The 72,089-nt window shown below is 41.6% G+C and overlaps 2 protein-coding genes and 1 pseudogene across 3 annotated transcripts; 1 reads left to right on the plus strand and 2 right to left on the minus strand.

Annotated features, from left to right (window-relative positions):
• Window positions 1-2,634: 2,634 nt before the first annotated feature.
• On the minus strand, window positions 2,635-22,823 carry Shisal2a (shisa like 2A). 2 transcript variants are annotated; one of them, XM_076841322.1, is made up of 3 exons: window positions 22,642-22,823; window positions 14,937-15,076; window positions 2,635-2,885 (listed from the first exon to the last, which is right to left on the minus strand). In XM_076841322.1, exons 1-3 carry the CDS (start codon window positions 22,821-22,823, stop codon window positions 2,635-2,637), a joined length of 573 nt encoding a protein of 190 aa, XP_076697437.1. The 2 variants fall into 2 exon arrangements, with proteins under 2 accessions (XP_076697437.1, XP_076697436.1); XM_076841321.1 differs by having other exon boundaries at window positions 2,635-2,874; window positions 14,926-15,076.
• Window positions 22,824-44,406: 21,583 nt separating this feature from the next.
• On the minus strand, window positions 44,407-51,448 carry Gpx7 (glutathione peroxidase 7). Its single transcript, XM_076841313.2, has 3 exons — window positions 51,273-51,448; window positions 46,109-46,370; window positions 44,407-45,036 (listed from the first exon to the last, which is right to left on the minus strand). Exons 1-3 carry the CDS (start codon window positions 51,405-51,407, stop codon window positions 44,873-44,875), a joined length of 561 nt encoding a protein of 186 aa, XP_076697428.2. The 5' UTR covers window positions 51,408-51,448; the 3' UTR covers window positions 44,407-44,872.
• Window positions 51,449-63,812: 12,364 nt separating this feature from the next.
• On the plus strand, window positions 63,813-64,838 carry LOC143385777 (CCR4-NOT transcription complex subunit 9 pseudogene; annotated as a pseudogene).
• The last annotated feature ends 7,251 nt before the right edge of the window (window positions 64,839-72,089 follow it).

Genomic DNA, 72,089 nt, shown 5'->3' on the forward strand with positions numbered 1-72,089 from the left:
CCTGGGGGAGGGGCTGCTGCCTCCCAGGGTGGGTAGTTTGTTTCTAAAGCAGAACTTAGACAAGTAAACCCCAGTGAGAGCCTGCTCTGAGGATTGATTGAATTCAAAGGAGAGAAGCTGAATTCAGGTTGGGGGTGGGGAGCTTTATGAGGCCTGGGATGTGTAGGTAGCACACACATTCTGTTCTCCACCTGTGCCAATCCTGTACACACATAGGTTCCTGTGGAGAAAATTCTACCACGTCTTCAGGACCCTGCTCTGTGTGAGGTCTTTTTCTGACCTCTGCTCCTTGAAGCTTGTCTTTGTTCTTCAGGGCCAGTTGTGCTCAAAGGGTGGTCCCAGACCAGTAGCAGTAGCAGCATCACCTGGAACTTGTTAGAAATGCAGATTCTGGGGACTTATGCCAGCCCTAGCTACTCAGACATTGGGTTGGGGGGAGGAGGGGGGCAGGAACCTGTGTTTTAACAAGCCCTCAGCTCATTCTGAGGCAGCCAGAAGTTTGAGAACCATGGTCTTAGTCTGCATTAGGCTGTTTGAGATTTTAGAATTTGCAGGTCCATCTGTGAGCAGCCTAAAGGCAAGAACATTATTGGATTCTTTCTCGTAACTTCCCAGAAGGCCCAGTACTAGAAGTGTTCAGAGGAAAATCAATTTTTACTGATGAGGATACCAAAGAGAGAGATCTGTCCAGTGAAAGTGAACAATCAAGCATCAGTGACTAAACACCCCCAACTGTTACCCACCCCACCATAAACACACACACACACACACACACACACACACACACACAGACTCTTAGTGCTTCCTACAACAAACAACTTGCAATTCTTGGGCATACTAGGTTCTCTATTTTTGAACAGGTTGTACTCTGAGCATAATGTCTTCTGATCCTGTCTCACCTGGAAACTGACTCATCTTTGATGACTCAACTCGGCCATTGATTCTTCTTCGCTTAAAGGGTGTAAAGGGCCATCAGAAAGCCCACTCATTTTTGTATGTCTGTCTTGTCCTCCGTATGAGCCCCTGGAGAGCAGGATTCCCCTCTGTTTCTGTCACTAAAGAACAGACTGCACTGAGTGTACAATTAGTGGACAAATGTGCTGGGTTTTGAGTGTAGAAAATAAAAGAGCACACACATACCAAAAAAATAAATCAAGACCAGAACCAAGATCCCTTGAACTTCCATCTTAGGGCCCTTCTCTGGGTGGCCCACTCTGCCTTTCTACTCTGTCTTGTGCCTTTGGCTGGCTCAGGACCTATGCACAGATACCTAAGTGTGACTATCTCACTGTTGCCAAATCTAGTAGCAGATCATGTCACTGTCTGAAATGTCAAGAGCTGCTTTCAGTGGCTACTGAGTCCCCCTGATCCTTGCCTTGCATTCCCAAAGCAAAGCCTAAAGCCTTTGCCAAAGTTAGGAGACCAGCTGGGAGACGGGGGTGGCATGAGCTTCCTGCCCTAACATTTCCTTACTATGAGCCCAATAATAAAAAATATTAAAAACAAACTAATAATAATAATAATAGCTAACACAGTACTTTTCATTTGTCAACACCTAAGTACTTACATGGACTAAATAATTTTTCCCCCAAGTGCTAGGAAATAGGTATTACTATTTTTCCTGCTTATTGTACAGATGAGAGAGCTGGGACACAGAGGTCACCTAGCAGGTAGCAAGGACAGGATTTTAACCAGGCATCTGGCTTCAGAGTCCCTGCTCTTTTTTTTAGTTTATTTTAGTTGTAGTTGGACACAATGCCTTTATTTTATTTTATTTTTATGTGGTGCTGAGGATCGAACCTAGCACCTCACATGTGCTAGGCGAGAGCTCTACCCCTGAGCCACAACCCCAGCCCTCAGAGTCCCTGCTCTTAATGACTATGTTATATTTAAAAACATCCATTTGTAGGTGAGGGTTGTGGCTCAGTGGTAGAGCACTTTCCTAATATGTGTGAAGCACTGGGTTCTATCCTCAGCACCACATAAAAATAAATAAATAAAGTCTAACTGTATTATTATTATTTTTTTTTGGTACCAGGAATTGAACCCAGGGGAGATTAACCACTGAGCCACATCTCCAGCCCTTTTTGAGTGACTTCAGGGTGGGGAAGAATCACTGGAAAGGCAGCAATCTCCCCACTCTTGAATGCTGATCCCCTTCCCAGGTGTTTTTTTTTTTTTCCTTAATATTTATTTTTTTGATGTAGATGGACACAACACAATGCCTTTATTTTTATGTGGTGCTGAGGATTGAACCCGAGTCCCGCCTGCGCTAGGCGAGTGCTCTACCGCTGAGCCACAATCTCAGCCCCCCAAGGGCTTTTAAATACACTTATTTTGGACTAGGAAATTGGGTAAAAGTTTTCTGACTCCCCATCAAAAGAGGGACTCTCTGAGCCTCCATAGTCTCCAAACTTTTCCTTGACTTATGGAATTGTTACTGACTATTTTTTTCCAGGACTTGTAGTTGGTCAGGCAGAGCAGTATAGCTGGGTCCGCAGAAGGACCTGAGTACCTGGCTGAGAAGTCTTTATTTATCTCACCAGACTCCAAAGTCCCTTTGAACATTCATATTTCTACCTTTCACTGAAAAGAAACTCCAGAAGGGATGATGTAGAAACATTTATTGGGTGTTTATGGATCTGGCCCACATGGGTCAGGGGTGGGGACAGTTGCCTCCTCAGGGCTGCCTGGAATGTCACTGGCAGTCACTGTGGCCATGAAGCAGTGCTGGAGGAGGTGTTTTGAGTCTGAAGCCTGCCTCTCGTTGCTTTCCAATCGCGGGTTCAAAGAGGGGTAACTCTGCCCAGGAAGACTCCCTCCTGGCACCTCCATCCTGATTCCTGTGTTAGTACCTTGGCAGTCAGGAGGCACCTCCTCGGGACCTGAAAAACAGCAAGCTGAGGCTACTTACTCCCACAGCTCCTTCTCTCCAACCAGAATCACACTCAGCTGGCTTCTCCAAGTGCTTACCTTGGGTGATGCATTGTGTTCAGTCTTAGTCGCATCATTCACTTAACAAATACTTATTAACAAGATACCACATCATGCACTAGAAGCTGTCGATGCTTCTCATGTGCTTACAGTTGAGTGGGGGAGACAGACAATAAATAACTGTTATATGGAGATTTGACCTTCACCATAACCCCTTGAGTCAGGTACTATTAAAAATCCATTTTATAGATGAGAACAGAGATTTGCCACCCAGCTAACACACACAAAGTTTTGGAAACATATTGTTCTCTGTTATAAGAACAGATTCAATGATTCTCTTCATCTACTGCCTCATTCTCTTTCTTCTTACATTTGAGTTTGAAAGGAAGCTCATTTAGCCTTATTATTCCTCCACTCCTATTCATGATGTTTTCTGCATGGTTTCTGTCCCCCGAACACCTTAAAACTCTTTTGCTGCTACATCGCAGAGTCATGTCTCCATTCTTATCTCCATTGATTTAACTGGAGCATTTGACAAAATTGAGAATTTCCACTTTTTTTTTTCTATAAAAAGGTATATTAAGTGTTTACGGCAAAAATTCGAGTCATCTCTCACACCTTCTCCCCCAAGCCCTTCACAAAGCCAAGCAGTTCATCAGTCCTGCTCATTCCACCTAATCACCAGCTGCCCATTTCTCTCCATCCTCAAGGCCACCATCTTAGGTCAGGCTTTCATTTTCTTCCGTCCAGACCACTGGAATGGCCTCCAGTTGTGCTCCTTCTGGTCCATCGTCCATGCTGTAACACAGAGATCTTTCTTATCAAGTGATTCCATGGACTGTCCTTTCTCAAAAGCCTCCGATGTCTTCCCGCTACCTGTGATCCCTGAGGCAGCAGCAGTTGAGGCTCTTCGTGGACTGGCCCATCTCTCCTCTTCAGTTTCCTCACTCCTACTTTTCCCTCAAGAACTCTAAAGCTTTGCCACACCAACTTTCTCTTGGTTTTCTCTCTCTCTCTCTCTGTCTTTTTTATACCAGGAATTGAACCCAGGGGCACTTAACCACTGAACCACATCCTCAATCCTTTTTATTTTTTTATTTTGAGACAGGGTCTTGTTAAATTGCTTAGGCCCTCTCTAAATTGCTGAGGCTGGCTTTGAATTTTTTTTTTTTTAAACATTTATTTATTTATTTATAGTTCTCGGCGGACACAACATCTTTGTTTGTATGTGGTGCTGAGGATCGAACCCGGGCCGCACTCATGCCAGACGAGCGCGCCACCGCTTGAGCCACATCCTCAGCCCCCTGGCTTTGAATTTACAATCCTCGTGCCCCAGCCTCCTGAACTGCTGGGATTACAGGTGTGGGCCATGGTTCTCTAAATGGCCCAATTCTTCAAATTTCTGAGTCTTTGTGTTGTTTTGTCTGCCTATGCCTAGAATAATATTTTTATACCTTCTCTGCCTAGCAAATTCCTGTGCTTTAAGACATTTATGGAGGATATCCAGGAAGAATGTTGCCTCTGTAACAAAGGGAAGAATGAATTTGAAGAAAGAAGTATAGTTAGGGGTTGGCTATCCAATATCTATTTGATTTCTTCCCCATTATATTTGGGCGGGATTAGCCCCATCCCAGCTTCAGGAGTGGGACCTGGTTGACTTGAGCCAATAAGGCAATCCTGGGCTGGGGATGTGGCTCAAGCGGTAGCGCGCTCGCCTGGCATGCGTGCAGCCCAGGTTCGATCCTCAGCACCACATACAAAGATGTTGTGTCCACCGATAACTAAAAAATAAACATTAAAATTCTCACTCTCTCTCTTAAAAAAAAAAAAAAGAGACTGCAATACATCTTTAAAAAAATAAAATAAAATAAGGCAATCCTATTCCTTTGCCACCTGAATGGGCAATCAACAAATCTGGGTGTAGTGATTGATTTAAAGGTGGGCACATGATCTTAGGATGTTCAGAGTAGAGTTAATTTTTTTTTCTTGTTGTTTGAAGAAACCTAGCATCCTCTTTCTTCTAATAGCTTGATGGGAACAAAAAGCATATAGTCCCAGGGACTGCTGGCAGCCAGTTTACTACCATGAGAAAAGTCAGACTGAGGAGAATTCAGCACAAGATGGATGCAGAAGTGATTCTCAGAGAATCTGAGAGAGTAGAGCCACAGGCCCGGGAATATGGACTTCAAAACCATGCCTAAAGCCAATCTCATTTTTGGACTTCTTACCTATGGAATCAATGAGTTTCTTTTGTTGTTGTTGTTTTGTTTTGAACTTTTTCTTTTGGGGGGCGCTGGAACTGGGGATCAAACCCAAGGCCTTGCACATGTTAGGCAAGTGCTCTACTACTGAGTTACATCATCAGTCCCCTGAAATTTCTATCTTAAAATAATTTGAGACTCACAAGAAATTTTTTAAAAATAGTACAAAGATGCAGTATGCCCTTCATATAGTGTTCCTCAATGATAACATCTTATATAACCAGAAAGAATGTATTTTCTTAACTAGGAGACTGATATTGATATAGTATGATTAACTAGACTACAAATCTTTTTTTTTTTTTTTAAGAGAGAGAGAGAATTTTAATATTTATTTTTTAGTTTTCGGCGGACACAACATCTTTGTATGTGGTGCTGAGGATTGAACCCGGGCCACACGCATGCCAGGCGAGCGCTACCACTTGAGCCACATCCTCATCCCTAGACTACAAATCTTAATGATTTTTACCATTCATTTTCATATGCGTTATTTTTTATGTGCATTTGATCCTGTGTATAGATTTTTTTCTGTGCTGGGAATTGAATCCAGGGCCTCAGGAGTACTGGGCAAGTACTGTACTACTGAGCTACATTTCCAACTCCTATGTATAGACTTATATAACTACTGCCACCACAATCAAAATAAAGAAATTTTCCATCACCATAAAGAAACTTCCTAACACTACTGCTTTAGAGTCAGACTTTTCCAATAAATCCAACTTCGGGTAACCATTAATACATTATGACTGGGCTGGGGATGTGGCTCAAGTGGTAGCGCGCTCGCCTGGCATGCGTGCGGCCTGGGTTTGATCCTCAGCACCACATACAAACAAAGATGTTGTGTCCGCCGATAACTAAAAAATAAATATTAAAATTCTCTCTCTCTCTCTCCCTCTCTCACTCTCTCTTTAAAAAAAAATACATTATGACTATAATTTTGTCATTTTTCAAGGGTTATATAAATGGAATTATATTCTATTCAACCCTTTTAAAATTATTGTTATTGTTAAAAAATTACATATGTGTGTATACACACACACACACACACACACACACACACACACACATATATATATAAGTTGTCAATGGACTTTGTTTTATTTATTTATTTATATGTGGTGCTGGTAATTGAACTCAGGGCCTCACACATGCCAGGCAAGAGCTCTATCACTGAGCCCCAACTCCAGTCCCTCAACCTTCTATTGATTTATTTTTATTTTTATTTTTGCAGTGCTAGGATTAAATCCTGGGCCTTGTGTAGGCTAAGCAAGTGCTCTATCACTCAGCCACATCCCCAGCCTACTAAGCCTACTTTTAAAATTGAACTTTTTTTTTTTTTCACTTAGCCTAATAGCTTTGTGGTTTATCCAAGTCATTACATATATTGCGAGGACATTTCTTTTTTATGACCAGGTAATATTTCATTGTATGGTTTTATCATTTACCTATAAAAGACAGTTTTTGTATATTACAATGAAGCTGCTAAAAACATCTGCATGCAGGTTTTCAGGCAGATATAAAATTATTTCTCTAGGATAAACACATAGGAGGGTGATTGCTGGTTTGTACTGTACACTGGACTGGACAATGTTCTCCAACAATATCAAGTTCTAATCTATGGAACCTGATGATATCTGTGGATATTTCCTTTCTGTGATAAAGTTTTTGTTGATATGATTAAATTAAGGATTTCTAGATAAGGTGATAAACCAGGATTGTTCAAATCCCTTAATGCCTTTCCAAGTTGACTAATAAGAAAAAGGCAGAGAGGGAGACAGAACATACAGAGATATAAAAATGGGGGTAGAGATTGGACTGATGCAGCTACCAGTAAAGGAATGCTATCAGTCATCAGAAACTGGAAGAGGCAAGGAACAGATTCACCTCTGGAGCCTTTTGTTGTTGTTTATTTTTGGTACTGGGGATTGAACCCAGGGTTGCTTAACCACTTAGCCACATCCCCAGACCATTTTAAAAAATATTTTTATTTAGAGACAGGATCTCACTAAGTTGCTTAGGACCTTGCTAAGTTGCTAAGGCTGGCTTCAAATCTGCGATCCTCCTTCCTCAGCCTCCTGAGCTGCTGAGAATACAGGCATATAGCATAGCATCTGGCTTACAGCCTTTGATTTTTGACCTAGTAAATTGATTTTGGACTTCTAATCACCAGACATGTGAGAGAATAAATTTCTATAGTTTTAGGTTATCAAGTTTGTGATAATGTGTTATAGCAGCCATAAGAAACTAACACATAAGAAGATTTAAAAAAAATGTTTAACATTACGAGAAACACCAAAAAGTGTCCCCCCAAATGGCTGTACCATTTTACATCCCCCCACAGCAGTGTATGAGATCCAGTTCCACATAAGAACATTAGATGAAGGGCATACTGCATCTTTGTACTATTTTTTAAAAATTTCCTCATTTGGTACTCAGTGTTTCTTCTTTAGTATTCTAATGGGTGTGTAATGATATCTCTTTTGTTTTATTTTTCATTTCCTTAGTGGCTAGTGAAGTTGAATATATTTTCATGTGTTTATTTGTCATCAGTATATCCTCTTTTATGAAGTGTCTGTTCAAGTATTTGATTAGTTTTCCAATAGGATGTGTTGCTTTTCTTTTATTTTTCTTTTTTATGACAGGTTCTCACTGTGTTGGCCAGGGTGATCTGAAATTCCTGGGCTCAAGTGATCCTTACGCCTTAGCCTCCTGTAGGTAAGACTATAGGCATGTGTCACTATGCTGTCTGTATGTTTTCATAATGTTGAGTTGAGAGTGTTCTTTAGACATTCTGAATAAAAGTCCTTAGTCAGATATAGGACTATATTTCCCATTCTGAGACTTGCCTTTTTATTCTTTTTTGTTTGTTTATTTTTGGTGCTGGGAATTGAACTCAGGTTCTTACACATGCTAAGCAACATGCTCGACCACTGATCTACATCCTCAGCTCTTTTCATATATTTTGAGACAAGTCTCGATAAGTTGCCCAGGCTGACCTTGCACTTGAGATCCTCCTACCTCAGTCTCCTGGGTAGCTGGGATTACAGGTATGCACCACCATGTCCTACTATCTTTATTTTTGAGTCAACATTTGTCTCTCTATGTCTTCTCCCATGGATTCCAGCTCTTTTTTCCATTCCCTCACAAAAGATTTGCTTCTCCTGTCCCGAAAGAGCCTTGCAAAGATCTATGGTCCAAGTATGAGCCTCGAGTCTCTTCTGTTCAAGACCAAATATCCTCAACTCTTCACCTTATTCTTGCATGACCTGGTTCCCAGACCTGAGCTGCTCACCTGTCTCTGATCACCTTCTGATTGGTCAAAGTCCCTCTTAAATTGCAGAGCTGTGAGCAGCTGGCTTTCAGGACTCTGGAGAATCCCTTGAACTTCCAGGAGTTACAAGATGTTGGTTCAAGTCCTCATTTTGATATTAAATCACAGTAGTACTTTTGCCTACTTCTTTTCTTCTCTAGATCTCAGGTACCATTTCATAAATAGAGCAGAAAGTAGGTCTGGTCTCAATTTATTCTTTTCTTTTTTTTAACTCCAAGTTTTAAAGGGTTCTATCTACATAATAGACTACATTTATTAAGTACTATTTTTTTTCCCATTTTGTATTGGTTCTGGTAAACAGGAAAGAATGCATATTACCACCTCCTCCCCAACTGATCTGATTCTAGCTGAAAGCAAAACAAAGAAACTTGGTCCCAGTAAAATCTTTGGACTATTGGACATTGCTCAAGAATCCCCACTGCTGTATTTGCAGACCTTCAGATGATTAGAATCCAAAGTTGGGAACCTACTGAGTAGATGATAAAAAACTGCCTTTGAGATGTGATGACTGGTGTGTTTTATGCAATTGGAAGTAGAGGAGGATCATCACACCTTTTCTTCCAGACCCTGTACTTCTGTTGTGGCCTGAGATTCCCTCACCATTTTTTGGCAACCACATCACACTTCTAGCTTTTACAGAGCTTGTGGACCCACTACGTCTTTTTTTTTTCATGATTTTTTCCAGATCCTAAGGCCTCCCTTACATCTGTATCCTAGGGTCCCTAATTCCACAATCACAGCCTTCCAGAGAAACCAGTGGAATAGGCCACTGGATCTCACACAGTCCTACCCCTTCCTTTGGCTAATATGTAATAGCAGTTATTAAAATCCCACAATGGTGCCTGAAGCCTGGGTTGGGGTGTGAGGTCCTATCTTTGAAAAGCTGCTGTTTGTTTTTTTTTCCCCCCTAAGCTAAAAGATACTTTGAAGAGAAGGAAGCCTATAAGCAAAAATACCAAGCTCTATATTGAGGTTATGATAATATGATTCATGTTTCCTACCAAGTCCTGGATCTAAGATTCGCTTACCAATTTTGCTGGATTCCAAATCTTGCACTCTTTCCACAGAGCAAAAATACCCCTAGTGTAGGTTCTGTGCTGGGTCTTAAGGATACAAATGCATATAAGATGTGGTTCCTCTCTGTGAGAGGAGACCAACATATAAAAATCTAGGTGCCTAATAATTAAAATGAGAGCTACTCTGGCTGATCAGTGGGAGGCCAGAGCACACATTTAGTGTGGCTGAGGCCCTGGGCTTCAAAGTGGAGAGGGCTTCTAATTGTTAAAATTTGTTTGAAATGAAGTTGGTATCATATAAGCATTATCTCTACTTTGGCAATCACTTTCTTAGTAGGTATTGTACACATTTTACAAAGTAAATTGAATTCCAGAGAAAAGAACCTCATTTAAGACTCCACAATGAGCTTATCAAAGTCAAGATTAGAGCCAGGTCTTCTAGAGCACAGGGCTTCACCTTCCTATCTTTCTCTAAGGACCTCTGTGGCTAGCCCCCCCCCCCCCCATTGCCTGGGGTCCTCAATCCTAAACTTGAGACTAGCCTGTGGTGATTAGCCTGGAAGGAAGTTCTCAGGTTCTTTCCTTGCTCGGAGATAAGTCAAGACTAACTTATCATTGACACCTGTGAAACAAATATATGGAATGAAAGTCTGTAAATGACAAAGTTCTGATGGATGTAAAGGAGATGCCTGTAAACTGTCTCAGAAGCAAGAGGGACATGAGGCTCCTGAGTTGATGCTTTGGGTGCAGGGAAAGGAGAGACCCACAACAGTGAGAGAGGAACCAAGAACTGAGGAATATGTGACTAAATGAACTGATGAAGAATAATTATGGGATTTTAAAATGATACTTTGAAGTACTTCTAATTCCTTATTATTTTGCTTTATAGATTTAAGAAATCTTTTCTCTTAAGCTGTCTATAGCTTACTTCTATTTGGTAGAATAAACTTTTATGAATAAAGATGAAACTATTACGTTTTCTGTCTATCTGACTCTCTAGAATTTGGAATCAAATATGTGGTTCAGAGATGTCACCTCTCCACAGATAAGTGTAGTTAATTAAAAAGCAGTGAGGGGCTGGGGCTATAGTTCAGTGGCAAAGCACTTGCTTGCCTAGCATGTGTGAGGCACTGGGTATGATCCTCAGTACCACATAAAAAAATAAGTAAATAAAATAAAGGCATTCTGTCCATCTATAACTATAAACAAATTTAAAATAAATAAATAAAAAGCAGTGAGATCTGGGATTGAGCTCTGGCCTGGGAAGCAAGGCTTGGCCACCAACTGGCCTGGTGACCTTGGGCACATGACTGCCCCTCTCTGAACCTTAGCTTCCTTGTCTGTACAGTGAGAGCATCACATTTGATTTCCAGGAGCCATCTGAATTTTGGTCAATGGGAATGGCTTGTTAATGACTTCCTCATCAATACATTTCAGAGGAGGATGAAAACAGAACTCTTATCTTCAACTTCTTTTCTGATTTTTTTTTTTGGGGGCGGGTACCAAGGATTGAACTCAGGGGCACTCGACCACTGAGCCACATCCCCAGCCTTATTTTGTATTTTATTTAGAGAGAGGGTCTCACTGAATTGCTTAGTGCCTTGCTTTTGCTGCAGCTGGCTTTGAACTTGTGATCCTCCTGCCTCAGCTACTGGGATTATAGGCATGTGCCACCATGCCTAGCCAGATTTTTTTTTTTCCTCATTAAATGTACCTAGGTTGGAATATCACCTCTATACTCAATTCATTCACCTCATCTGCAAAACAGAGTCAATAAACACCCATCAGAGTAGTTGAGTAGGTTAAATGGGACAGTGTGTTCAAAATTCTCAGCAGGGCCTTGTTCACCCTTCCAATCTAGCTAGTTCCTCATCATGTACTAGAGTGAGAATGTTATAGTCTCCATAGCATCCCAAGTTTGGGGGATGGGATAGGGGTGGGAATGATGGGACAGAATACCTGGGCAGGGAAGGAGCCTGTGTCAGAAACTGCTTTTCCGTGTCCACTGAGCCATTGCCTAGGCACTCCCCTCCTGACCCTTGCCTCCTCTCTCAGAAATAAGGACCCCAAGGAACAGTGCAATGATCTATGCTCTACTAGTCTAAGAGATCTGAGTTGACATTCCAGCTATATAAGCTCATTAGCTGTATGAACTTAGTCATTTCCCTGTTGTGCTTTGGTTTTCTCTGCTGAAAGGGGGCAATGATCTCTCTATATGTCCTACTGAAGAGCAAGACAGCAAACATAAGTGAAAATCTGTAAAGGTAGAGCCCTGGTGAACATAAAGTCATAGGCCTATAAACTCAGATGCTGGAGGGACCCAAGCCTCCTTCCTGGGTTGATACTTTGATTGCAGAGGAAAGGAGAGGAACACACGGTAAGGAAGGAAGAACTAATAGCTGAGTTTGAGCAAAAGACAGAGAAATCTATCATTCAGTAAAAGATCAGGAAATACAGTTTACAACTTAAAAATAAGAAACAAAAGAGCAAGAGTTATTATGCTGTTCCAAACCCTAGAAACTAAATAATCTGGCTGGTGGCACAAAGTGAAAATCGGGAGCTTGGTTTCCATTCTCAGGGCCAAGGTGGAATTATTGTATCCCCCTTAGCCAGAAAGGCTGGCGGGGCAGGTGAGCAGTATGATGGGGTAGGGCAAGGTGAGTAGGGTGGAGCATCCACTGTCCTAGCCTGTGAGAGAAACCAGAACTTTGGAGGCAGAAAGATACACGGTTGAATTCCAGCTCCACAATTCACTAACCTTGGGCAAGTCATCTAATCTCCCTGAAAACTGTTTTTCACATCTGTGAAGGGTGATAACAATACCTATCTCACCAGAGTAGTTAGGAGGATTAGATGAAATAGTGCATGTAATGTTTCAAAAGGTGTCTGTCACTGTCAAGGGACTTTCTTTTTGCAGCAATCAGGAAATGGAAAGGAAGGAGGGTAGAGGTAGAGTTGGCTTTGTCACTTATTAACTAGTTCACTTTGAGTCTCAGTTTCATATGTGTAAAATGAAAGTACTAATCAGATCTATACCCTACTCAGTTATTATGAAGAGCAAACAAGATAATGTATCTAGAGCTGGTTCATTCCTTTTAATGACTATCATATTTTATTATCCCACTATATCACAGTCTACTTATCCATTCTCTTCAGGTGAGCATTTAGTTTATTTCCATTATGACAGACTGTCATGATACCCTATTTTATAAGGCCTCTCCTGAAGCAACTATTTCTCTAAGACAGATAATCAGAAGTAAAATTGCTGAGTTATAGGGTATATATATTCCATATTACCAAACTGCTCTACAAAGTAGTTGTATGAATTTAGGTAGCACTTCAACACTGAGCTTAGAGGACTTTACCTTCCCTCTGACCCTGTGGTACTGGGGATTGTACTGAGGGTGCCCTACCCATGAGCTAAACCCCCAGTTCTTTTCATTTTTTTGAGACAGGGTCTCACTAAGTAGCTGAGGTTGGCCTTGAACTTGTGTTCCTCCCACTTCAACTTCCTGATTAGGTGGGATTACAGGCAAATGCCACCACACCTGGCTTGAAGGCCATTTTAAAAAGTGAAATCATCAACAAAAATTTTTTAAATGGCTCTAAACAGACTGCAAAGAGGACAATTGTTTACAGTGTGAGAGTTGAAACACAAAGTGTTGCCCTTGTTCGACGTTAACTGGGAACATGTGCACGTCAAATTTTTTGCCACTCTACACATGCCCACATTTGCAAATGACCTCAGAAGGAACTTAAGTATTGACTTAGAGTTTACAAATATATTTTAGCAAGTAGACAAGTTCACAATGAGGATCCACTGTAGTGTGAGTGCATAAGGATGTTCATGTTTATATATACATTGGTATATAAGTATGTGTATGTGTGTATGCAGTCCATTACTTTAAACAAATTTATGTGCTGTGTTTATGTTATTCATATTTGATGTAGGCAAATTTGACAATTTGTCCTTGTACACAGGAATTTTTCCTAGTCAGCTGACACTACCTCTCAATAATTCCTGACTCCAAAGGGAGCAGATAAATCCTTCTGCTCTTGACAGTCACCCCTCCTACTTTTTGGTGCTCAGCCACAGCAGGATAATTCAGGCAAGTAGGCATCAGGATCTGGGAAGAGTTCTTGTTTTATTGCTTATTGCCTATTTATTGTTAAATTACACAAAATCTTTTAAAAATAACCTTTTACAAATAAGGGCATTCAGCTCTCTCTTGTTTTCTTCAGAGTCTCAGCTACTACCACCCTGCCCTTTCTACTTATCTATCTGGTTTTTTTTTTTTGGTGGTGCTGGGGATTGAACCCAGCATTTGAGGCAAGCGCCCTACCAACAGCTGAGCTATATCCCCAGCCCCCTCCCTGTTTTTTTTTTTTTTGTTGTTATTGTTGTTTTTGGTCACTCTTTCTTCTGTTGCTTAAATTCCTCTCCCATCCTACTTGGCATATTTCCCATGATGTCCCTGTCACTGCAAAGGTTATCGCCCAGTCCTGCCATACATCTTTACCCATGATTTAGCTATCCTGGGATAACTTCTCCTCTACTTTGCCTAACCAATTTCTTCACTAACTTAACATTAATTTAAATTGTTAACTTTGGTACCAAACAATTTTATGCTTAGTTTTATACTTGCACAGACCCTGTGTGGTGGGCAGAAGATTTGAGGTGGAAAGTCATGGGATGGGTTTCAGCATGCCATTTGTCAACTATGACACCTTGAGCAAGTCACCAAACCTCTCTCAGCCTTGATTTTCTCATTTGTAAAATGGAGATAATAATACCTATTTTGAGTGTTGTCTACTAAATTATACTGAAAGATATTTTGCTAATAGGAACTTTTTCTTTCATAGTTCCTTTCAGGGAGTTCTAAAAATATGTGCAAAAAAGCACACTTTTTTTTGGTCCCTAAGAGGTTCTTGATGGCCTATGCTATTTTTTTTTTTTTTTTTTTGCTCCCTAAGAGGTTCTTGATGGCCTATGCTAATGAAAAATAATTTTTAAAAAAAACCTGTTTTGAGTTTCTGACTACACTGTGAGTTTGGGGAGCAGCATTTTTTACATTAATTCTGTTTTGTTTGGAATAATATTAAGATCCATTTGTATTCCCTTAGGGCTAAAATTAAAACATTGTTTTAGAAAATCCACCACATGAATTAACCTCTTTGACAAATGGAGTGGTGATTACATTAAATGACTCTGATAAACACTGAACACATGGAGAATTCAGGATGGAAATGTTCAGATCATGAACCTCCTGAGAAATGTGCTGCTGCTTCTGAATATTCCAGGAACACTCAGGAGGCAAATGTTCCAAATATCAATTCTAATTATCTACTCTGTGGAAAGATGCCAGCTTGCTGGATACAAGGATACCTCTTCCTTACCTTTCATCTGTAAGCTTAAACCTGGGTCCAATTTTGTGTGAGGCTTTGAGCTGATGAACAGGTAACAAAGCACACAGGCAGTGATGATGAAGGCCAGGAGGACCACAGCTGCTATGGAGAGGCCCACGAGAGCGCCAACACTGGGGAGAGAAGACCACACGGGGGGCTGAGTGTCAGGGGGCTTGGGAGACACCATGTTATAGCAGCATGGAATCAGTTTTGACTTTGGTTCTGTCCATACCTATCTTGATCAGAGTTTCTGTGCATAAGCATAGGTGAGCATCAACTATATGCCGAGTACTCACCACATGCATAACATGACATGGCTCACTGTCTCCGTGTAACTGGGACTTAGTATGTGCTCCTTTTCCCTCCTCTCCTTTCCTCCTTGCTTTCCTCAACCTGCTCCTGTCCCAAGGAATTGGAAATGGTCTTAAAGGCCCCTGCCCCCCAAAAGCAAGACACATGGTAGGTCTTACTTAAAAACAAGCTGTCCTTCCAGCCTCAAGGTAATTTCTGACCCATGCTCCATGGTCCTTCTGTTCACATCAGTGTCAACTCCACATCTAAAATACCTCCCACTCTTGCTACCCTCACCCTCCTACCTTGATGCCTCTGCCCAAATCAGAACTTGGTCATGAAGGGAAAAAAATGTGTTTTCCTCACTTATTACTCAATTCACTTCTGATGCCAGTTATGTGGGTCTCCCCCACCACACACACAAAGCAATTCTCTAGTGGACACCAGCTGGCTATCCTATTATTTAACCCAATAAACTGAAGATAGTATTGGATCCCACAAGACTGTCCCCTACTTCAGATGCCAATTACAAGGTTGTCACCTATACTTCTGACGCACCAACTATAAATTAGTGTGCCTATGATCCCCTTCCTTGGATTTGACTGATTTGCTAGGAAGGCTCATAGAACTCAGGGAAAACTGAGTTTACCAGCTTATTAATGAATGGCCCAATGGAAGAAACATGTAGAACAAAATATGGATGGTTGCTGAGAAGCTTCCATGTCTTCTCTGAGAGCACAGTCCTTTAGAGACTTTGAACCTTGTCCTTTTTTTTTTCTTTTTTGCTGTTTGTTGTTTTTACGGAGGTTTCATTACATAGGTGTGATTGATTACGCCATTGGCCATAGGTGACAAACCTTCAGCCCATCTCCCTCCCTAGCGGGTGGGTTGGGGGTGGAGTAGGATTGTAAGTTCCAGCACTTTGATCACATGGGTGGTTTCCCTGGCAACTAGCCCCCACCTGGAGCTCTCTAGGAGCCCACTAAGAGTCGCCTCATTAGAACAAAAGGTGTTTCTATCACCCTTTTGGGGGCTCTGTGTCAGGAACTGAAGGACAGACTATTAGAACAAAAGTTTCTCCTAGCACCCTTGTCTACAAAGGTTTTAGGGGCTCTATCTCAGGAACTTGGCACAAAGACCATGGATTTTTTTCTTTTTTTATATCATAATATATCTGGTCTCTAGAAAACTGGCTTATTTAGGGTTCACTATCTTTCTTTCCTATTTCACAAGCCCATATCTCATCTCCCCACATTGGAATCTTACCTATTCTGGAAACTCCTTCTCAAATGTTCTATTCTCTTTTTTTAAAAAAATTTTTTTTTAGTTATACATGGGCACAATATCTTTATTTTGTTTATTTATTTTTATGTGGTGCTGAGGATCAAACCCAGGGTCTCACATGTGCAAGGTGAGCACTCTACCACTGAGCCACAATCCCAGTTCAAATGTTCTATTCTCAATGCTTTCCTTGGTCATCCTTCTCTCCCCATCCTGCCCACATGCCAGATTAACCCATTCAGGATACTTTCCTCAGGGCTGTTAACACTTCCCTCCTGGTTAGGAGGCTGGTATGGTAAGGAAAGAACAGAGGACTTTGGAACCAGACCAACCCAGGTTAGGGCCCAGCTGGAAACCCGTTTACTTTGAGCTCTTGCTGGGTTATCATGCACTCTTTATTTGTTTTTCTTTCTTTCTTAAGGGGCCTTGCTGCAGTTATTCAACTTTTTGTTTATTTATTTATTTTCTTTCTGAAGGGTTCTTGCTATGTTGCCCAAGCTGGTCTCAAACTCCTGGGTTCAAGTGTTCCTCCTACCTTAGCTTCTCAAGTGCTGGGACTACAGTCATATGCCATGATGTGCTTTATTTATTTATTTATTCATACCAGGGATTGAACACAGGGGCACTTAACCACCAAGCCACATCCCCAGTCCTTTTTATTTTGAGACAGGGTCTTGCTAAGTTGCTTAGGGCTTCGCAAAGTTGCTGAGGCAAGCGTTGAACTTGCCGTCCTCCTGTCTCAGTTTCCCAAGCAGCTGGGATTACAGGTGTGTACCACCACACACACCTGTAAGTCAGACTGTGCCTGACTTATTTAACCTTCTGAACCTCTGCTTCCTTGTCTGAAGAATGAGAGTGACCAAAACATAGCACAGGCGGTAGTAAGAATGAATGACATTGACATATTCTTAACACATAGTAGGTATTCCACATATTCTTCACATGTCCCCTGAAGGCATAGTCAGACCACATTTTATCACCTTTGTCCTCCCTTTGTATTGTGTTTGGTGCATGGTAGGCAGTTGGTAAATATTGTTAAGTACCTACTAGGTGTCAAGCACTGTGGGATGCTCTCTAATAGGAAGGGATAGGGAGATGGGCTTTGATGTTCCTGACTACCACTTCTTCTCTAGTTTTCTTGTCCATCTCCTTCTCTGACTCTAGTCCCAGACTCCTGCCCTTGCCATTTCTGCAGGATTTCCCTCCTAGTTATTTGATAGTCGATTTCCATTGAAAAGTACTTTAGAGAAAGAAACGGTGGTGTGCACTGTTAGTTTCAACTACCTGGGAATCTGAAGAAGGAAGATTATTTGAGTCCAGGAGTTGAGGGCTAGCCTGAAACATAGCGAGACCCCATCTCTTAAGAAACAAAACCAAACAAAAAATACCACCTTAGATCTTTGAAGAGTCTACTTTTATATGGCTAAATAAGCTATTGAACACCTTTGCAATGGAATTGTATAGAACGATTAAGACTCATTTTCAAATAATATGTAAGACCATGGATAAATTCTTATGAGACAATGTTAAATGAAATATCAAGATACACTATTAAATATATAGTATGACCCCAACTTAATTAAATAAACACAAATATATGCATAACTATATATATAAAACATTGGATGGAAATGCACCAAACTGCTAAACAGCTGTCTCTGGGTATAATGCAGGCTGTGGAAGTCCTGTTTGTGTCCTCTTGGGTCTTAGAGTTATAGAATATCTGTCCAGAATTCAACTGTCAGCATCTATATCTCTTTGCCTGAGGGCTTTCCTGGATCTACAACAGGCTCTGTCTACACACTGGGCAGTTCATAATGTGATAATTAATGTGTTCCATCCCCTTACCAGCCCACAACCAATGACTAATTGAAAGCGATATATAAATACCCAGCTTCCTGGCCCTTTTGGGGATAACTGAGAGTTGCACATTCTACACTGGCTGGAAGAGTTTAAGCTCTAATTACCTTGGTGTAAATTTCTTTGTAACAGGCCCATTGCTGACTTCTTCTCTTCTCCACACTTTACCAGTAGTTTTTGAGATCACTTTCCATATAAACAACATTGAACTTCTGGGTGAACCCACATTAAGACTGAATTACCCATGATTTCTTTCTCTTTTCATTTCTGGTCCTGTTCACATTGAATGTGTAGTGATTTCTAGTTTTTATCAGGATCTTAAACATTTTCTCATTTGAAATACACTTAATGTTCAAAGGACTATTATCTGGTAGACCTGTGCTCATATAGGGACCTCATCCTTTGTGAGGTTCATCTATGGGCAGCTAGATGAAAATAGGCCTTTAAAAGGGGCTCCTTGGGGAATGGGTGAGAGAAGTGAGGAATGTGTCCCAGAGTAGAGGCGAATCAGGGAGCAGGCACTGTCCCTGAAAGGCACTCTCTGTTGGTCTGTCTGGGGATAGAGACACTAGCCTCCAATGACAGAACAGGGAACTCCAGGGGAAGCTCCAAGAGGGAAAACCTGGTTTTAGTATAAGATGAGCTTTAAATAATCAGAGTTGTCTCGTGGTGATGTTGCTTGAGGAAGTGGTGAGCTCCTTATCTTGGGAGAGATTTACACAAATCACCTGGTTGAGTATGCCCTTCAATGACGTCAGAGTCCTGCCCCATGTGGAAATTGGATTAGAAAACTAGGGTTTTGAGCTTTGTAGATTTCATTGTTCTGACTCAAATACCCTACTGTGACCACTAAGAAAGAACTGGAGGGGAAGCCTAATAAACAAGTGCTTTGGAGTCAGCTGGTTCTAAGCTTGAATCCTAGTTCTGCAGCATATAACCTGAAAAACTACTTTACACTTGTGATCTTCATTTGTAAAGGTTCTCATCTCACTGGGTGTCCAAAGGATGCAATGAGATGCATCATTGCCTGATCACCAACTCTGCCCTGCAGCAAGGCTATTGCCTTTTGGCTTCCATCTTAGTAAAAAGAAGCAGATGGAGGATGTTTGGCAACAGCTACTTCCCAGGGCGTCTTTGCTTCCTGAGCCATGTTTCTCTTTTAAAGATGGCAGTTCTCCTTGAGCACTGTCTCTCTAAGGAAATGACACTTACCTGGAGATTTTTGTGTTTGTAAGAACCAGTTTTCATGAAAAGGGCCAAATGGAATTCAGAGCAAAACAAGATTTCTACCCTGCAGTTAGAAGCATGCCAGAAATGCTATTTCAGGATCTGGAGCACACTGATCATGCTGTCCATCTACAACTACAAAAAAAAAAAAAAAAAAAAAAAAAAAGTGAAGTGTCAAATTCACTCAAATTGTCCTCAAGTGTCTTGAGGACCCTCAGGACTCTTCCTCCACTTTGCAATTGTCTGTGATGTTTATAAACCATGCTTGAGCCCAGGAATAAGTGCCCTATACACAAGATACTTTCAGCTGCCCTTGGGGTCACACTGACGTGGGATGTGACCTCAGAGATCACTCCTTCCAACCCTCTTCTAAAGTACTGTCTGAGCCACTGACGTGCTCCATGGGGAGAGGGTTTCCCAGGCAACGGAAGGGACCACAAGAGGTGTGTAGTAGAGGGGGTGACAAAAGAAGGAAGGGGTGGGTGTTGAGGGGGTTACTCATCTCTCTATTTCCAAGGGCCAGGACAGTGCTCAGAAGATAGAAGGTCAGTGAGTGTTTTTTCAAGTGATCTGAGTCTGTCATGTTATAAGAGGGTCAGGCTAGGTGTAGACTTAGGGGGAAGGGGAGCGGCAGGGCAGACAAGACTGATTTTTCAGCTCTGCCCTTCTCACTGGAGCACAACCAGATAGTAACTTAACCTCTCTCAAGTCTTCTTATCTGTAAAACAGAGAGAAAATGGGTGTTCCAGGGTTGTGACTGCATGAAAGCATCTAACCCTTGGATTGTTCTAGGTAATATTCTTTAAATCTCAGTCTGCTATGATATTGCTAGAAGATCTTTGACAATTCACTTTTTTTTTTTGTAGTTGTAGATGGACAGCATGCCTTTATTTTATTTGTTTATTTTTATGTGGTGCTAAGGATTGAATCCAGTGCCTCAGATGTGGTAGGGAAGCACTCTGCCACTGAACTACAGCCTCAGCCTGACAATTCACTTTGTTTTTAAGTATTTTTTTTAGTTGTTGATGGACCTTTTTATTTTATTTGCTTATTTATATGTGGTGCTGGCACTCAAACACAGTCCCTCACATGTACAAGGCAAGTCCTCACTGTTGAGCTACAACTCCAGCCCCCCGACAATTCACTTTTATACTCTGAGCTTCACTTTCCATGGAAAGGGAACTCTCTTCTCTTGAGTACCTACTGTATGCACTGTTCACTTTCATATGTATTATTTTACTTAGTCCTTATAATAATTCTACAAGACATGTATTATTATCACCAATTGGAAAATGAGGAAAGAGTCCAGGAGATTAAACAATTTTCCTAATCCATATATAGAATAATTATTAAACCAAGGCTTGGACCAGATTCTGGAGCAGTCCCAAAGCTCCTCACTTTCTCTGTACTTCAAAGGTAGACCAGCACCAGCTCATTTCAGCTTCCAGTTCAGGGCTAAATACACAGTGGGCCTTCATCAAATACTTCCCTTTTTTCTTTGGGTGTAGATCATATCTTTAAATAGATTGGGAGCTCCCCTGGGGAAGGGAATAATTGATTTTTGTGTCCTCAGTTCTTTCAAAGTTCTTGGCATAAAGGAAAGGTATGGTAAATGAATGAATACATGAATGTACAGAGAATAAATTAGTATTTCCTGGGTTTAGACAGCAGCCAAATGTGCAGAATCTTATAACCTGACCATTTGAAAATTTTCAGAGTTACACATTGAATAGTTTAGACAAGGCAATAATATTTGTAACTGTCATTGGCACATACCAAGTTGTTTTCACCTCTGTTATCTTATTTTATCCTTGCCACTACCTTAGTTAGAAATCACTGTAGTGACTGATCATTTTCCTCTTTTGGGAGATGAAAAGACACAGCCCCAAAGAGGTTTCAGTGTTGTCATTTTCACCCAGAGGGCATGTAGCTCATATACCTCGAGGGATAGGAAAAACCACTATCTTCTTAAGATAATCCATTCTATTTTTGCTGATGTCTATTTCCCAGAGGAGGCTGAGGATAAGGTCCCATTCTCTGGATGAGGCTTTTGGAGACCCAGAGAGATAGAGACCTATTGCCCCCTCAAAACCATACTTAGTTCCAGGAATGTCAGAGCGCCCAGCCAACTCCTTCCCTGAACAATTGGAAAACTGGAGTTCTACTGGTGGAGATTCACCCAAACTACACTCCTGTTATTAGGGCATTATGCCGTTGTGTCATGATGAACTTGGAGGCAGCTCTGAACCCCAGGTCTTTTGTCTTAGCTTGAGGATGGAGTACAAGCCCAACATGCAACATGAGGCTCAACACACACTACATGTTCAGTAAGGAGTAGGTGAAAGAATAAGTATAAAAGGGAAGGAAAGGGTTGAGGTGGGGGGGTGGGGGGTGTAGCATCAGGTGAGGATTAAGATTTGAGGTTGAGGTTTCCATGTAGGTCTAGAACATATTTGGAGCCAGGATGTGGGAGAAGAGCTGAAGTGGACTGCACCCTTGAGGAGGCAGTTAGGGCTGGAGAGAAGATAAGGACCGGGATCAATATTGGGGAGCGGGTAGAACCAGGGATGAGGTTGGTGTTGACATCAGGAAGAGGACTCTGGCAGGCATTTGGATGAAGATTGGGGTGGAGGATGGGTTCCTGTGGATGTTTGAAGATGGAAGTTTGCTGTTAAAGTAAGGATTGGTATGTGATTTGGGGTTGGATTGAAGGTGATGGTAGAATGGAGTCTGAAATGAGAACTGGGTGAGGGTTGGTGGGTAGAGTTGGGGTGACGTTCAAGAACACTTCTCAACAGTGGCTAGGCGGATGAGGGAACTGAGCTGAGATGGGGTTTCAGGGGGAGGTTGAGTTGGTGATAGGGTGGGAATAGGGTCAGCACTGAGCTTGAAGACTAAAGATGGGATGGGGGTTGGTGCAATCTTTAGGTGGACATTAGATGAAGGTTGAATCTTAGCCAGCGCATGAGCCGAGGGTAGGGCTAGAGGGCTAAGACCCTAGTGGGGTTCGAGGTGGAGTTAGGGCCAGGGCCGGTACCTGAGCCACCACATGTAGCTGTGCTCGTAGGGGAAGAAGCTGTGCGGGTCGTCGCAGCAGTACTTGTGGTCGCGGAAGCCACAGCAGAAGACAGCGGCCGCCTCGCCCCCTGGCCGTGGGCAGCTGAAGCCATGTACCACCTCCTGCTCCGCGCTCACGTAGCTCGTGCAAGCGCCGGTCATTGCGCTCCTCGCCCGGCCCGCCGCCCTTTCGGCCACCACCAGACGGCTGGCGAGACAAGTGCCGGTGGAACGAAAGACTGATGAAGACCGAGCCTGAGAAAGACGGAGAGATTAGCAGAGGTAAGGAGAGAGAGAGAGAGAGAGAGAGAGAGAGAGAGAGAGAGAGAGAGAGAGAGAGAGAGAGAGAGAGAGAGAGAGACGCGCAGAGCAAGGCAGGGCCCGGGGCCCAGAGATGCAGCGGTTAGAACCTGGAGTCCGCGAAGACCCAGTGGCCACCAGGTGCTCAGGCGGGGCGCCGCGGCAGGGGAGGTGCGGTGGAAGAGCAGCCGGAGGAGGAGGAGAGCCGAGCGGAGGGCGGCGGGAATCTGGGTGGGAGATGCAGTCCAGGCGCGGGGCGCTAGTTGGGGGCGCCCGCAAGGCAGACAGCGGGGGATCTGCTGGGGAGCCGCCTGCGCGCCGCTATGCCCGCACTTCCCCGCCAGCTCCGCTGCCTCTACTGTGTGTGTGCACGAGGGCGCTGGGTGCTCAGAAACACACGGCATGGCCAGGGTAGCAGGAATTCGATGCCAGGAGCATGGGTCTCTTACCTGTATTGGTCACCCTCTTGGTGATAGGCACTGTGCTGAGTGCTAGGAAGTGCAGGACGGTTCTGAGTTCTGCAGGAAACAGATAAGTGACTGACCCACATAACAGGATCATATGGGGATGATTAACACGCTACTTATGCTAACTTTCACAACAACTCAGAGGACCAGGGATTTTTCACAACCACTTTCTACAAGATTGCTGAGACCAGAGACAAGTCATTTCCCTAGATCCCAAATCAATGGAATTTTAACCGAGGCCTCTCTAGTTGTGAATTCCTTGCGAAGGCTCTCTGAGCAACTCTTTCCCCGTGGGCTTTTAAGTGTCTTCATATTCTGGCTTCATTGCCTGTCTTTTCCTTTCTTCCCTCATGCATTCTCCTTGGTTGTTCATACTCTGCCCCTGGCCAAGGACAAGGGGCCAAGTGTGGGTGTTCCCAGATGGTAATCCCTTTCCCCCATCTCCAGCAGAGCCATCAGACCTCTCTCTCTTTTTAGAAATTACTTCTATACCAGGAAGGCAGTAATCTCAATAGGATCAGACAACCACAGCCTGAAGGTGTTTTCAGAGTCTTGGCAATATATTTTAACCCTGAGAGGATAGACCTGCCGTATCCAAGGGCCTCATACAGCTTCTTCGTGGCCTTAGCTCCCTACATTATGCACAGCAGTAGACAGAGTAGAAAATAGTTAATGTGATGCCTTGGCATCCCCCATTCTTCCCTTTGCTTTGGGTTTGTCAGGGATGATCATGGGTATCAAGGGATCTGGACTTAAGCCAAGCTCTACCCTTAACTGCTTCTCTGTGCTACCCCCTTCTAGTTCCTTATCTTCTTCCAGTTCAGCTCCATAGATGCTTCTTCATGCCATGCCTCTGGAGCCCCTGAAAAGAGTCAGATATGGGTCTTTCATGGAGCACCACACAGTTTGGTGGTGGAATCAGACAGACACTGCAGTGAAAGGGGAAATGCAGGGACCCAGACACCCATGGGGTACCATCTGAGGGGGCAGGGAAGAGTTCTGAGGGAGTAATATCCTCAAGGGTCACTGTAAGGTCAAATATAAAAACTGGATGGAATTGTTATTATTACTGGCCTGCTCTAATGAAGGTACATTTTGGCCTCTATTTATCAGGAGAGTAAAGGGGAGGAATCCTTTGGGAGGGAAAGAGGCCTCCTGGAGACATACACATCATCTGAGAAAGAAAACACTCTACTTTTGTTTTTTGGAAAAACTGGGAAGCCTTGAACAATTTCCAAAATCCTTTTCCAGCCAAGAATTATTTTTCCCAACAACCTTGAGGGGTGATTGTACCCTGAGAGACAAGCACAATATCACACAGTGATCAATGGCTCAGGCAGGACCAATGTCTATTTAGCCAAGGGTCCCCTTTGGATTCTGATGAAGCCTGTGTTCCCCCATTCACAATAGTCCTTTTAACTGCAAAGATAAATTATTTAGGAGCACAAAGGATATCAATTCTATTGAATCTTGATTTAGTCCTACATTTTAAAAAGTGTCAAATACCAAGATTTAGAGATGAGTCTATTAATTTATAATTTTGAGCTGGAGAAGGAAAATAAGCAATATTTCAAGATGTCTCTACTATAATGCAATATGAAAATATCTGTGATTTCTGTTGGTGGAGTTTTACTTTTATTGTGGAGTTTTATTTTTATTTTCCTTATGTGAGTAATAAAAGGAAATGCTAAATTCTGTAGGATATAAGTGAAAACAAGGTTGTAATTTTTCCCATACAGATTCATGGACTTTCTGCCTTCTACCCTTGCATTCCTTGAGCTCTGTGGACCTTGTGTTAAAATCCTCTAGTTTCTCAGATGTAGCTCCTACTTTTATGCTTGTTCCTTCAATGTGCCCATTATTTTCCTTCCCTGTGTTCTCCTGCAGACCTCCTATATTCCAGACAGTTTCCCATCTTAGATGTCATGTAGTCCTTGAAAACTTCTTCTGAGATAGGTGTTGGTCTTCCCACTTTGCAGACAAGGTCCCTGAGACTCCAGGAAGCATGGTTTATCCAAAGCCTCACAGGCAGAGTTCTGTATCACTCCTCTTCTCTCCCAGCTGAGATCTGGGGACCAGAGTCTCCAACACCAGTAGGGAAAGAAAGTATAGGAGGGAAGGGTAGGCAGGGAGAACTGGTGCTCATGGATAAACACTATGAACTAGAAATTGTGCTTTGTGCTTTTTTATTTGGGAGGGAGGAACCAGAGATTGAATACAAGGGCACTCAACCACTGAGCCACATTCCCAGCCCTATTTTATATTTTATTTAGAGACAGGGTCTCACTGAATTGCTTAACGCCTTGGCTTTTGCTGAGGCTGGCTTTGAACTCGTGATCCTCCTGCTTCAGCCTTCCCAGCTGCTGGGATTACAGGTATGCACCACGGCTCCTGGCTGCTTTGTGCTTTTCAGTGTGTCCTTTAATCCTTACAACAACCCTGTAGTCTTACTCTCTCCATTAAGAAAAAATGTAAGAATAACAAAATATATATACACTATAAATATCAAATTAGAGGGCTGGGGATGTTGCTCAGGGGTAGAGGAATTGCAAAGGTGAGGCCCTGGGTTCCATCCCTAGCACCACAAAAAAAAAAAAAAAATAAAATAAATAAATAAATAAACAATAAATTCGAGAATACAGAAAGACCAAAAGAAAAATAAAAACCACCCATAATCTTACCATACACAGATGTCTGTTAATAATGTGTGAGGTCCTGCATTCAATCCCCAACACAGAAAAAAAAATCTGTTAATATCTTTGAATGAAGTCTCCCAGACACACACACACACACACACACACACACACACACACAATAATGTACCACTTTATGTACGGGAAAACAGACTTAGAGAGGTTAAGTAACTTGCCCAAGGATATGCAAGTATTAAGTTCCAGTCACCTGCTGGGTGACCCTAGGTCACTTTTCCTCTCTGCCCTAGGACAGTAGCCAAGATAACTCCAGATGGAGGACCATAAAGCCTGGCACTAGGCAAGCCCCAACAGGAAACAATTTCTGCATGGTACTCAAAACAATGCCCTCTTGACCTTGGCTGCCTTGCTCCTGAAGCTGAGTTCCCCCAGGAGAGTCCGGAAAGAAACGACCCCTTGACCCCTAGCTGTGGTTGGCCTCACCGGAAAACTGGATGACTGCAGTCAAGGGAGATTGACAACTCAGGGGCAACTTGAGGCCCCAATAACCAGTTCCTCTCAATGTCACACAGCAATCAATGACCCAGGCAGAACTGGTACACAACCTCAGTCGTATGTGTGGTCCATGACTCGTCCCTGGCCTCTGAATTTGTGGAGTGGAGCAGTACCTTTCCATGCACCCTGCTGCTCCAAATACACCTGCCCCACAGTGTGGACTCTGCCACTGACATATCCCCGCTGCCAGGCTCCTCATCGTTCACAGCAGCTGAAGAAGCAAAGGAAGTATGTGGACCTCAGAGTGCCTGCTGAGGTAGGATTCTTTCCCTTCTCTTCAAGAATGAGGCTGATGTCTCATTGTGAGGAAAGTGACTATCCCCCAACATCAAATCCAGGGGTGAATCTGGGATGGTGGTGCAGATCTCCTGAAACCATCCAGGATCTTTCCCACTCTCTGTGACTACCAACCTTTGCAGATTTGGGACTATTTGCTATTTGTTTAATTACACCCCGCCCCACCTTTTTCCCCCTTGTATTGGAGATGGAATCCAGGAGCCCTCTGTCACTGAGTTACATCTATTCATTTTTTAATTTGACTCAGTGTCTTGCTAAATCGTTGAGGCTGGCTTTGAACTTGCAATCCTCCGGCAAGACTCCTGAGTTGCTGAGATTAGGTGAGCACACTGCATGTGGCTTACCATGAAACCTTTAAGACACACAGCAGAACCACCTCTGTACCCTTCACTTGGTTTAAGGAAAAAAAAAAAAAAAAAAGAAAGTCAGTCTTGTTTGAAGTCCCATGTACTCCTCCCTCCTCCCCCAGAGGTAACCACTCTCTCAAATTGGGTGTTAATCATTCCCATGCTCTTTTTATTACTATTTTTATTTTAGTTGTAGATGGACACAATACCTTTATTTTATTTATTTTTGTATGGTGCTGAGGATCAAACCCAGTGCCTCAAACATGCTAGGCAAGCACTCTACCACTGAGCCATAACCCCAGCCCATTCCCGCACCCTTATTTATGCTATCATATATGCATGGATTTTTAAGCAATATGTGAAACTGCTTTGCATGTATTACATTTTTAATAACAGCATCATACTACAGGTGTTCTTGAATCTAGTTTTTTGGTTAGTCTTATGTTTGTGAGCTCTGTTTATTCTGATACACATGTTCTATCTAGTTTATTCATTTTTGCTGCTGTATAGTTTTCCATTTTGTACGCATATAATGAATTTATTATCCATATTTAGGTTTCTTCCAGACTTTTTTTAGTACTGATGATTGAACAAAGAACCTTACACATATTAGGCAAGTTCTCTATCACTTAGCTATATCCCCAGCCTTTCTACCATTTTTTTTTTTAATTGCTGTTACAATTATCTCTTGAGGGTTTTTGTTTTTTGTTTAGGTGCTAAGATTCAAATCCAGGGCCTATGTACACAAGTGCTCTACCACTAAGTCCTAAGGTGTTTTCTCTTTTTAAAATCAATTTTATTTAGATGTATTTTACAAAAAAATAAAATATACTTATTTTAAGTGTATAGCATGATGAATTTTGATAAATTTGTCCATCCATGTAAAAAAATACATCATCCTCCCATGGGTCCCTTTTGCAGTCAGCCCTCCTCTCCCTGAGCCTTAACTTATGCAGAACTAGTCTGCTCTTTGTCCCTTATTAGATTAATTCTGCCTGTTCTAAGATTTTTGTATTAATGGAATTAAACACCTCCATAGTCAAAATATAGTACACTTCATTGTAGTGGGAAATGAGGGTCAGGGCATTGAGATTTGGAAGTAACACTTTTATTAGTGGCACTAAGGCCTAGAAGGATAGTTCCCAAAGTCTGAGCCTCAAGCACAAAAGGACTTTTACTTTTATAAGTAAGCAAGTTTGGGATGCATCAAGGGAAGAGAGTTTGTGCAATTCTATTGGAGGGTGCATTCTGCATTCCTTCTTTTTTTATGAGATGCTGAGGATTGAACCCAGGGCCTTGTGCATGCAAGGCTAACACTCTACCAACTGAGCTATAACCCCACCCTCTACATGAGTACAAGTTTATAAACAACCTAGGGACTCTTAGCTCATACAGCTTAGGAATTTTTATTGCACTAAGCCTAAAGGGAGATTGTTCTGTTCCCGTTACTGTTTCCTGCTTCTGCTACTGTGGTTATCTTTTACAGGTATCTGTTAGGCACTGCAAGTCTCTTTGGTTAAATGTCAGTAAGCAAAGCTGCTCTGTGTCAGCATGCAAAACTACAGCCTGTCAGCTCTTAAGTTCCTGAAGTTCCCATTTTGTTCTACCACATCATCACACATAACCCTCCCATGGGTCTCCTTTGCAGTCAGTCCTCCTCTCCCTGAGCCTTGACTTATGCAGAACTGGTCTGTTCTTTGTCCCTTATAGATCAATTCTGCCAGTTCTAAGATTTTTGTATTAATGGAATTAAACAGTATTTCTCTTTTGTGTCTGATTTCATTTGCTCACTCAAAGGCTTTGAGTACACAGAAATTTTACATGTACAAGTAGTTTCTCCCTTTTTATAAGTAGCCGAGTCATATTATATGAAAATACTTTAATTTGTTTATTCATTCAACTGTTAGTGGACATTTGGGTTGTTTCTAGTTTGGGACTATTATGAATAAAGTTGCTACAAACATTTTTGTTCATATGCTTTTATTCTTTGGGACCTCTATTTTCATTTCACTTAGGCCATACCTAGAAGTGGAATTTCTGGGCTTACAGGGTAAATGTATGCTTTAAAAAATTTTTTTTTAGTTTAGATGGACACAATACCTTTATTTAATTTTTTGTTTTTAAATTTGGTGCTGAGGATCGAACCCAGTGCCTCATGCATGCTAGGCAAGTGCTCTACCACTGAGCTACAATCTCAGCCCTAAATGTATGTTTAATGTTGTAAGAAATTGCCAAATTCTTTTCCAGACTAGCTGTACCATTTTGCATTTTCAACAGTAATATGTAAGAGCCAGGACTCCACATCCTCACTTATTTTTTATTTTAGCTACCCTTAAAGGTGAATGTAGAATGGTATCTCATTTTGCCTTATTTGTATTTCCCTAATAGCTAATGATGAACATCTTTTTATGTGCTCATTAGCCATTTATGGATCTTCTTTGGCAAAATATCTGTTCTTCTTATTTTTAAATTAGGTTTATCTTCTTTATTTTATTTTTTTGTAAATTGAAAATTATATTTGTATTTTATAGGATATAAAGTAATGTTTTACATATATATATTTGTATATTTGTGTGTATAACAATGAAATCAAGCTAATTAACATATTTATCACCTTAAATACTTATTTTAAGTGGTGAGAAAATTTGAAATGTACTCTCGTAGCAATTTGAAATACACAATACATTATTATGAATGGTAGTCCTCATGCTGTGCAATAGAGCTCAGAAAACATTTCTCCTAACTGAAACTTTGTACTCTTTGACCAACAGCTTTGCATTGCCCCAATCCACCAAGCTTCTGGTAGCCACAATTCTATTTCTGCTTGTATGAGTTAGATTATTTTAGATTCTACAAACAAGTGAGATAACTGGCATTTGTCTGCTAAAAGGACATAAGGTTTACCCATGTTGTTACAAATGACAGAATTCCCTTTCTTTAAAAGGCCTAAGAACATTACATTGTATGTATATGCTATATTTTCTTTCTTTATTGATTGATTGATGGACACTTAAGTTGATTCCATGACTTGACTATTGTAAATGATGCTGAGATAAACATAGGAGTGCAGATAGCTCAACATATGATTTCAAATTATTTGAATATATTTACCCAGAAGTGGGATTGTTGTATAATATATGCTCAGACCTTTTATTTTTTATTTTCAGAAGGGTCTCCACTAATTTCTCAATGTCTCGCTCAATTGCTGAGGCTGGCCTCGAACTTGCCATCCTCCCTGAGTCTCTGGAATTATAGACATGCACCACCACGCCTGGCTATTTTTAGTTTTTTTTTTTTTTTTTTTTTGAGGAATCTTCATGAAGTTTTCCATAATACTGTACTAATTTGCATTACTTCCCACAGTGTGCAGGGTTCCCTTTTCTCCATATCTTTGCTAATACTTATCTTGTCTGTGTGTGTGAGAGAGAGAGAGAGACGGCGGGGGGCGGGGGGGCGGGAGACAAAAAGAGAGAGAGAGGGGGAGAGAGAGAGAGAGAGAGAGAGAGAGAAGCTGCGGATCAAACCCAGGCCCTCATAAATGTTAGGCAAACATTCTATCACTAAGCTACATCCCTGCCCTATCTAGTCTTTTTATTAATAGCTGTCTTTTTAAATTATTTTATAGTTGTTGATGGACCTTTATTTTATTCATTTATTTATATGTGGTGCTGAGAATTGAACCCAGTGCCTCACACATGCTAGGCTAGTGCTCTGCACTGAGCCACAACTCCAGCCTTTTTTACCTCTATTTTATTTGTTTATTTTTATGTGGTGCTGAGAATCAAACCCAGTTCCTCACACATGCAAGGCAACTCCAGCCCAATAATAGCTATCTTGATAAGTATGAGATGGTATCTCCTTGTGGGTTTTTATTTAGTTAGTTTTAGTTGTAGGTGGACACAATACCTTTATTTTATTTATTTATATGTGGTGCTGAGAATCGAATCGAACCCAGTGCTTCACACGTGTAGGCAAGCATTCTACCACTGAGCCACAACCCCAGTCCCTCCTTGTGGTTTTAATTTACATATTCCTAATGATTAGTGATATTGTGCATTTTTCATCTATTTTTTGACCATTTGGAGATCCTCTTTTGAGAAATGTCTATTCAGGTCCTTTGCCCATTTTTGAATTTTTATTTTTTTTTCATCTTCTTGCTATTGAGTTGAGTTCCTAAATATATTTTTGATATTAACCTCTTATTTCATGTATAGCTTCCAGATATTTTTTCCCAATCTGTAGGTTGTCTCTTCACTCTGTTTCCTTTGCTGTGTAGAAGATTTTCAGTTTGGTGTAATTCCACTTTTTTAGTTTTGCTTTTGTCATGTGAGCTTTATGGAATTAAATCCACAAAATCATTGTGGTTTTATCCTTAGGTTTTCTTTTAATAGTTTTACTGTTTCAGTTGGGTTTGTCTTTATTTTATTTTGAGTTGATTTTTATATGTGGTATGAGATATAGGTCTAATTTTATTTTTATGCATGTGGATATCCAGTTCCAAATACTCTTTATTGAAGAGACTGTCATTATCCCATCCTATGTTCTTGGCACATTTCAATAAAAAATTAGTTGACCCAGCTCACTGTGCACAGCTCTAATCCCAGTGATTCAGAAGAGTGAGACAGCAGGATTGCAAGTTTGAGGCCCATCCAGGTACCTTAGTGAGACTAAGGTACTAAAATAAAAAGGACTAGGGACTTAGTTTAGTGCTAACGCACCCCTGGGTTCAATTCTCCGAACAACAACAAATCAATTATTCAAACTGTGTGTGTTAATTTCTGGGCTCTCTGTTCTGTTCCATCTGTTGATGTGACTATTTTTATGTCAGTACCATTCTGCTTTCATTACTATAGCTTAGTAATATAATTTGAAAAAAAAAAATAACCTGGGCTGGGATTGTGGCTCAGTGGTAGAGCACTTGCCTAGCATGCACAGGGCCCTGGGTTGGATCCTCAGCACCATTTAAAAATAAATGAATGGAATAAAGGTATTGTGTCCAACTGCAACTAAAAAACAAAAATAAATATATATATAAAAAAATAACCTGATCCCCAGCTATTTTCTCTTTTATTTCCTCTCAGGATTGCCTGAGCTAATCAGGGTTGTTGTTGTGTGATTCCATATGAATTTTAAGATTTTTTTCTATATCCTTGAAGAGTGACAATAGAATTTTGATAGGAATTGTTTTGAATCAGTATGTTTAGCTTCTTATTAGTTGTAACAGTTCATATATATTCTGAATATAAATCCTTTGTCACTATGTTATTGCAATTTTTTTTCCCAATCCTTTGGCTTGCCTTTTTGTTTTCTTTAAGGAATCATTTGAAAAGCAGAAAATTTTAATTTTGATAAAATCTACTTTGTTATTTTTCTATGAAGGTGAGTGCACATAGGTTATGTGTTCTATGTCAAAAAAAAAAATCTTTGCTACTCCAAGTTCACAAGAATTATGAATAGAATTATGCTTCTCCTGTTGAAATACTTTGACACCTTTGTCAAAAATTAGTTAATATAGGGGATGCATTAGTAGCTTATTGGTAAAGCACTTGCCTAGAATGTGAGAGGCACTGGGTTCAATCCTTAGCACCACAGAAAAATAAAGTTAATTTTAAAAAATCAGTTAATATAGAAGTTGGGGAGGTAGCTCAGTGGTTGAGTGCTTTCCTAGCATTTGTAAGACCCTAAATTCAATACCTAGTACCGCTGGGGGGAAAAATCAGTTAATCTCTATGTAGATATATTTCTGTATTCTTTACTTTATTTCATTGACCAGTGTTCATCCTTCAGCTAGTATTACTTGGCATTAGTTACTGTAGCTTTATAAATAAGTCTTGAAATCAGGTAGTGTAAATTCTTTAGTTTTCTCTTTTTTTAAATTTATGATTCTAAGTCCTTTGCATTTCCATAGAAATTTTAAAGTCAGCTTGTCAATTTCTGCCAAAATACCACCACCTCCAACAGAAACTTTTCTGGAATTTTGCTTGGGTTGCACTGAATTAATAGATCAATTTAGAGAGAATTAATAAATTGAGTTTCCCAATCCAGGAGCATATCATATTTCTTAATTCTTTAATTTCTCTAAGCTGCATTTTACACTGTTTTCTTTAAAATTTTTTTTTATCTGTAGATGGACACAATATCTTATTTTTATTTATTTATTTTTATGTAGTGCTGAGGATTGAACCCAGTGATTCATGCATGCGAGGCAAGCACTCTACAACTGAGTTAAAACCCTAGCCCATTTTATACTGTTTGATATATCATTCTTACATATATTTTATATAATTTTTTTTCCTTTTTGTGTTTTACTAGAATTGAACCCAGAGGCTCACTCATGCTTAGGCAAGTGCTCTACCTCTGAGCTATACCTCTAGACCTTTTTATATTTTTATTTGAGATCCTGTCTCATTAAGTTGCTCAGACTGGCCATCACAGAGGGAAAAGGCTGGCCCTTTTTATTTTATTTGATGTTTTTGTAAATGGGTTGTGTGTGTGTGTGTGTGTGTGTGTGTGTGTGTGTGTGTGTCTGTGCTAGGGATTGAAATCAGGGTCTCCTGCATGCTAAACAAGTCCACTACCACCATGCCACATCCCAACTCAGGATGCCATTTTTGTTAGTATACATAATTTAACTTTGTATACATATCCCATATTCTGAAATATCAGTATTTGTTTATTAGTTCTAGTAGCCTTGCTATAGATTGCTTAGGGTTTTTACATGTATATGATCATATTGTCTGTGAACAAAGGCAGTTTTATTTTTCCTTTCCACTGGATGCCTTTTATTCTTTTTCTTGCTTTATTATATTTCCAGGATTTCCATTGTAATGTTGAAGGAACTCCTTTGAGTTTTGAGGCAAAATTGTGCAATTCTTTTTTCTCTGAACAGTTGTATGTTTCGCCACTTGATTTTTTCCCCTATCATGCACCTATCAATAGAGAGATCCTTTGAAAGTTTTATCTGAGCTGCTGAAGTAATCCCAATGATACCATCTGACTTTTTAAAAATATTTATTTAGTTGTAGATGAACATACAGTATCTTTATTTATTTTTATGTGGTGCTGAGGATCGAACCCAGTGCCTCACATTTTCCAGGCAAGTACTTTACCACTGAGCTACAGCTCCAGCCCCCCATCTGACTTTTAATATCTGAGCTCTCCCTGCCTATTTTACTTTTTCTCCTATAGCAAACCTCCAGTTCAACTAGTGTCTTGGAAAGGAGCCTTCTTTCCTAAGTTTTTGCCCATGTGACTCTCCCCTTCTGCTTATTTAAATCCTTTCAGGTTTAGCTTGAAGAAACCCCTCCTTTGGAAACATTTTTCTGACCTATATTTGGGATGCCATTTTTTTTTTCTTTTAGCATTTGCTGTCTTCACTGTACACATGCCATGCATTAAGTACTGTCTGTGGTCATCACGTCATTTATGAATCACAGTTTGGAAAGACAGATTTCTCTGGAACAGAAGCTGTTCTTACCTCAGCCGTGGTTTCACAGGACTAAGGCTTAAAGGAAGGGTCTGCCATCTTGTGCTTTCATTCCTTTGCGTACTTTTGTGCAAGTCAGAAAAATGGATCCTTTCCTTTGGCTTGATGTAGCACTATATCAAAGACAAGGCTTAGTAAGTAGAGCTCAGGCTAGATTTCTGCCCTCGCTTGTCCTTTCTGACTGGTCACCTTCAAACCCTGCAAAGCTATATGGTTAATCCCGTCTCTATATAGGTATCATATAGAATTTTTTTGTATCCCTAGGGATTGATCCTAGGGGTACTTAGCCACTGAGTCACATCCCCAGCCCTTTTTGTGTTTTATTTTGAAATAGGGCCTCATTAAGTTGCTGAGGTTGGCTTTGAACTTGTGATTCTCCTGTCTCAGCCTCCCAAGTCGCTGGAATTATAGGTATGCACCACTGTGCCCTGCTAGAAAAATACTGAGGCTTAGAGAGAGTTAATTACTGAGGAAACATCAAGGAATGGCAGAAACTGGGATTTGTCTTAGAGGTGTCTGTCTCTAAAGTTTAAACAGACACTGCCTTTGCTTACATCTTTCTCTGGTCCCAACATGGATCTGGCACTATACATATCATTAAGCATTTTTAGATCTGTGTGGGTTTTTTTTTTTTTTTTCAGCCTGAGATCAGCAACTTCTACAATTTACTCCAAGACTTCTGCACCCTGACCCTCTCTCAGGATCAATGTCTCCAATCCTAAACTCACCCTGACTCTGCTGGCTTGTTACCAGGGTCCAGGAAGAACGGAGTAGAGGAAAAGGCAAGGACCCTGGGACCAGACCAGCCTGGATCTGATTGCTACTTGGCACCTGACTTGCTGATTGATCTTGGACATTTCACTTAGCCATATCTGTTAAATGGAAGTCATAATACTTGACTCTTAGGAATGAGATACAGGCATGTGTGCTCATAAGCAAGTTTCTTCTCTTCTTCCTTCCACTTCGCTGACAGCAAGGATTGTGTCCCATGTTAGGACAACACATAAGAAAACTATCACCTTTGTCTTTAGAAGACTGTTAGTGAATATATCGATACCATGTCCAGAACCAGTTTTTTTTTCCTGTCCTGAATAAGTCTGCTCCCCTTCTGAGTCACTATTTCCTCATCTTTTAATTGGGGATAATGATAACTAAATAATCACAAGATGTATCAATTATTAAATATTTACTATGTACCTGGCACCATGTTGAGTGCATTGTCATTTATCATCACTACAGACCTATCAGTTAGGCACTTCTATTATCCTCATGTCCTAGAAGAGGACAGTGAGGCCCAGAGAGATAAAGTACTTTGCCCATGAGTCACCCACATACTAAGCAGCCAAGCAGAGATGTGTATCCTGCTTTGTGATACTCTAGACCAGGATTTCTCAACCTATTGCCATTTTGAGCCAGATGGTTCTTTGTTGTAGGAAGCAGTCCTGTGCATTTTAGGATGTTTAGCATTATCTTTGGCCCACTAGATGTCAGTAGTATCCATTCCCCAGTTGTCACAACCGAAAAAGTCTCCAGACATGGCCAAATGTCCTTTGGTAACAAAATCACCCTCAGTTAAGGACCATTGCTCTGGACTGGGGATGTAGCTCAACAGTAAAGTGCTTGCCTAGCATGCATGAGACCCTTGTTTGAGCCTCAGAAAGAACCACTGCTCTACACTCTAGAGTCCTAAACATTGTTTTTCATCTATTGAACTAACTTCTTTCCCTCTAAGGGTCAGTAGGTTAGTCCATTTTTCATTACTATAATGAAATACCTAAGGCTAGGTACTTATAAAGAAAAGAAGGTACTTAACTCACAGTTTTGAAGATGAACTTTGAAAGAGCATGGCACTAGCTCTGGAGAGGCTCCTTTAGCTGCATCATCCCATGAAATGGCACCACAACAGTGGGAGAGTATGTAGGAGCAAGAGATCACATTACAAAACAAGAAGCCAAAAGAGACTGAGGAATGACCAGATTTTTTTTTTCTATAACCACACTTTAATAAGAACTAACCCAGGAATCCCATGAAAACTACCTTCATCTCTTCCAATGGCAGTGACCCCCAGTGACCTAAACACCTCTTACTAGGTCTCATCTCTTAAAAGTCCCACCATCTTAACTGCCACACTTAGGACCAAGCTCCCAACACATGATCCCTTGAGGGACATAATCAAACCATATCCAAACCATAACAGCAAAGAATAACAAATAAGAACATCATTTCTACATTAAAGAGAACACTGTGTCATGTGTATTACATCCCATTTCCACATGCAAAGTTTTGTCTTGTGCATTATTTTATCTGATTTTCCTAGCTCACATGTCTGGAAAGGTCACATGGATGGAAGATTCTAGCACAGTGTCTGACACTTAGATCAAATTTTGACATTTCATTGGCTACCTGAAGGAATGGAAGCTCAACAGGTTAAGTGTCTATCCCAAGATTACCCAGGTTGTAAGTGGGTGAGGCCATTTGTTACATTAATTATCCTGTTAATTATTGTTCTCAACTCTTATTGTAATCTTGAGAAGAGTTTTTCATTTCTTTTCTTTTCTTTTTTTTTGGTACCAGGGATTGAACTCAGGGGCACTAGACTACTGAGCCACATCCCCAGCTCTATATTGTATTTTATTTAGAATCAGGTCTCACTAAGTTGCTTAGCATCTCGCCATTGCTGAGGTTGGATTTGAACTCACAATCCTCCTGCCTCAGCCTCTTGAGCCACTGGGATTACAGATGCCACTGCACCCGGCCTGAGAAGAGTTTTTGCTCATTGAAAGGACAAATAAGAAGAACCTTTGTTTCGTTGAAAGTTTCTTTTAGGTCATCTAATTCACAGTACTCCATGGATGCCAACCCTGTGTGAGGGTTGTCAGATAAAACACAAATGAATAGTTGCAGTTGAATTTCAGAATTAGAATACTAAAGGCTGTGTTTCTTTCTTAAAATGTGCAGATTTGAGGCTGTAAGAAAGGTCTTCTTCCCACATGGATAGAGGACTGGTTTTGTCACACTGAGTCATATCACTGTCATTTCTTTCTTAAAACACAAGGCTTTGCATGAACTTGCCCCTGCCTTCTTCTCTGGCCCTTCTGCTTATCACTTGGTTCCATGTAGCACTGACTCCATCATATTGAGCATCTTCCTTCCTTAGAACTTTTGCCTAAGCTACTTTTCTGCCTAGGATCTCCCTTTTCCCCTTTCTAATTCTTACTAACATTTCAGCTCTCAGTTTTAATGTCATTCCTCAGGGAAGTTTTCTCTGAAGCCCAGAATAGGTCAAGTGCCACTTTAATACATGCACATGGTTCTCTGTTCTTCCTGGAGCTTATCATAATTGTAATTATAAAATAATTGGTGTAATTATTTGCTTAGTGTTTGTCTTCCCACTAGTCTCTAAGCACCATGGCAGCTGGGAACATATTTGTTTTGTTCACTGATATATCTTTGGAACGTAGCAAGAAACTGACACATAGGCATTGCTCAAGAAGTGTGTTGATAAGTCGGGCGTGGTGGTGTGCACCTGTAATCCCAGCAGCTGAGGAGACTAAGGCAGGATAATTGCAATTCAAAGCTTGCCTCAGCAATTTAGCAAGGATCTAAGTAACTTAGAAAGACCCTGTCTCAAAAAAAAAAGTGGGGGGAGCTAAAGATATGTCTCAGGGGTAAAGCACCCCTAGTTTAAGTCCCTGGTAACAAAACAAATCAAAACAAAACAAAAGAAAAAAACATGTCGATGAATGAATGTCTCTTCCTGCCATAACACTCCAGGGAGTTCCCACATGGTTTACAATAATCCCTTATCCATGGTTTCACTTTCCACGGTTTCAGTTACTCACAGTCAACTGTGATCTGAAAATATTAATGGAAATTTTCATAAATAAGCAATTCATGAGTTTTAAATTGTCATTCTGAGTCAGAATGAAATCTTGAGGCATCCTAGTCATCCATCCCAGAATGTGAATTAACCTTTTGTCCACTATATCCATGCCATGTGCTACTTGCCCCATGGAGGGAGGGGGGGGCGAGAGAGAGAGAGACATATAGACAGAAAGAGGACACATTTACCTTTTAGTATAGTATATTTTAATTATTGTCCTATTTTATTTTAATTTTATTAATCTCTTACTGGGCATACTTCATAATTATACTTTATCATAGGTATGTATAGGAGAAAACATGCTATAGATAGGTTTTGGAATTATCCTTGGTTTCAGGCATCCATTGGCAGTCTGTCCATGTGGGAAGACCTTTCTTACAGCCTCAAATCTGCACATTTTAAGAAAGAAACACAGGGGCTGGGGTTATGGCTCAGCAGTACAGCACTTGCCTTGCACGTGCAAAGTCCTGGGTTCGATCCTCAGCACCACATAAAAATAAATAAATAAATAAATAAATAAATAAACTAAAGTTAAAAAAAGAGAAGGAAACACAGCCTTTAGTATTCTAAAAGGCTTTAGAAAACAACTTGTCCTCCCCACATCTCCTTTAGTCCTCACATTTTAGCCTTCACCTGTGGCTTCTACCACTTTGTAATAGGATAGAGACTTCATTGCTATAACATCAACCTAAAATAAACACAGTATAAAAAGTAGGTGTTTCTATCCATGTGAAAGCCAGACCCTCACTCTGCTATGAATTTGCCAGAATCCCAGACTATGGGTCCTGCTATCCCTAGCATATTGCCATCATCTGCATGGTCCAAAATGGCTAATCACGTTAGCCATTTATTTTTTAATTAATTTATTCATGTATTTATTTATTCTAATTTGTTATACAGAACAGTAGAATGAATTTCAATTAATAGTAACATATAGAGAACAATTTTTCATGTCATGGTTTCATGTCTACTTTGTGTACAACAAAGTAGAGTCACACTATTCGTGTCTTCATACGTGTACTTAGGTAATGATGTCCATCTCATTCCACCATCTTTCCTACCTCTCTGCCCCCTCCCTTCCCTCTTCCTCCCCTTTGGCCTCCCATGCCCCCCACCACCCCATCCCCATTATGGATCAGCATCCTCATATCAGAGAAAACAAAACTGTTTTTTGGGGACTGGCTTACTTCATTTAGCATAATATTCCTCAACTCCATCCATTTACCTGCAAAGGCCATGATTTTACTCTCTTTTAATGCTGAGTACTATTCCATTGTGGCCCTTTTCCTTTAAGGTTAATAGGCACATCCTACCCTTCAGAACACAGTCACAGCCACACCCAGAATCACAGAGATAAATGTTTCATTCTGTGCAGCCATGTATCCAGGTGAAAATTAGGGGTTCCATTAACACAAAGGGGAGAACAAATATTGAGGGGGTGGGAAAAGTAGTTGTCTCCACCCAACAAAACCCTAACATCTTTCAAATCTCTCCCCTCTGTTTTATCCTGCTTCCTGCCTCAATCTCTGAGATTTTGTGTTTAGTTGGGTTCCTATTAGAGTAGCCAAATCTCTACCCTAATAAAAATTATAGAAACCACAGGAGAGGGCTAAGATGGGGAGAGACTAAAGGAGATGTGAGGATTTATTAATCTTCCAGTTCATTTCCTTGGCACCAACTCCCTCTTCCAATTCATCCTTCACATTGCAAGTTGAATGAGACTCTCAAGATCAGAACCAAACACATTACCTTTCTGTCCTACTGTGCCTCTACTCCAAAGTGTCTGCAGGTTCTCTTTTACTGTCTCCTCCCATTGCACAGGTAGAAATTCTCTTCTTTGCCTTCACAGGGCTGTTTTTTTTGGTTTTTTTTTTTTTTTTTTTTTTTTTTAATCTCTGTTGTATTCTTTCGGCATAGTAAATCTCTGGCCCATAGTAGGTATTCAAAATGCATTTATTGACTGACTTCCCTTCTCCAGATCATTCATGTCTCTTTCTGAATGTCCCTGTACCTGCTAGGTTCCCCCTGAAAGACTCAAATCCACCCAGGAAGGATTGACCATCCTCAGATGAGAAACCCCAGTCAGAGGACCTTCCTTTTAATCCCTTAGAACGTGAGTGCTCTCCTCTGATCACATGACCAATTGAGCCCTGTTCATCATTCTTCAGAGGGAGTCCCGTGACCGCAGGAGACCTGGTCTTAGTTGCATGGAACATATTATATTTTAAACGGGTTCAAGTTTATCTGGGCATCCATTGGCAGTCTTGGAACATAATCTCCTACAAATAAGGGAGAACCCTAAACTAATGGCAGATTGCAAAGATAACAGTAAAAGATTTAAGCAAGTAACTAAAATATTAACTAATAATAGAGGCTTAACAAATAGGTTTATTAGATTATACCTTATGACTTAGTAGCTTATTAAGTTATTAAGTAGTTACTAAGTAGTTTACTAAGTTACTGAGTAGTTACTAACTAGTTTACAAAGTACTAAGATAAAACCTAATAAATGAAGTATTTGGCTTTTAATCAAAGTATTAAGAGATAATTAAGGTATTAGTAGATAATCAAATATTAACTACTCAAGTGTTAGCTGATAGCCAAGGGATTAATTTAAAACCAAGATGTTAGCAGATACTAGTTAACCAATGACTAAGGTGATAGTTGATAAGAACTCAGAGTGACAATTTTTAGGCGATCCTAGCATGTGTTAGGAGGGATGTGCAAATAGCAGAAAGCTGGAAAAGTCTATAGGAATGAGTGGAAATAAGAATTCTCAGTTGGACTCCAAGTTTCTAGGGAAGTGGTTTGCTTATCATTGATTTCCAGATAGGCTCCAGCCAGAGACAGGTATGGTGCTGGTGCTCAAAATGCTTACCATATAATTCAGTTTACTCTGCTAGGGCCAGGTACTGTGCAGAGGGAGGGAAAGGAGGGTACTTGCTTCAACAGTGAAATCAGAGAGTGGCAATTAAATGAGTGAGTAAATGAGAAAGTCAGCAAGTGAATAATTTCTGAAAGCAAAGTTTAGGGATGCAAAGGCTGGGTGGAAAGGGAGGCAGGTGTGTCAGGCCAAGGCAATGAGTTTAGATCTTCACTGTTGAATCGAGGTGTCTTTATAGATACCCAGTAGGCAGGTGGATATGGATTCAGCATAGGTATAACAGGTGTGTGTTATCCGGGCATAGATGGTGGTCAAAAGCATGAGGAAAAAATGAGGTGGCTGCAGCAGAACACATTAAGTAAGAAAAGAGGCTCTAGGCCTCAAGAAAAACCAACAGAGAAGGGTGAGTAGAGAAGGAAGAGACGTCAATGCACACCAAGAAGAACGGAAAACTCAGAGACATAAGGGGGAAATTAAGAGAAGATAGTGGCAGAAAAGTTTAGAGAAAAGATGTGTCAAAGAGAAGAGCTTTGTCAGCAGTGTCCCATGTGGCTGAGAGTTTAGGTAGAATATCAGAAAGATGTTCATTGGATTCACAATTGGGAGCTAAGAGATGACTTTGGTGAAGGGAGTGAAAGAAGGCAAAAATATAGATGCCGGAGAGAGTGGGTATAGATGGAGGAAGATAGCTCAGGGGTATGTGGTTCTGAGATGCCCATCACAAAAACTTCTGTGATAGTTGGGTTTCATTGTGTGCACATGAGCATGTGCAGAACTGGAGCTTGGAGCAGGGTTTTTGAGGGCAGGCTGGAGGCCACCATGGCAAGGCTTGTGTTCAACTCACAGGGAGCCTTCAATCTACTCAGGGAAGCTTTTGAGAAGGACCATTAAGGGAGACTGTGAGAACTGTCAGTACAGTTTGATCCTTTGGTTGTCCAGTGGGAAAATGAAGCATAGTAGAGATGACACAATTTGCTGTCTGTGAGTCAGGGGCACCGCTTGGACTTGAATCTGAATCTCTAGATTTTGAAAAGGCTGCTTGGAAGGTGAATTATGGACCAATGACTTTGCCCTTCACCACAGTATTTAGCTGCAACTTTTACATTTATGTAAAAGTAAAGTATATATTTTATGCACAAAATGCAGACATTAAAGAAATATTTAAAGAAAATGACCCTATTATCTCACCCCCATCTCCCTCATAGGCAACCACCATTCAGTTTAGTCTATATTCTTCCCTCTCACTTAACATTTAATAAAAATATTATATTTATTCATATTGTTTTTGTATATATTTGTGCATGTGTTCATTCTGTTTTACAACTTGCCCTTTTTTTTCTCTTTTGAACAACTTTCTACGGTAGCTTATACAGTTCTAACCCCATTCATTTTTTTTCTTTTTCTTTCTTTTCTTTTTTTTTTTTTTTGGGGGGGGGTACCAGGGATTGAACTCAGGGGCACTTGACCACTGAACCACATCCCCAGCCCTATTTTGTATTTTAGAGACAGGGTCTCACTGGGTTGCTTAGCAAGTCTTGCTTTTTTCTTTTTTTAATATATATAATATATATATATATATATATATATATTTTTTTTTTTTAATATATAATATATATATTAGTTGTAATTGAACACAGTACTCTTATTTTATTTATTTTTATGTGGTGCTGAGGATTGAACCCAGTGCCTCCAACGCATGTGCAAGGTGAGTGCTCTACCGCTGAGTCACAATCCCAGCCCCAGCACCTTGCTTTTGTTGAGGCTGGCTTTGAACTTGGGATACTCCTGCCTCAACCACCTGCCCTCCCCACCCCAGCTGCTGGGATTACAGGCATGAGTCACCCTGCCCAGCTCTAGCCCATTCATTTTAACATTTGCATTAGTTTATCATTTAGATTTGTACCATTACCAGACCCATTTTGATAAACATATGGGTTATATTCAAAATTTCACTCTTATGGATGATATACATACATAGTATTGTTTATATGTACATATACACAGTTTCAGAGTCTTTTAGAAGAGAAAATGATAAAGCAAAGGATACAAAGATTTTGTTTTAAAAGATATTTCCAGTCAGATGCAGTGGTGGACACTTGTAATCCCAGCTACTTGGAAGGCTGAGGTAGGAGAATCACAAGTTTGAGGGTAGTGTGGGCAACTTAGTGAAACCTGTCTCCAAATAAAAAATAAAAAAAGGGCTGGTAGATGTAGCTCAATGATAAAGCACTTCTAGGTTTAATCCTCTGTACCAAGGGGGTAAAATAAAAGATTAACACCAAAACAACCTTGTTCCATTTTGTTGTCCTATCAACAGTTTCTATGAATGCCCATTTCCCTATATCCTTACCAAAAATGAGTATTATCATTTCAAAAATCTTTCCAACTTAAAAAATCTGAATATCTTTTCATGTCCTCATTGGGTATTTGTATTCTTTTGTGAATTACCTATTTATATCCTTTGCTTTTGTTGTTGTTGTAGTATAAATTTGGTCTATAAATTTTTGGGGGGGGCAATACTGATTAGCTTGATTAAAAAAAAAAAAAAAAAAGTCTGGAAGTTTTTGTACCAAATTGCTGACAGTGTTTATTTCCAAGGTGTGAGGTTATAGAAAATGAGGGGGAGACTTTAACTTTTATTTTAATTATCCTTATTTTTGGATTTTTACGAGGTATTTGCTTTCTTTCTTTCTTTTTTGTTTTTTGTTTTTTTAGGTTCTGAGGATTGAACCCAGAGCTTCACATGTGATGTCAGGCAAGTGATCTGCCACTAAGCTACATCCCCAGTCCAGAGACTTCTGTAATTAATAATAATAATAATACACAAAGGAAAACAAAAAAATAAATGTTTGATCTAGATTTCTATTGGGTGGAAATTTATGTTGGGTATAAGTTTTTATTAACCACAAGTTATTTTTTGGTTTATATGCAAAAAACACACCACATTTTATTGAATGCCTCCTATTTGGCTGGCACTGCCCAAGGCACTTTCCCAGGTGCTCCATCCTAATCCTCACAACAGCCCTGTGAGGTAGGAACTGGCCCCATTTTCCAGAGTCCTGAGAGGGTAGATTATTGCCAGATATGCTTCTACTTGCCATGTGTCTTCATTGACTAGTGATTCACTACCAAGAGCTCTTCTTGGCCAGGAGTTCCTTCTGGTGGCTCTATGATTCAAAAAATACTAGAATTTTCCCCTTCTAAGAATGAAAGGGGAGGTGGGATAAGAATGATGGAAAGAGAATCAGTGAGTCTCTTCCTTTGAAGCACCATTTGAGTTTGCTTTGGTCACTTATACACAGGTAGGTGGGACAGGGTTGGTGGGAGAAGAGACAAGGTGGTTATAAATCTTCTCGCTTCTGCAGGATGAGCTTCCTCACCAGTGCCATGATCTGAGGCCTGATCTCCTCCACTGACACAGTTGGGTCCCAAGCCCCTACTACCTTTCCATCTGGGGCCACCAGATACTTCCAGAAGTTCCAGGTGGGCTCCTTCCCAGAAGTTTCTAGAGAAAAAGGAAGAAGGTGAACAAAATGTGCTTCTTTGTGTATCCTCTCCTGGAATTCCACTGGCTAGCTGAATAATCAGGGGTCCCTTTGCCTTCCTAACCCTCAACCTCCTGGGTCTAGTTGCATCAGAATCATTGGAAGGTTTGGGGGCACTGCTTCAGTAGGTCTCAGGCTTACGCAATTTTAACATCTCCTTTGGTGCTTCTAAAAGCAAGGTCAGATTTGATCTATGATCATGGGAACTGGGAAAGAACTAACAAAAACACACAGAAGAAAAGCAAACACTGGAATTGACTGGAGAAGCAAAACATAAACCAGCCTTGGTAAAGGACATTTTGTTTGCTTTACTATTGCTGCTTATTTACTCCTACAGGTAAGTAGGTAGTGGGGTTATGGTGAAAGATACAAAGAAACCAGAAATGTTGAATGAAGGAAAGCAAAAATGGAACCCCCAAGGGAAGAAAAAGGCCTGAGGGAAGAAACAGGTTCATAATGACAAGCTTGGTCCACGACCCCATTTTGTGGCTCTGAGGTTTCTAGGGATAGAGAAGGGATATACTCTGAAACATTCACATCTGGTAGTTTATTTAGCTCAGAAGGTTTCTCTTCCATGGTCTACAGACTTTGCCTCTGGCTCAGGGCTGGAAATGCCTGTCAGCCATCTTGGTCAGCCTTCTCCAAGTATGTGGTGTCCCCTGTGAGTGCCCTGGTTTCTCCTCTTCAGTCCATAAACTCAACTAATCCACATGAACTAAAGTGTAAGGGCCAATCTCCTTCTAGGAGCCTATTTATGTGAAAATAGAAACCCAGAGAAGTCCTTAGGAGTCACCCTGAGGAAGAACTGCAAGGCACTAGGTATGGAGATATTCTTAGGCAGGAATCCCCCCAAGGTTGGCCCTCCCCACTTTACTTAATGATTAGTACTAGAATAAAATATCAATCCACCTGAGAGGGTCAGGGAGGGAAAGGGGCCCCAGATTACCCAGCTAGCCAGTGGCTTCTGCTGCCCAGGGAGCCATGGCTTCAGCCACCTGAGGGAAGGGGAAGGCAAGAAGGGATAGGACTCACCAGTTAAGTACTTGAAGGCAGGGTGGGCACCAGTGCCAGTGACTGCAATCTTGCTAAACATGGGGAAAGAGACACTATAGGTGTGACGAACAAAGCTCTCAATCTCTCCATTGCTGTCTGGCTCTTGTTGGCCAAACTGGTTGCAGGGAAAGGCAAGCACATTGAAGTGATGGGGACCCAAGTCCCGCTGTAGCTGCTGCAGGGCTCGATAGTGCTGGTCTGTGAAGCCACACTCACTAGCCACATTTACCACTAGGGACACCTGGATGGCAAAAAGAAAACAAAACAAAGCTCATGCATATACACAACTCAGTGAAAGGAATGCACTTAGACTTGCCCCAACATGCTCACATATGAGACTCCCCCAACAATTAATGTCCCCTCATATATACAAGAACACTATGGGGGGGGGGGTTGGAACTCAGTGGTAGAATGTGTGTCTAGAATGTGTGCAGCTTTGATTTTGATCCTCAGCACCACAAACAAAAACAAGAACCCCACTGTGTACATATGTATCCCATTTTGTCCCCTCCCCTCCAGCAAACACAAACCTTTTTCTTTGATCACTAGACTAATCCCTAATTTTATTAAAAGCTTAGGCAATAAGTATGTACACAGTATACATATTTATGTGTATGTATCTCACATATACATGTACATAAGCACACACAGGCACATAAGAAACAAGCATGCATGAGTTTACAGATATGTGTACGCACAGATGAACATGTGTGGGTATAAGTACACAATAAACATATAAATGGGTTCACACATGCCCTACCATAAAAACATATATTAGCAAATAGTGCACATACTCTCAAATACAGCACAAAGTCACACACACACTGGTGAGCACAATTGGGAGGTGATGTGGGAGAGTAGAAAGGCACACCTGGGTTCAATTTTTGGCTCAGTCAGCTAGCATTCAACACTCTACACTGTAGTTGCCTGCATGTTTTGGCTTCTCTTCTAGAATGGAAACCTGCTGAGGACAGGAGCTAAGTCCACTTCATCTCTGGGTTAGCGTATGAAAAAGCCTCAGTAAGTGTCTGCCGAATAAGTAAATGTGCACACACACATAAACACCTGAATGGTACAGAGACAGATATAAGTTTCCCGGATAAAAAGACCATTGGAGGGCTGAGGTTGTGGCTCAGTGGTAGAGGGCCCTCCTAGCACAGGAGAGGCACTGGATTGGATCCTCAGCACCACATAAAAATAAATAAATAAAGATATTGTGTCCGTCTACAACTTGAAAAAATATTTTTAAAAAAGACCCCTGGAGGGCTGGGGTTGTAGCTCAAGTGGTACAGCATTTGCCTCCCATGTGTGAGACACTGGGTTCGATTCTCAGCACTACATATAAATAAATAAATGAATAAAAGGCCCATGGACAACTAAAAAAAAAAAAAGAACCTTGGATCACAGGGCAATCCCATTTTTATCCCCTCCCCTCCAGGGAACAAATACATCTTTCTTTGATCACTAAATGTGTCAGTCAACTTTTTCACTGCTGTGACCTAACAAGAACAATTTTAGAGGAGAAAAAGTGTTTTTGGAGCTCACAGTTTCAGAGGTCTCTGTCCATAGATAACTGGCTCTGTTGCTCCAGACTGGAGGTGAGGCAGAACTTCATGGTGGAAGGGTGTAGCAGAGGAAAGCAGCTCTGGAGATGGCACCAGGAAGCAAAGAGACTACTCCACTCACCAGAGACAAAATATATCCCCCAAGGTCATGTTCCCAGTAATTTATCTCTTTCAGCCACACCCTACCTGCCTACAGTCACCACCCTGTTAATCCATTCAAGTGGATTAATGCACTGATTAGGTTAAGGCTCTCCTAACTCAATTTCACCTCTAAACTTCTTACATTTTCTCACACTTAAGCTTTTGGGGGACACCTCATATTTAAATCCTAATAATGACTAATCCCTATTTTTATTAAATGCTTAGGCAATAAATATTAAAGCTGGTAACTGGAGATTCAACCCAGAGCCTGGCACATGCCTCGAACATGCTAGGCAAGTGCTCTACCTCTAAGCTACATCCCCAGCCCCCACTGGCTGCTTTTTCAGAAGAGCTTGGATTATACCAGCTAGCCCCATAAAGCGGATCCCCTCCCAGGGGGCAGTCTGGAGCACTGGATAAGCACAGGCACAAATTGCTCAGGCTAGATAGGGTTTCTCAACCTCAGCACTATTGGCATTGTGGGGCCAGATAATCCTTTGTAGTGGGGTGGGAGGGGCGTTCTGTTCATTGTAGAATGTTTGATAATATCCCTGGCCTCCACTTATTAGATGCCTAGTCTTGACCATCAAAAATATTTCCTTACTATGCAAAATGTTCTTGTGGGAAGCAAAATCACCCCCAGTTGAAACCTTTGGTCTAAATGACTGAAACACTGAGTAATAACTCTCTCCCTTGCTTCCACCAAATGAGGAAGGACCAATTCCCTGGGACCATAAATTATATGAACTCTTGTTTGAGATCAACACAGGTTATACTCTACCTGGGATGGTGAGAAACTGGGACTCTTAAACTCCCTTCCACAGTTAGGAGTTTCCCATATTCTTCCCTGATGGATCCCCAAATAATGAGGGTATTAAAGGTTGCTTTTTAAAAAATATTTTTTTAGCTGTAGATGGACAAAATACCTTTATTTTTATTTATTTATTTTTAAATGGTGCTGAGGATCGAACCTAGTGCCTCATGCATGCAAGGCAAGCGCTCTACCACTAAGCTACAAAGCCAGCCCAGGTTGCTTATTTTTAACCCATACCATGTATATCTGCTACTCTTTTGGAAGTGGCAGTTTCTAGTTTGATGACCTGAAACCAAAAAGCTAAATCTTCAGAGACCAAACCACAGACAAACACACCCAAATACACAGATAATTTACATATGTGTATATATATATATATATATATATATATATATATATATATGAGCACAAGTACAGACTCAGATATATACATAGAAGCAAGCAAACAAATAAACCATTCATACACATATACAGTTAGGCCTTCAGGTACATAATCCCACACAGGAAGCAAGCACATTCCCAAGAAGTCATTCATCCATACTCAACACTGGTCTAAATAACAGTGGCGCAGTTAGCCTGAGGGCATAAACCATGTTACTCTTGCTCATGGACACTACCAGGGCTGGATTTGGTGCCAGGTATGCAGTAGGAGCCAGTAAATGTTTGCAGATGAATGAATGAGCATATTGCCCAAACAGCAACATGTGAGGATAATGCATAATACCATTTACAGCTTTACCGGACTGATGGTTCCCTGGTTTCCCTCTAAATTTAGCAATTAAGGGCATGGACTCTGAAATTGGACTGCCTAGGTTCAATTTCTAACTCTACGCCTTAGAAGCCATGAACTCTGGCTCTATTTTGGTCTCAGCCGTTATTACTATTATTTGAAATTATCTTGTTCATTTCTCAGTTCCTTGTTTGTAGTCTCTTTCTTCCCCATATCCACTCTAATGAAGCAGAAACTTGCCTGTTTTGTTTGCCCCAGTAACCCCAGAAGCTGGCCTACTACCTAGTACCTACTAGGTGCTGAATAATGCACAATGAATAAATTAGTAGCAGAGCTGGTCTGGTGCCAAATCAGGGAAGCTGTGAGCTGTACTGGAGAGATGGGGAGGCCTGAACAGGAATGGGCAATGGTCTTATCTGCTCTTGCCTTGTCTCCTGGATGAGATTTCTGCTGAGATCCACCAGTACAGGTACAGAGCACTCTACAGTTTACAAAGTGCTTCCACACTTTCATTGCATCTAAAACTTAATAGCACCTTGTAGGGCAGTCAAGACAGGGGCTACTGCCTCCAGGACCTTCAGCATACTTGAGAATTTCAAGGCTTAAGGAGTACTTTTGTTATTAAAAATAGTCTTGTTCTCCATCCAAACATGAATGATGGGACCACATGTTCATTAGAGTCCAATTTCCATTTTTTCACACCAGGACCCCCAGGCCCATCCTGAGGCAGACTTAGGGGTTCTTGTTCAACACGGTATAATGTCTTCACCTCTGGGTATAGTCTTCAAAGCCCACTTGACCCCTTAGATTGCCTCTTTTACCCTTCTCAGCCTCTGACTTAAACTCAGGCACAACTGCTTGAAAGCCTCCCCACCCCTCCCCAACCCTTCTTGCTGTTTGCTAAGGAGTTCTGACTTGGGCAGTTCTCTTTGTTTGGAATGCTCTTCTCAGGCTAGATAAAATCCACTTTTTTTGGGGGGGGGGCGGTTGGAGTACCGGAAGTTGAACCCAGGGGCACTTAACTACTGAGCTACATCCCTAGTCCTTTTGATTTTTAAGTTTGAGGCAGGGTCTCACTAAGTTGCTTAGGGCCTCGCTAAATTGCTGAGGCTGAACTCAAACTTTCCATCCTCTTGCCTCAGACTCCCCGAGTCGCTGGGATTACAGGTGTGTGCTGGTTTAAAATCCACTCTTATTTCAAAGATTCAATCAACACACAATTCTTCTCTGAAGTCATCTTTAAGCCAAGATTCCCTCTTAGTAAAGAGAGGCGAGTTCGCCCAGGATTAGTATCTCAACCTAAACTGCCTTCTGGGTCGGCCTACAGCCTAACACAGATGGAGCGGGTAGATGGGGTTCCCTTCCAGGCTAGGTCGATTTTTAGTGCTGTGCAGCCCTGTGCAAATGCCTTTCCTCTCTGGACCGCGGGTTCTCGTAGGGATCCCGTGCATTTTAAATAACGCCCTTTGCACTGCACATTCATCTTCACAGTGTTCTCGTTAGATTGTGCATCAGCAACTCCCTCTCTGGAAGCAGAAACTGGGGTTGGGAGAGGCAAAGGCGGCACGATGCTAGGGTTACTTTTTCTACTCGCAAGAAATAAAGCCTGGGCCGGGGCACCCACCTTCCTAAGGAGGTTGCGACCCGGGTGCCCAAAGGCAGTGGGTGCGCAGGCGGCGCGGCTTTCAGTGCGCGCCAGGGCCGTGCCACGTAGTCGCGGGACACTGAGGGCAAAGGTCTGGGAGCAGCGCAGCGCCTGGGCCGGGGGAATGCCGCAGGCGGGGTGAGAAGCCGGCGCCCCGGAGCGGAGCCACCCCGCACCCCGCAGGTCGTGGGTCGCCCATCCGGCCCTGCCAGGGCGGCGCCCAGGCCCCGCGTCCCCCGCTCACTCACCGAGCCGCGGTACTTCTCCAGCGACACCAGTTTGCCCCGGATGTTGACCGCCTTGAAGTCATAGAAGTCCTGCTCCCGCTGCGCGCAGGCCGAGGCCCACAGGAGCAGCCACGCCGCCGCCACGGCAGCCACCATGACTCGCTTCCGAGGTGGCGGCTTTGCGAGGGCAAAGACGAGGCGGGGGACCCGGCGATGGGGGGCGGGAAGAGGCGGCCCGCGAGGCAGGACGCGCCCCTTCCCGTTCTCTGCAGGCGTCGGCGCGCGGAACTCAGGACCTCAGTTTCCCTAGCTGTTCTGAGGGAGAAGCCGGCCCCGATCCCCGAGCCGTGGTTTCAGGATTCTGACCCCTGAGACCAGAATTCGCTTTAGTGAGCGTTCCCTCTTGTTCCAGGATTTGGAAGAAAAGGAGACCAAAAAAAAAAAAAAAAAAAAAATCTGGGTCCGAGAGAGCTTAACTTCTCATTAGTGCCTGACCTTAGGCTGATCACTCCATCCCTCCAGGCCTCCTATTTAGTTTCTCTACTTTTTTGGTAAAGCTAGCCTCTGTTTCTGATCCACATAGTCAGTGTGGAATGGGAGTGCTGTACTGTAATAGAAGAGTGGATGTGAAATACTTTCACAACTGAATGATGCCTACAGACTTTAGGTAAATGAACTAATGTTCCCTGAAACTGACAGCAGAGAGAGGAGACCAAGAGCCTGTTGAAGGTTGGATTCCTAGGAAGCAGATCTGAGGTGGAGATTGGAGAGTGCAGAGGCTTTCAAAGGGAGCACTCTTGGGATCAACACATGTGGAAGGAATAGTAGAAGGAGAGCTCCATGCAGGCCTGAGGACAGTCTTGGCTCACCTAACAGGGACTCTGAAGTTAGAATGGCACATCAGAATTGTATGCGGATGAGTTTAGAGAGACAGGCCCTTATATCCTTGCCTTTATCCATCATTGGGTGTAGGACTGGCTGGGAAGAGGCAAAATCTGGAGCCAAGATAGTACTAACCTTGGAGGGGCTGAGCTGACAGTTAAGGGCTTCTTGTTAAATAGTACTCCCTGCAGCTGGTGTCCAAAGTCTTCAATGACAGGGATCTGGGCAGCACAACGCAGTGTTTCCCAGGCGCAGAAAACCTCAATGGCACTCACAAAGGGCCAAGCACAGGGTTGGGTGTTGACCCTATGTTACTCCTCTAGGAACTCACAGGCTAAAGTAAGAGAAGCCAGGTAAACTGGAGATTTAGTATAATGTGTTATGGGCTAAGCATTCCTGGAGTCGCTCAACAAACACTTCCTGAATACCTGTTTTGTGCCAAGCTCTAGGTACTTCTTATGCAGCGAGACATTAAATAATTCATAATTGGATCCATACTATTATTATGAAAAGTACCACCTAAAACTAGCTTGGGAGCTAAGCAGGGCTTCACAGGAGAAGGGAGGTTTGAGCTGAATTCTAATGAATGAGTAGAAATTAAAGTGAAGCAGGGAAGAACATGCAAAGGTCCTAAGCGGGAGAGAAATATGTTGCAAACAAGGATGGCTGGTTTGAATTTGACTGGAGCAGAGAGAACAAAGGATGTAAGGGGAGCAGGGAGGGGGAGTGGCAGGAGTGATATTGCACAGAGCTGGTGGGCCACAGTTAAGATTATGGTCTTTGACCCAAGAAATAAAGGTTGTTTCTTTCTTTCTTTCTTTCTTTTTTTTTTTCCTGTAGAAAGATCCCTCTGGTTCCCCTGTGGTGAGTGGATCGGAAAGGGCAAGAACAGATGTGGTCCAGATGCTGGCGTAGAGGAAGCTCTAGAGATTTGAGGCCCAGAGGTGGTGACAGAAGAATCATGCCTTGACAGAGAAGAGGGAATTCTGGAGTCTGGAAAGGCAGAAAGCAAAGATGTGGGCTGAAGGAGTATTGTCTGTGAAGGCTCAGAGTCTAAGAGAAGGGCTTGGCTATTTGGGGTGAGAAGGGGTGTAGGGCAGATGAGGTCATAAGGGGCCAGAGGGGAAGGGCCTTGAATGCAAAGTCACTCTCCAGGCAGTGGCCAGCAAAAAGTTTGAAATTAAGTAAAAGTTCATACAGTTTAAAAGACCTGAAACCAGGTATTCAGATTTCGGAGTGTGAGGTTTTTCTGCATCATCACCAAGGTGGCCTCACTCTTCAGGAGCAGACTACATTGTTAGAAGAGGTGGAAAACAGGAAAAGGGGTGCTTCAGGAAGGGTCAAGGCATAAGTAAGTGCCCCTGGTCTTCCTACTCCTTTTCCCCATCTCTAGTGGGAGCCCACAAGCCTGTGATGGGTATAGCTATTAAACAGATCCCTTTCCCCTGCTCTCCTCCTGTGAAATCATTGTTCTCCCTTCCTGCCAACTGTACCTTTCACTTAGCTTTTCCTTTGTGTCCCAATAACCAGGATTTCTCAAGCTCTGCTATATATAACTAGTTGGTTTGCAAGCTTGGCCAACCTATTTGATGTTAAAATCCAGATAGGCAGGCATTCCAACTAAATGTGGCTAATGTTAATGGCAAAATGTTCCTCAATTCTGCTTTTTTCTCCGGCCCTTCTCTCCTCTCCTATTCATACTTCAGCTCAAATATCATCCTCTGCTGTCTCACTTAAACAATCCCGCCTCTCTGCTGCTTTTGCACCCACTACATGTTTCTGTTAATTGAAGACATTTTTTTACAGTTGTTTCTTTCTTTCTTTTTTTTAATACCTTTATTTCATTTATTTATTTTTATGTAGTGCTAAGGCTGGAACCCAGGGCCTCACACGTGCTAGGCAAGCGCTCTACTGCTGAGCCACAACCCCAGCCCCACAGTTGTCAGTTTCTATGGCTTTTCTCCCACCAGGCTGGGATAATCTTGAGGGCAGGCAGGCCTTGGTCATAATCATTTTGTGTCCTTCCGGGATACACTTTCTTAAACCTTCTGGTGACTTCTATTACTTGTCTATGCTAGAATCTGATATGAGATGCTATTGATTATTGTCAACAAGGTTTATTTTGTAATTTTATTTTTAGTCCATTATAAAATTTTGGTGTTTTTTGAAAGAGCACAATTATTTCCAGGTGACCCATCTATACAAATGGGAGATCCACAGACATAGACAAAAATGTTCATGCAGTTCTCAGCTGAGTACCTGGAATGGTTGGGGACTCACTCTTGGGACTCCACTACACTTCTTTCTTAGAATAAACTCAAAGACAATCTATGGATATATAAGAGGTTGAGGTGGGAGAATCACATGTTCAAGGCTAGCCTGGGCAACTTAGGGAGACACTGTCTCAAAATAAAAAATTGAAAAGGCTGGGGATGTACCTCAGTAATAGAATACCCCTGAGTTCAATTCCTAGTACCTCTCTCTCTCTCTCTCTCTCTGTGTGTGTCACACACACACACACACACACACACACACACTCCTAAAACTTATCATTGGATGCTATGGTATATGCCTGTAATCTCAGTTACTCAGGAGGCTGAGACAGGAAGATTGGTTGAGCCCAAGAATTCAGGCCCAACCTGGGCAACATAGTGAGACCTTGTTCTGAAACAAACAACCCCCCCAAAAAAACATATGGTACTTTAAATGTTGTTAAGCAGGGGAGATGGGTACTGTGATGGTTGGATGGGGAGGGATTGCAATTTCAGGCAATTTTTAAGTGAAGTCTCACTGAAAAAGTGGATTTGAGTAAAGGAAGTAAGAGAGCTAATATGGGGAAAGTGGAGGAAAAGAATTCCAGGTAGAGGAAGTAGCAAGTACAAAGACCCTGAGGTGAGGGCATGCATGATTTTAAGAAAAGCAGAATATGGTATGTCAAAAATACATTCTCCTGTCATGTATAATCAAAAAGAACAAATTAAAAAAAATTTAAAAATAAGAAAAGCAAAGAGACTAATGTGGGTGTGTGCCGAGGGGGTGACAAATAACTTGTGTACGTTGATGCAGCAGGAATGAGAGCCGTTTATTGTGGGACAACAGAGGTATTTATACATTTTGCACAGCTTATCTTAATTAGCATAAACTAGATACAGCAGTCAACCAATCAGGAATCTCCATACTTAATGGCTCGCTTTTGTTACTTTACAAACCACTCCCTCTGGCATTTTGCCAGGCGCCATCCAGACTTGTTTACAGACTCTAACATATCCCCCTTTTGTTTAATTTAAATAACACCATAGTGTTTTTTACAGAAACACCATAAATAACCTGTTAGAAACAGAAAGGGAGGATACAAAATGTTACAATTCCAAGCTAATTGATGGTTCCATGCAAGAAGCCCTTGGAAAAATTATACCAGCAATGACACCATTAGCAAAGATATCGAGTTACAATTTGTTGTAGATTACAGTTTGTTGTCTCAGTCCAGATAAAGCAGTGTCTCAATAGATTAACTCACAGTCCAGGTAAGTTTTGCAGGCAGCTAGCTTAAATCACAGTCCAGGTAAGTTCTGCAGGCAGCTAGCTTAAGTTGTAGCAGCAGAAACAGCAACAGCTCCGAAGTCTCATTGGGTTCTCAGCCGAAGTTTTGTCCAGTTCTCAGCAACACTGTAAATTCTTTCACCTTTGTTTTAACCGGCACTGGGATGAAGGCAGGAACTCCAAATGGCTAAAGAAAATCCTGTAGCATTTCACTAAGAAAACAACCTTCTGAACAATTTAGTACATTATTTCAAGGTTTTTTTTTACATTTGAAATAAGCCTTAATAGTACTCATTACTCATCAGCCTCCAGGTGTGGGAGACCCATTGTAGTTACTGGCCTTGGAAATGATCAAACTTCAGGGAAGCCAGTAGCGTCTTCTGCCAGCTGTAGCATCCCGGGCAGCCCCAGATGGCCCTGGGGAGAGTCCCAGACTCAAACTGCTTCCGGGCACAGGGAGCAAAAGCCTGCGAGACTATGCCTCCAGGTCAGGTCTAGATTTGGGCTCACAGTGGCTATCTGCTCCCCCCAGGCAGGGGGGCGGGGAAGAGCCCGCAACTGCCGCTTGGAAAATTCTTGCTGGGTCATGATCGGCTTGGGCAAGTAGCAGCCGCCTTGTCGATTCACGCACCCTCCGGTATCGAAAAGTATTCAGTAATAGCCTTTTGCTGCAACTTTTTTCCTGATAATCCTTTTCCTTCTGAACTTTCTTTTTCTTTCTGACTAGAGTTTCTGGGCTTTTATCAACACATGCCCTAACTATTCTTGGTTCCACTGGGGTGCCTTTTTTTCTTATCAATTTACTTCTCACCCCTTCCATATTTTCATCATAAAGACAATACAACATTTCAAGACAAAACAAGACACAAACATACTGCATCAATCTTCTCCATTTTCTTAAAATGGCCATTTTTCCTCTCGCCCTATCTGCCTAGGGACGAGCAGATTGCTCCTGTCCTATCTATGGACGGGCAGCTTTTTTTGTCACTTACCCCGGAGTGTCCCGGGGTTCCCCGTACGGGCCACCATCTGCCGAGGGGGTGACAAATAACTTGTGTACGTTGATGCAGCAGGAATGAGAGCTGTTTATTGTGGGACAACAGAGGTATTTATACATTTTGCACAGCTTATCTTAATTAGCATAAACTAGATACAGCAGTCAACCAATCAGGAATCTCCATACTTAATGGCTCGCTTTTGTTACTTTACAAACCACTCCTCTGGCATTTTGCCAGGCGCCATCCAGACTTGTTTACAGACTCTAACAGGTGTGGAGTGACATCAAAGAGATAATGGAATGGGTGGGCAGATTCTAAAGGATCGTATAGGCCACTGTAAAGATCTTGCCTTTGACTCTGAACCAAATGGGAAGTCATTGAAGATTTTAATGACATTTATATTCCTCCCCCATCCCTCCAGTACTGGGGATCAAACCTAGGGCCTCACACAGGTTAGGCATGGGCTCTACCACTGAGCTACATCCCCAGCCTAGGAAACAACATTTCTGATTTGCGTTTTAGTAGACAGGCTCTAATTGCAGTCCTGGAAAGAGCAGACTACTCAGGAGGCTATTCAGTAATCCACATGAGGGGACATGTGGGTAGTAGGGTAGTGGAAAGCAGTCAGATTTTCTGAATATATTTTGAAAGTAGAGACAAAAGGATTTCCTAATAGGTTGGATATAAAGTATAAGAGAAAGAGTAACAGATGAACTTAAGGGTTTTTTTTTTTTTTGGCAGGGGGGAGGGTTGGTATTGGGGATTGAACTTTGGGATGCTGAACCACTGAGCTACATCCCTAGCCCTTTTTTTATGTTTTATTAGAGACAGGGGGTTTCACTGAGTTGCTAAGTGCCTCGATAAGTTTGTTGTGGTGTGAACTGATAAATACAATTAATAAGAATGTAAGTTATAAGTTATATATTAGTAAAAATATAGATTATAGATATAAGATTTTGATAAGTGAGATAAGACAATTATAAAGCAAGAACTGTCATAGACAGGCCTAAGACTCCATTTTGCTGCCTTCTATAAAAAAAACTGTTACAAGAGTTATTTCTGAGAAACTGAAATGAAAGCTGTTTTCTAATATTGTTTTCTGTACTCTGTACCCCACAAAATGTACTCAACCCAGGATATGGTGATCTTGGTGACCCAAGATTTTGAAGTAGATTCTCACCCCCACTAACCACCTGCTCGAACTCAGGATACGGTTGTCTAACACCTGCTCAAACCCAAGATGCGATTGTCTTGAGTTGCTGTGCTAATTGATGTCTTAGCTTCTGTGATTGGCTTGCTTGCATGATGCTAAGGAAAGTCCCTGAGCTGTGATTTTTGTCCTCAAATTCCCAAGACACAGGCCAGGAAACTGCTGTTCTCCCACAGAACTTCAGTTTATACAGGTGGGTGACAGTCCCTGGCCAGGTAAATAAAGCTCTCTTTGATTTGAATTTGGACTTAGAGTGTTTTCTGAAGCGGCTTCTCATAACAAGTTGATGAGACTAGCTTTGAACGGGCATCCTCCTGCCTTAGCCTCCTGAGCTACTGGGATTACAGGTATGTGCCACCAGGCCCAGCTACCTTAAGCTTTTTGGATAAAGCAATTGGAAGGATAAATTGCCACTGAAACAGTGCAGTGGCACATGCCTGTAATCCCAGCAGTTCAGGAGGCAGAGGCAGGAGGATCATGAGTTCAAAGCCAGCCTCAGCAAGGGCAAGGTACTAAGCAACTTAGTGAGTTCCTATCTCTAAATGAAATACAAAATAGGGCTAGGGTTGTGGCTCAGTGATTGAGTGCCCCTAAGGTCAATCCCTGGTACTTTCCCCCCCAAAATATTTACCATTGAGATGAGGATACCTGTAGTGGCAAGTGGTTTGGGATGGAGAATCAGGAGCTCTGTTTTTGGATAAGTTTGAGTAATCTATTAGCAGTAGTATGCTGGTAAATATTTAATAATTGCTGTCCAGGAAAAAAAGATGTGCATGTATACATATAGAAGTTTAGTGATAGTGACACATATCACACAAATAATAAAATATATGATACCTTATTTTTTCTTTTTGGGTACTGGCGATTGAATTCAGGGGCACTCAACCACTCAGCCACATTCCCAGCCCTATTTTGTATTTGTTTAGAGAGAGGGTCTCACTGAGTTGCTTAGCTTCTGGCTTTTGCTGAGACTGGTTTTGAATTCGGGATCCTCCTGTCTCAGCCTTCTGAGCCGCTGGGATTAAAGGCGTGCACCACCGCACCCAATCCCATAGTACTCTTTATTGAAAATTCTATATGGTCAAATCATTCTCACAGAATGCTTTAACTGATTTTTTCCAAACTTGTATCTATAACCAACTAATAATTGCAGCCACTGAACAAGTATAATTCCAAGAGGAATGCTTGTTGATATTCATGTTTACATTATTAGTAAGATGAAAGTCAAAAAATAGAGACAGGATGGAACTTCACTAGTCAATGACAAGTGACTTTTTGGTAGATTCAGCTAAATTTCCCAATACTGGAATAATATTTCCTAAAAAAAATCATGGTATTCATAATGCAGTGGATACTGACACAATACACTCTAAATTCAATATATACTACTAAACTAACATCTATTAACATTTTTCTATTATTTTCTTAAGTTCAGCCAGGCAGTGAACAAAACAATAAATCGATCCTTGATTGGTAGCACTTGCCAATTTCTATGGTGTAATACTTCCACTGTGTTTGATTCTGAGCTGCCAGCATGATGTTATCACACACAGAAAGAAGAAGAGTTTAGGGAGTAGCACACCATTGTATAGTATTTCCACAACACAGAATAGATGTAAATAGCCCCAAAACATAAAAAGCAATGAAATATAGTAAAATAATGAGAAAATGACAGGCTTTTCTTCTGTCTTTCCTTCCTTTCTTCCTTTCTTTCGATTTTTGTGTGGTACTGGGGATGGAACCCAGGGCCTTGCACATAATGGGCAAGCACTCTACTTTTTAATTGTAGATGGACACACTGAGCTTCAGCCCCAGCCCGAGCTTTTAATATTACCTTTGTTTACTTGATATAATTTAATTTTTAGTAATGGCTATGGTAAACAAGGGACTCACAAAAGTTTTAAAAATAACTTTATAACTGGCTTCAGACATCATTCCTATCTCTAGTTAGCTCAGATATATGAGTCTGGAATTGAAATAGATATAAATAAAAGATAAAAATTTGGGAGTAGATAGAGTATTTAAAGTCATGATAATGGATGATGATGGAGAGTTGGTGTAGACAGGAGAACCAAGGGGCTTTAACATTCAACATCATGGAGATGGAGACATCAGGGAAATGAAAAGGAACCAGAAGAAGAGACTGAAAAAGAACAGCCAGAGGAAGAACAGATGAACCCAGCAGTGCAATGCCATGGAGGCCAAGTGACAAATTTGTTCCAGGATGGAAAAAACAATTAACTTGTCAAATATTTCTGATAAATCTAGGAAGATTAGGACTGAGCAGTTTGTCCTCCAATCAATAAAGGGAATAAGACAAATAAAAATATAATATTTTCATTGCTCTGTGCCATTACTCATGCTGGGATTTCTTTTCCTTGTTCTTATTGCAAACTCCATCCTGCTTCCGGGCTTTATCAGTCAGGGCCTCAATAGGAAACAGATGACACATTCAGATTATAATTTGGTGAAGGTTTACTTACAAAGGGACTAATTTTAAACATGTGAGTGGGAGGTAGGGGAGTAGTTCAGGAACTTATTTGAGCTGTTAACATCCCTTGACCTGACTGGGTAGGGAGAGGGTGGAAAGATGACAGAAACTAGGAAGAGTCTTGAACATCAAGCCATCTTTTTAAAATCATCTTGAGAAGGTCAGTTACCTTAAAGGAGATCACAGCCAGCTGGGTAGGATGGCACACACCTGTATTCCCAGCAACTCAGCAAGATGAGGCAGGAGCATCACAAGTTTGGGGCCGCTTGAACAGTTTAGCGGCCCTCAGCAACTTAGCAAGACCATCAAAAGACAAAAAGGGCTAGGGGTATAGTTCAGTGCTGAAGCTTCCCTGGGTTCAATCCCTAATACCAAAAATTTTTTTTAAAAAAAATGGAGGCAGGGAAGGGATTTATAGCCAAGCTTTTTTTTTTTTTTTCAATATTTTTAGTTGTAGATGGACACAATACCTTTATTTTTATTTATTTACTTTTATGTGGTGCTGAGGGTTGAACCCAGTGCCTCACATGTGCCAGGCATGTGCTCTAATACTGAGCTACAACCCCAGCCCCTCAGGCAATCTTTTAAGGAAGTATCCAGGGAATTAATTTTCCAGCCCTCCCTCTCACCAATCCTTCAAGGCCTCTACCTAAATGGAAGCCAGGGAGCAAAGGAGCTGTTTGATGTTATTAGTACAGGTTAATGTACTGGGCAGACGGTGGTGTGGACAGTGCCTTTAAAGGGCCAGAGGCTTTTGAGCACACAAACCACAGCCAAAAACAACTTCTTGGACTGAGGCATAGATAGGTACGTAATGGAGTTTTATTCAGCCATAAAGAAAAATTAGATTATGTCATTTGCAGGAAAATGGATGGAACTGGAGACCATTATGTTAAGCAAAATAAGTCAAACTCAGAAGGTTAAGGATCATATGTTTTTTCTCATATACAGAAGCTAGAGAGGAAAAAGGAAAAGAGGTAGGGGCAGATCTTATGAAGATCAAAGGGATATCAGTGGAGGAAGTGGGGTGGGAGGTAGGAAGGGAAGAGGGAAGTGCTGGGGAGTGACATTGGCCAAGTTCTTATTATTATATATTGTATTATATTGGGCATTGTGTGCATTTTTTGTAACAACAAATATGTAACAATAAATCCCAATAGTATGTTCAACTGTAATGCACCAATAAAAAATGTGGGGAAAAAAAGAATAAAGGTGGAGCACTTATGGAAGTTCATTGTGCAAAAAACAACTTCTTGGACTGAGGATGTAGCATAGTGGTAGAACACTTGCCTAGCATAGGTGAGGCCCTGGGTTCTCTGCCAGCATTGGAAGAAAAAAAAATCTTTTTTTTTTTAAAGAACTTTTTTCTGAGATTTTTTCAACACCATTAGGTAGTTAAATATGCCTATTCTATGCTTCCTTTTAACAAAGCACTTAGTGCTATATTGCAGTGACTATTAGTCCAGGCTGCACTGTAGACTCACCCAGGGAGCTTTTAAAAAATACAGATTTTCAAATCAGGAAATCTGAAGATAGAGTCCCAGGATTAAATGTCTTAAAAAGATGCCAGGTGATCCTAAGGTGCAGCCAGGATTGAGAATCACTGCTATGTCATTACCACCTCTCTACATGTGTGCTACCTTGAGGACTCTGTGAGCTCCTTGAATGTAGAACCACATTTAATTCAAATCTGTCTCTAATCTGTTTGATGGGACCTGATATAGAGCCTGTGCTCAGGACATGAAAGTTCACGTTGAAGAATATTATGATTTTGAAAAATTTTTTTGTAGTTATAGATGGACAGAATGTCTTTTTTTATTTGTTTGTTTTTATGTGGTGCTGAGGATCGAACCCAGTGCTTCACACATGCTGGGTATGCTCTCTGCTGCCGAGCTATAGCCTCAGTCATTACAATTTTGAATTTTGTGTAATTTTGTTATTATTGTGACATATATAACACCTAGGGCATTGTTTTTCAAACTGAGTTACAACCCATCAGTAGATGATGGAATCAATTTAGTGGCTCAGACCAGCATGTTTGGGAGGGAATAATTGAATAGAAATATTAGGTTGAATCTCATACAGTAAGGGTTAGTGTAGTATTGTAAGATACAAGTGTGATTCAGGTTGCAATATAAAGTATAAATCTACTGTGGGTTTCATTCAAAGTGCTTGAAGTTCAATGACCTAGGGCAAGTAATATAGCTGTGCTTCTGTTTCATTATCTTCAAAATATGGGAAATAATAGTACCTCCTGCCTCTTGGGATTGTAATGAAGATTAAATGAGCCAACACATATAAAAGTGCTTGGTGTCCAGCACAGAGTAAACAACCAGCCGTAGCAGTTAATATTGCACAACAACAAAAACATTTTTAAAAAGGAGAATATAAAATTTTTATTTATGCCATGATTACTACTGTGTAATATTATGCATACAGATAGGCAAAGGTGATTTATCTTACTTTTTCAGTTCAGTTATTATTGGTAAATAACATAGCGATAAATAACCTTTTTTAAATAGAAAGCAGTGTGCCAAAATCTCTTTCCTTTGCATGAGACCAGGCATATTGTGGGGCCCAGCTAGGGTGATGGAGGTGCTGCCTGTGATTCATCTGAGGCCACATCCTATTAATATCTTTACTGCATCTGAGCAGGCCCACAGGCTCGCTCGCTCTGCACCTGCTCTTGGAAAATTAACACAGCTCTGTTTAGAGGCCCTGGGGGACAGATTCAGCAGGGTTTAGTTATTCAAGTATCTAGAGCACTTAGCACCATGCCTGGCACTCAATAAATGTGGGTTAATTTGAATTGAACTATTGGTAATTGTTGTGTGTCCTTAGTCAAGTCACTCCCATACTTTGGACCAGAATTTCCTGTGTGCAAAATAAGGGGAGTTGCCTGAAAGGTTAGAGGTAGAAGCACTGATTTTACAAATAGGGGAAGGAACTTGCCCAAGTTCAAACCATAAGTTAATAGATCTACAGAGGTTATCACTGAAATCTCTCCACTCACTGGTAGAGACTTTCTGCACCATTGTATTGTCCATCCAATTCTATAATCCTTGGGAGCTGACAGAAACAACAAACCAAAGGTACACATAGCAAGGCAAAGATCTTGAGAACTTTGCATTTAGGATGGAGTCAAAAGCAAGATATGTGAGATATGTAACTCAACACTATTACATAAATAAAAGACATGTGCACACAAAATAAAAATTCATATTTCGCAAGAACAATATAAAATAGTTCACAATAAACACATTCAAAGAGTTGTCTTTAGGAGTGAGAAGAGGAAAAGGAATTAAAAAGAATACATAAATAAATAAAATTAGAGAGTGAAGGCGGATGGCGGCTCATCTTCCTTGGCGGTGGAGGCCCTGAAGCTGGGACTCCGGTCGGGCTCGTCCAACGAAAGAAGGAGAGCAGCGGCTGCTCCCAACATGCACAGCCTGGCGACAGCAGCGCCTGTGCCTACTGCACTGGCTCAAGTAGATAGGGAAAAGATCTATCAGTGGATCAACGAGCTGTCCAGTCCTGAGACAAGGGAAAATGCTTTGCTAGAGCTAAGTAAGAAGCGAGAATCTGTTCCTGACCTTGCACCCATGCTGTGGCATTCATTTGGTACTATTGCAGCACTTTTACAGGAAATTGTAAATATTTATCCATCTATTAACCCACCCACGTTGACACCACACCAATCTAACAGAGTTTGCAATGCTCTGGCATTACTGCAGTGTGTGGCATCACACCCAGAAACCAGGTCAGCTTTTCTTGCAGCACACATCCCACTTTTTTTGTACCCCTTTTTGCACACTGTCAGCAAAACACGTCCTTTTGAGTATCTTCGTCTTACTAGCCTTGGAGTTATTGGGGCCTTGGTGAAAACAGATGAGCAAGAAGTAATCAACTTTTTATTGACAACAGAAATTATCCCTTTGTGTTTGCGCATTATGGAATCTGGAAGTGAACTTTCTAAAACAGTTGCCACATTCATACTCCAGAAGATCCTCTTAGATGACACTGGTTTGGCTTATATATGTCAGACATATGAACGTTTCTCCCATGTTGCCATGATCTTGGGTAAAATGGCCCTGCAGCTATCCAAAGAGCCTTCTGCCCGTCTTTTGAAGCATGTAGTAAGATGTTACCTTCGACTCTCAGATAATCCCAGGGCACGTGAAGCACTCAGGCAGTGCCTCCCTGACCAGCTGAAGGACACAACTTTTGCCCAGGTGCTAAAAGATGACACCACCACAAAACGCTGGCTTGCACAACTGGTGAAGAACCTGCAAGAGGGACAGGTCACCGATCCCCGGGGTATCCCCCTGCCCCCTCAGTGATCCTCCCTTGTCCCCTCCCACCACTCCCCTAAGTTGGGAAAGGGAAGGGGAACCTAAGAGGAAAACAGCTCAGGTTTTATCACCGACTGGGAATAGAGAACCTCAATGCTGAACTGCACTGGAGAAAAGGGGCAGTGTACTCCCACTGAGGTGTACCGGCTGCCATCTCAGGCTGCCTTGAGGACCTGGGCTCTCTGCTACTCCCAGGAAATGGGCTCCTAACACAGCAGTCTGCCACCACAGCCCCAGGAGGATGTCAACACCAGCAAATGCTGTATTTGCAGCATGCCCAAGATGACCTGCTCTTCCACCTCTACCTAGCTACTGGCAGGGAGGGGAGACAGTGGTGAAAGCAGCACTCTAGGCATGATGAACGCCTGGGACCAAGCCATGTGGCGTTTTTTACTTGCCTTCCTGGAAGACTCAATATGTGTCTCTTAATTCTCTCTCTCTCAGTATTTGTTTACTTTGGATTTTTTGTTTTTAATCTCAGAGAGAGGTGTGTTTAATGGACACAAGCTGTAATTTTCAGCAAAACTTTGTCAGTTGGCACTGTTTACAAGTCTGTTAGCTGCATAAGCTTAATAAAAAGTTGGTCTGGGCATTACATCCCCTCTGATGCAGGCTGATAGCTGCATCAAGCTGTTGGGAGAAATGGGAGGCAGGGGTAAGATGTAAAGCCAAAGGACAGCAGGAACCCAACGCCTGAATACCTTCCTTCTCTCATTCTTTTACTCTCATTCCTGAATGCCACAAGGACCTTAACCTTGTTTTTGGCTTTAGCTGCTAGCTTTTCCAAATCTTAATGCTTTTCCTTTTTCCACTTCCCTCCTATTAAACTTAAAACAGACGTCTTAATTCATCTGGCTATCCTGAAAGGGTATAGTATTGGGGCAGAAAACGGGTTGTGGTCTTCAAAGATATACTCAGATGACTTTTAAAAGGGAGGTGCCTGGGATTAAGGTGATTAGCCACCTGATCCCATTCTTTAAGTGTGAATTTCAACAGCTTCATCTGTCTTCATGATTGTACTTGAAGCAATATTGATTGAATGAGTTTATTTTATTCAGATTTAAGATGGAAGGTTAGACTCTGCTCGCAAGTTTGTTTCTTGGGGTTTTTTTTTTTTTTTTTTTCCTTTTAACACAATTTCTTGTGGTCTGGGAATTACAGGGTTGTCACAAAATATTTTTTCACTTGTTCATGTTGTGTGGGAGAATTGTTCTTCTTCCTTTGGAGCTTTAGATGACTATTCACAATTTTCAGGCTTGAATCTATATCTTAGTGTAAACTGCCTTGCTTTTCCCTTGTTAGTCCCTGTTCTTTCTCTCTCATGCCCATCTCCAGTCAAAGATGGAATTGCTGATCGAACTCTAGAGAGGGACCAAGTCTTTCTGTCCACATCTCACAAAATTGAAGATGTCTTTGAATAAGTTTGGGGAGGGTCTATAAGGGGAAAGTTTAGAGAAACCTTTGCAGAGGCAGTTTTGCCAACCCAAGGGCTTTCAAGCCGACTTTCACAAAAGGGAGCCGGTCTTATTATTTGGCTTCTGTCTCTTTTAGAGCCAGGAAAGTAGTAATTAAGTAGCCTAGATGTAGGAAGGGTAGAATAAGCACTTATTCCCCTCCCTACCAAAAGGAAGAGAACCTGGACACCTCAGTAGTCTCAAGCCTGAAGAGGAGAGGTCTTGGAGAAAGCAGAGGACAGCATGGAATCGATAGATGTCTTGACTCCCTTCAGCCACAGCCTGCAATCTGAAGAATCCAACTAGGGTAACCCTGATTTTGACAACCGCCTTCCTGCTGAGCCAAAGTTTTCTCATTCCCCCTCCACTGGGGAAGCAGCTGAGGTCCAGGGCCTTGCTCCTGGAAAATTCTATGTCCATCTTTCAGTGCATTGGCCATGTTACTGTGCCAATAGTGTCTTAATTCTTATCCCATCTATTCTCAGCTGGCCTTGGAACCCACATAGGAGTTCATGGGGGAGGGGTGGGATGGGTATTCTTCCTGTGGTTGGTCCTAATGTTACATGTATTATATAAAGAGACCCTCTCCCCTTATTTTGTGTTTTCCATCCCTCTCACTCCCCCCCCAACAGGATTGAAATAAAACGTGCTTCTGTTTTTAATAAATAAATAAATAAATAAATAAATAAAATTAGAGAGATCTTTTTTTTAAGAGAGAGAGAGAAGAGAGAGAGATTTTTTTTTAATATTTATTTTTCAGTTTTCGGTGGACACAGCATCTTTATTTTATTTTATGTGGTGCTGAGGATGAACCCAGTGCCCCACGCATGCCAGGCAAGTGCATTACTGCTTGAGCCACATCCCCAGCCCGAGAGAGATCTTTAAGACCAAAGATTATACTATGAATAAGAAATACACACACACACACACACACTCATGCATGTATTACTACTGTGTAATATGCATATATGTATATGTATCTATGCATGTATGTGTATGTATATGTGTGAAAACATATATATATATATATATATATATATATTTTTTTTTTTTTTTTTTTTTCCAAGTGCTGGGCATCAAACCCAAGGCCTTGCACCTGCTAGGCAAGTACTCTATCACTGAGCCATATCCTCAGTCCCTGAGAGATATATTTAGCTCAATTCTTTGTGTCCAAAGCCAAAAAATAAAATATAATAAGTTGTGCCTTCTTCTGGATTTTACTTCTATCAGTACATGTGAAAGGAAAGGAAAGAGAGTCTGGTCATTGATTTTTAAAATCTCCTCCTCTCCTTGAACTTTACTTTCCTTTAAGTCTTAGTTTCTCTCACTTCGATTCCTGGAGCTTCCTTCTTGGATTCCCTGCCTCCATACTTGCTCCATCCAACCCAATGCAATTTTCCACAGAGCAAATATATATATATATATATATATATATATATATATATATATATATATATATATATAATTTTTTAGTTGTAGGAGGACATGATACATTCATTTATTGATATGTGGTGCTGAGGATTGAACCCAGTGCCTCACATGTGCTAGGCAAGCGCTCTACCACTGAGCCACAACCCCAGCCCCAACCCCCCAGAGTAGTTTTTGACACACAAAATCTGATCATTTTACTTCTATGTTTAAATACTCTCCAGGGACTTAGTCTGTGACCAAATGACCTGGGCAACGCAAGGCAGTGGTCAAACACACTGGGATTGGTTGCCTGGGTCTACAACTAGTTCTACCACTTTCTATGTGATTTTTTAAGCAAGTTAAATTAACCTGTATTTCCTAATCTGTAAAACAAGAATAATAATGGCACATATCTCATAACAAATTGTTTCTAACTGCCTGTCATACCTCAAATAGTTATTTTTATTCCAGGCTCTCCACTGTTTAGGTTCCCCATATCCCTCCAATCCCATTTCCTGCCTCCTCCTCCTCCTTGTTTCTGTGGCCTGATAGACCCTGTCTTCTCCCTCTCCTGTATGATAGATTTCCACTTGACTCAAAATCCCCTCTTCCAGGAAGCCTTGCTTGGGTCCTTTTGCCACAGGTGGGGTGCAATTGATGGAAAGTTCTCTCTTTGTGCTCCCCAAGTCCCTATATATTTATCATGCTGTGTTATAAATTTTTTTTTAAATATTTGCCCAATACACAGTGCCTAGTGCTAGCATAATTGCAGCTATCTTCCTTTTCCCCACTCCCACTTTATGAAAACTGTTCTTATTTCCAAGAAATAGAAACTAGCCTGAGATAAAACCTACTGGCCTGGAGATGTGCCAGTCTTTCCCTGTTCTCTCCTTGAGAGATAGGAGACAAATTACTGGCCCATGAGATGGGAATGTACTTGTTTCCCTGTTCTCTCCTTGAGAAGATAAAGGAACATGCCAGTTTCCCTGTTCCTCCTCTGAGAGATGGGAAAACTGCCTGTGTCTGTTCCCAAGAAAAACTTGCCTTCCACAAGCTCAGGGGATGCTTACTATATCAGTCAAGATTAAACCCACCCCTAGAATGCAGCCATGATTCTAGCCTATAAAAGGCAATATTCAAGGGGGACTTGCTACTGCTCTCCCTTGCTTGCTGCTGCCGCCCCTCTCTTTATATAGAGCAGCCTTGTCAGGCTCCTGTCAATAAACCCATTTCTTATCCCAGGTGTGTGTTTGATCAGTCCTGTGCCACTTTTCTTTCATTGGTTCCAGGGACTCGGATCAGGTTCTCTTATCAGCTTTGCTCTCCCATCCAGGGTCCTGGCCTGAGGGCCCAGGACAGTTACCACACACCTTCTTCCATTCACCCAGTGCTCTTCTTCTGCATCCCCACATCGGCCTCTTTTTGGGTAAGTGACTTAGCCCTTCCCTTCCCCTTCTCCTTACAGAGATGGCAGTTATAAGTCTCCTCTCCAGAGACAAAAGTTAACTTAAATCTTGGCCCAGCACCAAGATTCTCAACCTTCCCATCCCTTCCCCTTGGTGAGTTCACTCTCGGGTCTTGGTTCTCAGCTCCTCAACAGAGCTCATGGAAGCCTTGGCCAGCTACCAAGACTCTCCATGGGTGGGTGACCACCCTCTTCTCTCAGTCCCAGAAATGCTTCAGCCCTGAACCAGTGAATCATGGGGTGATGACCTGTTTTCACTGCTGTCCCCTCTCCTACTCTGATTCGGCCTAGAGCCAGGGACACCTGCCTCTAGCCATTCCAGCACTCCAACTCGCCATGGGGAACTCCCAATCCAAAATCCTTTCTGACTCACCTCTTGGTTGCCTCCTCACCACTTAGTTCCCCTCCCTGTGGCTCTAGATCCAAAGACCCATTAACTAATTTAACTTTTCACTCAGTCATGGCCCCTCTATGACTTGGACAATGGATCTAAATGGCCACTGAATGATACTTTTGATCCCAATATTTTATGTAATCTTTATAACTTTTGTGAGCACTCAGGAAAATGGAAGGAAATCCCTTATGTGCAGGTTTTCTCCCTTCTCCACTTTAAGCCTTACCTTTGCTTCTCTTGCTCCCCTGCCCAGCTTCTACTTGCCACTAAAGCCCTGGATTCCTCCAGAAATCCTACTTCTAGACAAACGAGGGACCCAGAACCTCCTCCCTTCTTCTATTGGCATAGTACATTGTAAAGCCGTAGGCAGCAATCTCCCTGGCCAAGGCCACACTGAAGCTAACATTGAAATACAAACAGCAGACTCAACAGGCTTGATAAGAGGACTAAAACCAAAAGGGAAAAAAAAAGTGTCAATTTAACTTTTCCTTTGGCTACCACACAGAAGAATGACTTCAAAACTCTCTCTCTCTCTCTCTCTCTCTCTCTCTCTTATCCTCTCATATCACTTTAATGAAATAATTAATGGCCATATCATTATTTCCTAGGACTCTTATTTTTTAAATTCTATATTTTTGAGCTCATTTTTTTGATCCTGCATGCCTAAATTATAATCTCTGACACTCTGCTTTGCTCAGAGGCCAATTTACAAAAGTTGTCTCTTAATCTAATAAGTTTTAAAAGTTATAAGGCCTTTACTTGTTTGTTCTATGTACTGACTTGTCTACGTGTGTGTATCACTCATAAACTAAAATTCAAAAATGTATCCAAATACCTTTGATTCCCATAATTTAAAGTTCAATTTAAATTGGGTAAACAAAGGCAACAATGTCTTCAAAATTACTAACTCACACTTTCTTTCCAGACAATGGAAAATCTCATTTTCTTTTTTTTTTTTAATACCTTGATTTATTTATTTTTATGTGGTGCTTAGGATCGAAACCAGGGCCTCACATGTGCTAGGCGAGCGCTCTACCACAGAGCCACAACCCCAGCCCCTGGAAAATCTCATTTTCTGTTAAATGCTTTAAACATAATGTCCATTATTTCTTATGTCCATCACTTCTTCTAAGATTTTCCTTCAACAGAAAAGGATGACTTAAAATGTTAACTAAACTTGCTTTTCAGGATAACCTAAATTAAAAATGGGTAAATCCGATTTAATAAATATGATAAACATTATAAATGTGATTTTCATAAATTGTTGCTCAATGGAAGATTGCGTTATTTCTCGTCTCCACTAAAAGCAAGATAATTAAAAGTTCTAACCCAATTTTAGGCCCCTCAAGGTCAACATTCCTGCACTCCTGATTACAGAAATCATGCCAGAAATGAGGGGGAAGAAGCCTCTGAGCCAGCTGCAGTGGCCTCCATTCCTCCACCTGCCCTATATCCTTCACTAACCAAACTAAGAAAGAAATTTGTACGTACAAATTTTGTATGTAAAAATTTTCCTATTCTAATTGTTCTCGCCTGTCAGCCCTCCTGTCACCTGATCTTACACAGCCACTCAAGAGCCCGCCCCTTTACTCCCTCTCTGCACAGTCACCAGGTCTGAGGGGGTGGTCAGAATCCATGTGACTTTCTCTCTTGGTGATCTCTTCCAAATTGAGAAATGTCTAGGGTCCTTTACCTCCAACCCTACCACATATACCAAGGAGTTGCAATTCATAACATAGGCCTACAACCTCACCTTTCATGATATGCACACGATCCTAGCCAACACCCTCCTCCCAGAGGAGTGCAGATGAGTCTGAGAACAAGCATGCAACTATGCTGATGAAGTCCACCAAACTACCCCCACTCATCCTATTGGCACAGAGTCAGTAATGATAGAGACCCCAATTGGGATTATAATTCCCCTGGGGATCAGACAAGAAGGAACCAATTCATCACCCACCTACTGACAGGTTTAAGAAGGGCAGCTCATAAAGCCATCAATTATGATAAACTCCAAGAAGTCATTCAAGATAAAAATGAAAACCCCTCTTCCTTTCTAAACTGCCTGATTCAGGGCCTACTCCAATACACCAGTTTAGATCCTGAATCAACTGGGGTCAAAACTTACTCATGACCTAATTTTTCTCTCAAAGATTCCCTGACATTAAAGCTAAACTTAAAAGATTGGAGCAAGGGCCCCTTACTCCACAGGCTCAGGTGCTTGAGGTGGCCTTCAAGGTGTACAGGGCAGAGATGAAAATGCACAAGACTAAATATCAAATGCTAGCCAAAACATTTCAACAATCTGCTACTACAATCACTTACCCTATAATCCACAGAAGATCTCCCGGAACATGCTGCAGGTGAGGTCAGTCGGGTCATTGGGTCAGGTCCTGTCCTAATCTTTGCTGACCTCCTAGTCCTTTTCCCAAATGCCACCAGGCATGCCACTGGGGTGTTGGTTGCCCTCTTGCCCATCGAGGTGAGAGGTCACACAGCCCTACCACACCATAGGCAGACCTATGGGACTGGCTATGGATGACTGATGAGGCCCAGGATCCCAGCACCTGATGATCACTATCACAATGCAGGAACCCAGGGTAATCATTGTGGTAGCAGGTAGGCCCATCTCTTTCCTTTTG

Source organism: Callospermophilus lateralis, chromosome 7 (assembly GCF_048772815.1).
Source record: "Callospermophilus lateralis isolate mCalLat2 chromosome 7, mCalLat2.hap1, whole genome shotgun sequence".
NCBI lineage: Eukaryota > Metazoa > Chordata > Mammalia > Rodentia > Sciuridae > Callospermophilus > Callospermophilus lateralis.

Bases quoted from the DNA above. Each gene is read 5' to 3' on its own strand.
- Shisal2a (XM_076841322.1), bottom strand. From the start codon at position 22,823: ATGACCGGCGCTTGCACGAGCTACGTGAGCGCGGAGCAGGAGGTGGTA. The intron at 15,077-22,641 runs GTACCGGCCCTG...TTCTCTCCCCAG, and splicing joins AGCTACATGTGGTGGCTCAG to TGTTGGCGCTCTCGTGGGCC. The intron at 2,886-14,936 runs GTAAGGAAGAGG...GCTGTTTTTCAG, and splicing joins TTTAAGCTTACAGATGAAAG to GTCCCGAGGAGGTGCCTCCT.
- Gpx7 (XM_076841313.2), bottom strand. From the start codon at position 51,407: ATGGTGGCTGCCGTGGCGGCGGCGTGGCTGCTCCTGTGGGCCTCGGCC. The intron at 46,371-51,272 runs GTGAGTGAGCGG...TTTGCCATCCAG, and splicing joins TGGAGAAGTACCGCGGCTCG to GTGTCCCTAGTGGTAAATGT. The intron at 45,037-46,108 runs GTGAGTCCTATC...CTTTTTCTCTAG, and splicing joins TGCCTTCAAGTACTTAACTG to AAACTTCTGGGAAGGAGCCC.